The 72,089-nt window shown below is 47.5% G+C and overlaps 1 protein-coding gene across 1 annotated transcript; it reads left to right on the top strand.

Moving 5' to 3' along the window:
* Positions 1-23,037: 23,037 nt before the first annotated feature.
* LOC144180385 (lipid droplet-associated hydrolase-like) lies at positions 23,038-67,176 on the top strand. The gene is made up of 4 exons (XM_077708746.1): positions 23,038-23,374; positions 61,457-61,597; positions 65,705-65,859; positions 66,572-67,176. Exons 1-4 carry the CDS (start codon positions 23,185-23,187, stop codon positions 67,088-67,090), a joined length of 1,005 nt encoding a protein of 334 aa, XP_077564872.1. The 5' UTR covers positions 23,038-23,184; the 3' UTR covers positions 67,091-67,176.
* The last annotated feature ends 4,913 nt before the right edge of the window (positions 67,177-72,089 follow it).

Below are 72,089 nucleotides of genomic sequence, written 5' to 3'. Positions count from 1 at the left end.
CGTTCGATCATACGGGTGTTTTTTTTTTTCGATAAAACAACGTTGGATAATCTGTTTGTGCACCCTAGTAAGTAAACCGTCTGAGATATAAGATTTACCCGCTACATGAGAGGCCCGCGGTTGTGGGGAGCAAAATTGGCTTTTTTAGATGCAGAGTACTTTAGGGGCTCGCCTTCTCGTTGTAGCTCACTCGCTGGACCCACGTAGAGCCACACGGCGTTCCTTCGTAGCAACGTAACCCAGAGGCTTCGAAAGCCAAGCCGTTTATAGTCATACGCGTTCGAAACTCGTGAACCGCTGGCGCTTGTCATACATCTCCTCGTTGTTTAGCGCAAAGAAAACTGTAGGCACCTTTGAGGCAAAATATACGTAACTAACCGGCAGCGCCTTCGTTCATTCAGTTAGGAACGCTCGTTGGGTTGGTTTTTACGATAGTAAGCGAAAATAAGTGGTGGTGCAACGCCGGCACGTGCGGGAGGAAAAGCAAGCACAAACCACCTCTCCTCGCGGGAACCCCTGTGTACATGCGACGCATAGGGGGTTCACGTTGCAGCGTTGGACAGCGGAGGAACGGCGCTGGAACGCTGGAGCGGAGCGGCGCAGGCACCGCGTTTTATAGCGCGCATAACGGTGAGGGGACGCGCCGGCGCCAGTGCGTCTGCCACGGCTATGACGCAACACAATCCAACACAATCCACTTTAATACAATCCAATCCAATCCAAATCCAAGCCAAGCCAAGCCAATCCATTCGAAACCAATCCAATCATTCCAATGCCCCTCGCGAGAGAGTGTTCGCTATCGGAGAGGAGAGGGGGTGAGCGGCGGAGAACGCAGCTCACTCGGCGAGGAGAATGGGGGAGGGGCGGACGCCGACAACAACGCCGACGCCGGATGCAGGGACAAGGCGAGTGAATGAGGTGCAGTCGCATCTAAAAGGAACAGAACTCCCGCCGGTGCTGTTTCAGACAGGGGGCGCGCGAGCCCTGCGGAAACGGTAAATTTGAATTGCATTGGGTGGCAGCAGTGAGCGGATAACAGCGCTACAGCCCATTATGCCGAATCACTGCTCTGCACTTCCGGTAGCTTTCACGTTGAGTGGGACAGCTTTAATTTGTTTCTTGTTTAGTGCAGCTGAATGCTAATAAGTCGAGGTTGCGGGGGAAGAGAGAAATGTGTAACGGGGACATCAAAAGATCCCCAGGTGCTCAAAAGTAATCCAGAGCCCTCGTAGCCCAGGTGCACAGCTGCGGCGCGTAAACTCCCATAATTTGAATTTTGAACTGAAATAATAAAAAGGCCCTATATCTCCGTCCTCTGCTGCAAATGTCATCGAAAGACAATAGTCTTCTGCTACCCGTGCCTGTAAAACCCCTTGTCCTCCCGCCACCCCATGATCTCTTCCGCTCCCCCTCCACCATCATAGATGCAGTCGAAGTTTGCTCGATTTGATCCGACTCTCCTACGTTCGCTCCATCTGTTCAGAGCTCTTTTTTCTATGGCTCTTTTCTGCGAATTAACAGCCCCAAAAAAAGCAACACACAGCGCCTCAAGAAAGCAAGCAGTGCTTGCTCCAAAGTAGTGGATGGGGAGCGTCGTGCTGCTAGGGAGAAAGAAACTTGAGCCACCGTCGGGGAAAGGGTTGTCACTCACGAAGATGAGGAATTTGAAAGACAGGTGAAGTAAACATAACATTAAAAAAACATCCCCCTCGCGAGGGGCACGATCAAATGCAGAGCATTTCCGCGGGGGGCGCGCCTGCAAGTCGTATGGATTTCTTATTGGTTGTTGTTGTTGTAATTGTTGTCTTCCAGCGTAGACATTGTCGATGAAGTCGATGGTGAAACGTGAAACGTGCCGTGAACCCCCTGCCGCGGCTATGACGCAACGTGGAGCGGCTATGACGCAACGTGGCGCGGCTATGACGCAACACAATCCAACACAATCCACTTTAATCCAATCCAAATCCAAACCAGCCAAGCCAAGCCAATCCAATGCCCCTCGCGAGAGAGTGTTATAGCGCCGAAATCGCGCCACCACACGAACGCGTGATGTTGACGTCACGATCACGCCACAGATGTTAGCGACCAGAGCGCGCGCGAACGACATATGTGGTTTAAGCGCGAACCGACCGCGGCGAGAGAGCGCGATGCGAGCGCCCCCACCTGTTCTTGCGCGCGAACCGACTGTTGCTCAGCGCGAACCCAACGCGGCGAGAGAGGGTGTTGCGCACGTCCCCACCTGTTGTCCGCCCGAACCGAACGCGGCGAGAGAGGGTGTTGCGAGCGGAGAGAAGGCGAGGAAGACGCGGGGGAGAGGGCGCACCTGTGGCCGACGGTTGAATGAGTCAAGGATATAAGGCGCGTGCGTAACCTTCCATTCTGTGTCGGCTTTGTGGCGCAGTCGGTAGAGCACCATGTACCTTGCGTTCCGCCCGCAGAGTCGTTGTGTCGAAACCTGGCGCCGGTAAGTATTATTTTTTTATATAGTGTAGGGGGAGCGATGCGGACTACGGACGTCAACGAGGGTGACATCGTGAGTTACTGAAATGCTCTGCATTTAAAATAGGGAAACAATTCGCGCCGGAAAAGCATTTAGCTGGACTATAGCCAAACCGACGTCCTGCGTGTTATGCCTTGCGCTGTTTGGGGGATACTTGGTCAAGAGATCCGAAAGGTCAAAGGATCTCACGAGTCAAAAAGTTCAAAATTGGATCTCTTGACTCGCTGTGGACCTTTTGACTAGTTGTATCTCGTGACTTGTTGGATATTTGACTCATATTGCACCTTTTGACGCTGCTAAGGTGAGTCAAAAGGTCCAATATTAGGACTTGTTGGATCTCTTGACGCGGCTAAGGCGGGTCAAGAGATCCAACCTTTTAAATGCAGATCATTTCAGTAACTCACGATGTCACCCGCGTTGACGTCTGTAGTCCGCACCGTCGTTGTCCGCACCCCTCCCTACTATATAAAAAAAAATACTATCCGGCGCCCGGTTTCGATCCCTCGACCCTGCGGGCGGAACGCAATGTACATGGTGCTCTACCCACTGCGCCACAAAGCCGACACAGAATGGGACGCTACGAACGCGCCTTATATTGTTGACTCATTCAAATTACTGCTGACGAGCGCTCTCTCGTCAGCAGTTGCCACAAGTGCAACAACATTAACGTAACGCAAACTACTTAACGTCGTGCGCCCCCGGAAATGCTCTGCATTTGATTGTGCCCCTCGCGAGGGGGATGTTTCACTGCGTCTTCTCTCGGTCGCGGGACCCGTGGCGCCATCTGGCGGAGGCGCGGCACAACTCGTAGCACTTTGAAATTCTTTAGATGCGACGCTGAGAGCATCTCTTGTCGGCGGCCCTGTCCTTCCTGCGTGCGTCCGTCGTCGTCGGCGTCCGCACTCTCCTCCGCTCACCCCCTCTCCTCTCCGATAGCAAACACTCTCTCGCGAGGGGCATTGGATTGAATTCGATTGGCTTGGCTTGGCTTGGATTAGATTAAAGTGGATTGTGTTGCGTCATAGCCGCGGCAGACGCACTGGCACCGGCGCGTGCCCAGGTGAGAGCGAACACTTTCTCTCAACATCTGCGGGTGTGCGGCCCAGCGCGCTCTCACTCCGCCGGTGGGCGGCGCTGCGCGCGGTGCTGCGCAGGTGCAGTACTCTCTCTCCCCGCGGTCTTCTCTCCTTCGGGCGCGCTGCGCATATAACCGGTGTGCCGCTCTCCGGCGGCCTTTCGGTCGACGGTTGCTCTCCGATTGCGCTTGAACCCCCCTCAGCTTCGCATCACACCAGCGTTCCCGCGAGGGGAGGTGGGCGTAATTTTTGTGGACCTCATCTCGGTGCACTTGTTAGGGTCAAGACTATAGTTCCGTTACATCTTCGTTTCCCCTGTACAAGGAGTGTATTCATTCGTTCTAAACACCATTTTTTTAGCCGTATGTTAGTTTTTATCTCAAGTATAGGTAGGTTTCTTTCATGCAAAAATACATTTGCGCCATTGGCATATGAAATTATCTCAGCGGTTAAGCGCACATTAACTGCGTCGTTTACCGCATCCGGTATTTTCTGTATCGGTTCAGGGCGTTTCCGCACGGTCTACTCGGCACACGGGCGTCTCGGTACAAAAACGAATTCAAGCGCGCGTTTTAGGCGGCCACATGGGCGCGTCGTGACAGTTGCAGGCACGCAAATCGTACGTTTAAAGCAAAGCTTTACTACTTTCGTCCAGCGGTTTCGCGGAGGATGCGAGAGTTAATCTTTTGACCGTAGACGCACCCCCGGCGACACACCCAAGCGCATGCGCGGGATTCGCCGGGCCCGCTGTCGGCGCTGCGCACAAGGCGCCGTTTTCAGTCGTTCTGCTCATATGAGCGGCCCCGCCGGTAGCGTAGTCCCCGCCGGTAGCGTAGTGGTTATCGCACCAGACCGGTATTCTGGAGGTCGTGGGTTCGGATTCCACCCGGCGGGCATTTTTTCACCACTTTATTTTCGACTCAAAAAATTCTTCATCTCCTTCTATGACCCACCACAACCTGCCCTTTGCTTTCCGAGGTTTTCTTGACTGGCAACCCTTGTTTTCTATATATATATATATATATATATATATATATATATATATATATATATATATATATATATATATATCAGGGTGTCGAACCGGAACCGAACCGAACCGAAAACCGGAACTGAACCGGTATTTTTGCCGGAACTGAACCCGAACCCGAACCGTTATTTTTTGAGCACGCTGAACCCGAACCGGAACTGAACCGAAAAAAGAAATAACGGTTACCGGTTCATGCCGAAACGGTTCGACCCTCTGTTGTTGACATTGCACAGTCAATGCAATTCAGGCTTTTTTTTCTTTCACGTACCATCAACTTCGTACCTGCTCGCTCACTTCCCCCTCCAGACAATTGAACACTATCACACTCTATGTAACAACAAGGGAAATGAATGAGCACCAATGTAGCAATGGTCTGTTGCTGCTGGAAGCGCGAGCGTAGTGGAAGCTGACCAAAGGAAATGTCATTCTCCGCAGCTTGCAGGGGATATAAAACGACTTTGCCCTTCCCTAGCTGCAACTTTAGTGGAGCAATCAGGCTGCAGGAGTGCTCCAGTGTGCAGCAGCGAAAGCCCGATGTGTGCAAACTTTTTCCATTTCATAATTTGTTTAAAAGGTCCGACACCTGCAAATTGTAATATTTGACAAATTTGACCGCAGGAGCGGCTCAGTGGCTAAACCACTTGATGCTGACTACAAGTGGCTTCGATGTCCCTTACCCACGACCATTTTTGAGGACAGTACAGTGGACAAGCTCCGTTTTTTACAAGTACAAATAACAACAGATATGTCAGGGAAAACTGTTAAGGTGCGCACTTAATCTCTTGGCAAGAAACTGCAGTCCTCGACCTTGTCTTGGAAGCAGAAACAGTAATAAAGCAGATGACATGTGCAGAAAGGACGGCCGGTACCTCACACTGTCCCATTCGCCGAGCGATCATCTTTTCTGCTTGTTCTGCAGTTTTTTCTCTTTCAGATCTGCTTTTTTTTCGAAGGTGCACTTGTACTGACTGCCCAACTCGCTACATTACTTCTACTGCTACTCGATCCGGAGGGGAGTACTGATTTGATTTGATTGTGGGGTTTAACGCGCCGACCCAGCACAGGCGATGAGGCGCGCCGTAGTGGAGGGCTTCGAATTAATTTTGACCACCTGGGGATCTTTAACGTGCGCCGAAATTTCGTACACACGGGCGTTTTTGCTTTTCGCCTCCATCAGAAAAGCGGCCGCTTCGGCCGGGAATCGAACCCGCGACCTCGCGCTCAGCAGTGCCTTAGCCACTGAGCCACCGAGGCAGGTCAGAGGGGAGTACTGCTGTGGACGAATTAAAGAGCGCCTACCCAAAAAAGTTCTTCTTATGCTCCGCGCGTAAAATTTCCCTTTCATTTTGTAACAGCATAATCTGTTATAAGATTACGCAATGTAGCACACGGAACGATGGCCGGGGGTCAGGCGGTAAGATGACATACTGATTGTAATGCACACATCCAGTATAGCTTTCGCAAAAGGAATTGCAGTGGTCAGAGAAATAATGCAGTGACTGAGCGTTAACTAAAGCTTACTTTTAACAAAAGTGTGGCTAACACATTCGATAGGGTGACAGCTAACAAATTATTCAGGGTGACCATATGATCTAATTCATTGGTAGTATTTATGTGCCTGTAGTAGGGTTGTTCTGTTTTGTTACAAATATTAAAAAAATGTACGCCATTGGTAATTAGCTCTGATATTTCAACACGCCAGTACGCAGACCTAAATTTAAGGCTTCAAGGTAAGCGTGATAGGCGATTCCATAGTGACGATTGCGATTTTAACAAAAAATGAAAGGGCAGAATATACATATATCCCACCGTCATATCTCTCGGCGGTGGCTTTATGAATAGTCGCTAGGACAACATAAAGTCTGGACGAGAAAGTAGGTAGTAAATCGTCACCACTTCATCTGTTTTTCTAATATCTCGTGATTATTTAAAGTTTGCTTTGCAATTGCGCCACTGCCCTTGGGGAACAGCAGCATTTTGAATTTTTGTTTGTGTTTTGACTTTACTGTCGCTTTAAACTACTAAATGTTTTTTTTCTAATTTCAGTGACAATTCAATTCATCGAACCGGTTCGCGAACCGGTTCAAGCTCCCGAACCGGTTCGCGAACCGGTTCGGCACATAATTTTGTCGAACCGGAACTGAACCGGAACGAAATTATTTCACCCGAACCCGAACCGTAACCGAACCGGTATTTTTTTCGGTTCGACACCCTGATATATATATATATATATATATGTGTGTGTGTGTGTGTGTGATTTTGTTGTACGAAAAGCAAGGTATCACAGCTGACAAAAGTACGCAGAATACAGCAGAAAAACGGCAGTTTAAAAGTTAACGTTTACGCCATAAACAATAGTCACCACATCGAAATTGTATACTGCTGCGTAGCACCTGTCTAGCTAAAGTTGCTAGCCATATAGGAATTTACAGTTTCCATAAAAAGTACGCACAGGCCGTTCTGCTTGTAGATCACATGTACCTGCTGCTTATCTCTTCAATTTTACGCCACGTGTGTCACTAGTGAATACCGGGGAACGCATGCACTCGTCATCACTATTCTTTTTAGGGGTGAAGCTTCTTAGGGGTTGGGGCTGTTGGCGTCTCCTGTCATCGGCGTTATAATCGCCGTCTCATGTAGTCACGGTACTATAAAAACATGGAACTCGTTTACGCCTCGCGCTAGGACGTAACGCGTAATAAAAAAACGCCGAAACACTCGTTTTCGCCTCGCGCTGGAACGCTTCGTAACGCGTACAAAAAAAAAATAGAGACACTCGTTTACGCCTCGCGCTAAAGAGCTTCGTGCTTCAAAGACAAGAGACTTTTACAGCAAATCTTTATACCTCTATCCTCCCAACGGTTTCATCTCCATTGGCAAAAACGCCAAGGCTCCAAGAATACACTTATACACTGCATGCTTCGCTCTTCACCAGGTTTCACGTTAATGGAGATGGCCGGGTTTTTTTTTTTTTTTTTCTGTCACGGTAGCTGAAAACTTCATTTCGCACCACGTATGGGGAGCGTGCGCGCTTGACTTTCTTAGACAACAGTTGCTATGTTTCTGGAAGTGCGAATTGCAATTCTTGAAATCTTCCTGATATTGTAAAATGTAGCCCGGTGTTTAAAGGTTCCTACAACTACGTCGCATACGCATTCTTTGCAAATGCAATTCAGATTCCTCTTAGGGTCAAGTGCCTTCTATGCAAAGTCGCCTGGCTCCAACGTGACAACAACAATTCCCCCCCCCCCCCCCACCCGTCTACTTTCTACAGGACTATGCAGTCTTTCGTGCATGACGGTCTCGCCTTTTGTATACTTATCCGCCCCCCTTCCCCTTCCCCTCCTGACAATAGCTTTGATTTGATGGTTTGCTGAAAACGAATTCACAGTTCAAATCACCTGCATCTATAGTTAAATTCCTGGTATTTTCCGTGTATGCAACATAAACGTGCTAGTTGGCACAGCACGCGCAGGAGCACATTTCTTGCTGTCGACTACATTTGACCCATCCAGGTTGAAAGCTTGAGTAAGACATTAAACTTGAGTAGCCAAGTGCTGCAGTAAAAATAGCTTTGCTGGTACATGCGGATATCTTCCAGAATTGAGTTTGTATTAAAATGTTTCATCACAAGTTTCCTTGCCATCGCGTAGAACCCAGATAATGTTTTCTCTCACTTTGCCTCAATCGATAGACTTTAAATTGGGCGCCGATTGCTTGTTATGGTGCCGACGTGGACACTAAAAATGTATTTTTTTCTGTTACATTCTCACTTATTGTTACGTAAAGAGATCATTTTCCTTTTATACAAAACATATATGTTATGCAAATCTGAGGGAAGTTGCTATCACTAGCCGGGCGGATACGTTTCCCCTTTCGCGCTGCACGTGCTCCAGGAAAAAATAAATGATGCAACATGTTTTTGGTGGTAATGCAAGTACATGTAAAGGCCTACATGTGGGGAGAATTTGAGAAAACTTGAATATGTGTTTTTTTTGTATTATCTCCTGACATTTGTGTGTTCTTAGTTTTTATTCAAGCTTGCGTGACCGTTGCATCTTAACCAGAAAATATTCAATAATAATATTCGGTGTGTTTGTTTAGAGCTGTAAGAAGCACACGTGACTAAAATTTGATGGTTGTAAATCATGTACCTTTTGTATATATTAGGCTCAAAGGTTTAGCAAAATTGCGCTATGAGCCGAATTTGACATTTTATTGCGAAAAAATTATATCCTTGACAGCGGCAACACTTTTTAAATAAATTTGCACCAAGCGTAAATTTTATATAAAATTTACGAATTGCCCTTCATAAATATTTTTGTAGCTAGACGTCGCTAAAGGTGGACGAGGCGCACGGGCATGTAGCGGCGGGGTCCACCTTGTCGCGTTTCAAAATTTTCACAGTTAGACAAAATTTTCCTCAAAAACTGTTGCTGAAATTCGACATCAGAATAGTCAGGGAATGATATTTAAAAAATTCAAACAAATTCAAGAGGTCGACCAGCCACAATTTTTTCGATCTGATCTGAAGTCACCCTAAACTTTTCCAAAAAAGAATGTTGTTATCTGATAAAATATTAGAAAAAGTCGTGTGCAGATCATGGAGAAAAATAAACTACTAAACCGGGATCCAGGAATAGTCTTTAATAAATAAATTCAAGAGAAACTGCTTCCAAAAAAAAAATACTGATTGGATTTGAAATTAACCTATGTACTTAACCTAGCGTCTATAAAATTAACTACAGCCCCAGTCTAGCCGAGAGGAAAGCCGTTTCGGCAGAAGCCACTGCGAATCGATATTTATATTGGGGTTGATTATTTATTTCTGACCGCACCACGAAACCATACCTGTCTAGATGCAATATTGTCGGCATTTTAATCTCCCGCAACACGGCTTCAGAGTTCTGATGACCCTCCTCGGGTTTGGCAGTGAAGCCTCCACCTTACGGATCCCAGGGTCACGTCACCCCCGCTGAACTGGCAGCGTTAAGTGATTTTTCTGCAAGTGGGTTGCACCGGGGACGGGCCCGCGCTGGTGCTCGCAGTGCGGTTGTCGCTTCCACCAAAAGAGAGAGAGAGATATATATATAAACGTTTATTGATCTTAAAGGAGTAAGAGCGCAAGTTTGGAGTTGGGAAGGGTTTGAAGGTTGGAAACTGTTTAGAATAATCCTGCAAGGTCTCTGAAATATTTTGAAAACATGTATAACTGACATATCTTGTTGAGGAGGAGGGCTGCCCATTTAAAGGAGTAGTGAAACGAAATTTCAACGCTGAGATAACGCTTCCTTTTTATCAGGAGATATCTCCCAGCACGTTTCTACAGCCGTTCAGTATAACATATTTTAAATCCATTTTAATCTCTGCCCGCACGAGAAAGCCCAGAGCGGGCCAGCATGACATCATCTGCTACTTGCCCCAAACGTCCGACGTCGGGGCTCCCGGGACGTAGCCGACGCGCTGGCTGCGGTTGGCGCGCTCTGCTACACCGTGTGCACACGTCATGGTTTTGGTACTGACGTCATGCTGCCCGGGCGCCCGCGTCCAGACCGGCAGCGGTGCGACCAGAATGGCGACGTCAGGTGCTACCTCCTGTCATGGCGGCCGCTCGGCGTTCGTTTTGTCGAAACCGAAACTGACACGAATAAACGATGCCGTAAATGATTGTTTTCGCTGCGATCGACTTTCTAATGGGTCATTGTATGATTAGTGGGCTAATAGGCACCCATAGCAGCAAAAAAAAAACAACGTAACACAAAAATTTCGAGTCAGTACTCCTTTAAGATTTTCGGCATTCTCCAGCTGAGTATAAAGATCATAATTTGAGCCTCTAAGCTTCACAATTTATTCACAGGTATTTACAAATGAAGGGCATGACAACATCGCCGATCTGAGTTCGTGCATATCCCGCATCAGGCGAAACGAACGCGTCCGAGCGATACGGATAGGGGGCGGAGTTCTCGGATTTGTTCATTCGATGTCCGTTTCCATTTCGAGAGAGCCCTGATTGGCTGAAAGGCAACAGCGGGGCCGCCACGCGGTGGTCGCCGGAACCAGTCGAAAGATTACAGTTCAAACCAGATGTAACGAAGTCAGCGGGAACCGCAAATTATTTCGTTAAATTTCGTTAAACTTCGTAAAATCGGGGCTCTCATTTTACAAGCAGTGGATTGCATAAATTTGATGTCGAATGGGGGCGCATCCCGGAAGCTACCATGACAATGCAGTTGCGACCGTCGCAATGTTCGCCTGCCAATGATTTAGCTATGCGGTGAAAATAATAACAGTAAAACGCCAGGGGTTCTCGAGAAAACAAATTTATTTCCTGGCCAGATATTGGCCGCGTATCTACTCCTTTCGTTGCAAATGCCCCCCTTCTCTTTCCCGCTCACCTCTCATGCTGTTCCTCTCCCGTCACACTTCTCCCAAGATGAACACACCGGATGTATGCTCAAGTCAATTTAAATTTACCGCGTTCTACTGATCCAGGCCGGGTGCCTTGATGCCAGCGCTGCCGTACGGTGGAGACGCGCGTGAATGGAGTCACCCTACTTCAACGTTTATAGAACCACGGAGCGTTCCAAGGGGAACGTGGAACCTATCTAGCAGAACCTTTCGTAACTGTTTCTGTTTGATTTCTTAAAATGCCGCTAGAAGTTACAGTGGCGCGGGCGACAGAGTGATTTTTTATGCAGTAGATGCAGTATTTCATTTGAATTAAACATCCATGAATGTGTTATAAAGGAACAGTGCAAATGTATACGTATTGATTTTCTGCCTCATATTTGCGTAATGTTCTGTTCGTGTTCAACGATGTTGGCAACACTGCCACCGGACTTAGACGTTTAGATTTGGCAGTGGGTATATGAACCAATTGTACAGCTCGTTTCTCTTTGGCCGGGTGGCTGAATCGCGTTACAGACAGACAGACAGACAGACAGACAGACAGACAGACAGACAGACAGACAGACAGACAGACAGACAGACAGACAGACAGACAGACCAAAATTTTCTCGTTCAAGTAGCCCAAGAAAGACTATCGTCTATAAAGCCTGTGATTTCTGCCTGCGTGCATGCGCTTCGTTATCATTGCGCTTCCTAGACCTTTCGTAGCACGCGCGCCCTCGGTTCCTTCGTGAGTCCCAGCAAAGTGCCCGAGCATGACAGTAGTATCCATCACCTTGCCTAGAGCGGGCTCAGAAGCTCAGCAGTTTCTTGGTCGTCAGCGCTACCTGACACTTCTTGTGGGCCGGAAAATTGTACGATTTCTTGATCGCTAGAAACCTCCGTAATATCGGCCTCTGCGTCTGCATCGGCGCTCAGATAGTCGTGGAAGATCAGATCTTCGTGGCGTTTTGACGAAGCACATTTGAAATTTCTCCTTTTTAAATGTGTCTGTGTCTTGAAATAGTTCGTTAAATCGGGAATGGCGCTGAATCTTTTTTGTTAGTTCGAGTTCATAAAAACACTGAGCCGCATAGGAAACTAGCGGGGGAATCCGAATTTGTTATTTAGAGCGGGAAATTCGTAAGATCGGGTCTCGTTAGATCGAGTCGTGATTGTATACTGATTATACACCGCTGCGTCGGCTGCAGTCACTGCACCCAAACATCGGTTCTTCTCTGTGCGTTTTTACGTTTAGTTGAGCGTGGCTTCGGGCTAGTTGGTGTAAGTGGCCCCTAGTCTTGTTTAGCGGAAAAACCAGAAAAAACTGTGGTTGATTCCTCTGTCATAGGAATCAGTAAAACACGAAAGTGAAATGTGCAGCGAAATCTGCAGCTGAGCATGATTGGCGGGTCGGCGGCTGTCTTGTGGGTGTGCTTGGCGAGCGACGTCCTGCTGGCGGGTCGCTTCGGCAAAGGTGTACTGGCGTCATTCCCGTGACGGATATGACGTCAGTGAAATCTTGGGGTAACGCGGCATAAAACACTTTCATGTTAAAATATACAACCTGAAAACGAACAACCCTAAGTACCAAAGGTTGCGTCCCCGCAAGAAGACCCTGTGTGCAGGGGTGCACCCTTTACAGCCCGCTTGCTTCGTTGTACTGGCGTCACTTCCGTGGTGGATATGACGTCAGCAAAACCTTCGTGTATCCAAGTATAAACACTGTCGTGTTAAAATGGGAAAGAGACACTGGAGCACAAGCACCACAAACAATGCGCGTGCGGTCAGTGCATGGTTGTAAAACGGCTGCTTACCGCAGTGCCGCGGCACGGCAAACCTCCGCTCGTTTCTGCTTGATGTCCGCTTCAAGAAGAAATGGATTGTTATAAGCTCTCTCTCTCTCTCTCTCTCTCTCTCTCTCTCTCTCTCTCTCTCTCTCTCTCTCTCTCTCTCTCTCTCTCTCTCTCTCTCTCTCTCTCTCTCTCTCTCTCTCTCTCTCTCTCTCTCTCTCTCTCTCTCTCTCTCTCTCTCTCTCTCTCTCTCTCTCTCACACACACACACACACGCACGCACGCACGCACGCACGCACGCACGCACACACGCGCACACACACACGCACACGCGCACGCACGCACAGTACCGGGCCTTGCGGTGTTCCGCGACTGCCAAGAGAGATTGGTTTGTATTTTATTTCTCTAATTTTGTGTACAGCCTGGCGGCCTGTGAAGAAGTCCGAGATGTAGGAATAAATGCAGTTGCCACAGCCAGTTTTGTTAAGACGGGAGAAAATCGCTGCGTGCGCCACACGTTGTCGAAGGCCCCTTTTAGGTCGAGGGCCAAAATGGCTCGAGGGGAGTGGCGATTGGCAGGTGCAATGACCTCTTTGAGTCGCAACATAATATCGTGGGCGCTTAAATGTCGTCTGAAGCCGAACATCGTTTCGGGACTTTGGTTGGTGTCTTCAAGGTATGGCTGCAGCCTTTTGAGTATAATGCGTTTCAGAAGCTTCCCTAAGCAATGACTAAGGGAAATAGCCCGGAAATTGTCTGTGTGTGGGGATTTGCCCGCTTTAGAAATGAAGCGGACTTCGGCGGTTTTCCATTGAATAGGTAGGCGGCCAGATGTCCAAAATTCATTGAGATGTTCAAGCAGCTAGGATGGCAAGTTCATCGTCACCTAAACTGGCCAGGAGCTCATAGGTTACTTGGTCAGGACCCGGGGCACTCCTTTTCTTACATTCAGGCAGAGCCGCTTCAGTCCAAAAAAGTTGGATATCTCGGTCCAGGTCGGCGTTGTGGGTGCACAGTACGGTGGCGGAGGGGATAGGATCTCTGTTTGGAGGTATTTAGCCGTTAAGTCTTGAATGAGCTGTTTTGGGCTGTTTTGGTGTGTCACTAAACCTTATTTAGTGACACTAGCCGCCGCAAGGCGCAGCCGACTGAAGCGTCCCGATCGCGCTTCTGCCGCCGTCGGAATCGTGGCTGCGCCTCTCCTACACGCGCAACGGGCGACTTTACCGCAGCACTTTGGATTACAAGATGGCGGATGGTCGCGCAACTCTTAGCTCCCTGGCACCGAAATATGACACCCCGGCACCCCCCCCCCCCCCCCCCCCTCCGAAAAAAGATAACTGAGACTCACTGCTGTTCAGATGATTGGCAGCGAAGCTGTTAAAATACCATGACAAATACGCTTTGAATTGCAATTGTGCAATACTTTCTTTACGACCACATTGACCGGGGCGCCGTACAAGCGAGTGCTAGAAAAAAAAAGACGCGTGTTTGTAATTTGGGATCTAGCATACTTGTCAGTTAATTACATTGATGAATTTTGGAAGCACTACAGTTTTATCCAGCAACTAGCATTCGGCTGTCCGTTTCACGGCGGCTCACTGCTGGAAAGGCGTAGGAGTGTCAGCTTCATGCTATTTGTATTGAATATGCGAATGGTATTCGTATTCAGCATACGCATAAATGGTACAAATGCGAATAAATTCTATTTCTATTCAAAATGTGCATAAATTATCATTATATGGTTCATGATTACATCCAGAAAAAGTTAAGAGTTCGAATATCAGTGCCAAAATGCTACACTTTGGGGAGCTCGCTTCTACGTTTCCAGGCGATTTGAATTGTAGCGCGCCATGATAACCTGAATCCGCCTGCTACAGTCCACCTGTTTTTTTTTTATTTGTTGACACCCTCTACAATGTCCTGCCGATCCCTGCTTGTGCGAGCTTCAATTCCATAAATAACTGCCGCCTTTTTGTGCAGATAGAAAGGTACTAATGAGCAATATCAAATGGAACACAGGAACGCGTAGCAAACAGCCTCGAAACAAACTCGGAGCGATACGCGGATGGCGCTGTGAAAACAGAGGAGGAGAGGAGGGCGTTCTTCCACTAACTGTTGGCACTCCCACCAGGCTGGCATTTCTACAAACAGCAGCTTACGCCATTTCACCGATAATATGGGATCGTTCGACAGCCGATAAGACACACGACGGGAATGGAAACAGTTGTTAGATGAGCGTCCCCCTTTCCACTTTGTTTCCATTGAAAATACCTTTGGGTATTTCAAATCGCGAACGCGCTTAACACACCGGAGATCCTTGAAGCGGCGATGATGCCGGCACAGTAACGTCTGGCGGAGTACAGAAGCTCCCGATAGCTCATTGCTAATAACGCATAATGTGCATTGTATTATCAGCACAAAGCAATGCACACGAATGCATAATGTCAAGAAATTACAAGTTCTTCGACGTTTCGTTAGAAAGTCCCAGGTTCCTGCCACCCCGCGGTGGCGCACAATGACATTTAACCGGTTCTCCTTGCGGCCGCAACGGCGAACTAAAAGCGGAAGTCGGGCACGGCCTCCAAAAGCCTCGCTGTCGTTAACGGCAGAAGTAAACAGATGGGAGGTGTTAGAACAGCACAACAATAGCGATCACAAGTCCATCATGACAACTATTTTTAAAACAGAAAGAACGCAGATTAACAAAAAAAAGGGAAACTGGAGATACTACGCGATCTAAAGGATGACCCTTGGTATAAGGAAACAGAGGAGCCAAAGTCAGCAGACGATGTAAAATGTTTAGTTGATAACTTTTATATAAAATTCGAAGGTCTAGTCGAAAAACACTCGAAAAATGTCACAAAGGGTAAAGAGCCAAAGCGTTGGTGGAATGAAGAACTTGAGGTGGAGCGTAAACGGGTAAGGGCACTCAGGAGGCGACATCAGAGATCAGATAACATACACAGAGCAGAGTATAAAAGGAGATATTATGAAGCTCACATGCAGTACGATGAACACCTGAAAGAGGAAAAACGGAAAGGTTGGGATGAAATTTGCGCCTACATGACATCAAATCCATTAACATTGCCCTATAAAATAGCTAGGAACCAGATTAACAAAAAGGTGGCACTGTCGAGCATATATACCTAAGAAGAATGGGGAACGGACACAATCAGTCGGAGAAACGGCTGAAGAATTAGTAAGCCATTTCTATAATTTAAAGAAGCAATCAGATGAGATTGACAATATCCATAGCACAGTAGAACATTTTGGGAATACGAACGACAGCATAACAGAAGAGGAAATTAGATACTATATGGGCCTTGAGGAAAGATATAACAGTTGGACCAGATGGTATAAGTACGGACTTTTTAAAAGGAATCTATGAGGTAATTAAGGATTTTCTTCATCGGGTATACTCAGGATGTTGTAAGTTTGGATACTTTCCCAAACAATGGAAGAGATGATCTTTATCCCAAAACAAAACAACTCAACAGATGAATATGAACGGTGTAGACCAATTGCAATAAATTCACTACTAGGTAAGGTGCTTGAAAAAATTGTGAAATCCAGGATGTATTCTTTCCTTTACAAAAAGAATCACTTTTCCAAAAATCACTTTGGCTTTGTACATAACAAGTAGACGACAGAAGCACTGGCAGAAATTAAAAAAAGCGAATTGATCAAGCAAAATTAGATGGGGAAACAACGGTATTTATCTTTAGACATTTAGAATGCATTTAACTGCATCAGAGCTGATCATGTAGTAGCATTTTGTAAGAAAATAGGTATTAAGGAGAACTTAGTTAGTATTGCCGCAAGTGTTTTAACAAACAGAACTATAATATACGACACCGGCTTTAAGAAACTCGAATTCAAATTACCCATCGAGTCTCCTCAGGGATTACTATTGAGTCCCATCTTTTGGAACTTCATGATTCACGACCTGCTGAATGAGAAATTTGGGGTTGGTTGCCATATACAAGCATTTGCCGATGATATCACGGTAGTAGGTAAAGGGAAATCAAGGATTAAAATTGAAACGGCCGCAAATGCAGCCTTAGAGAAAGTTGCAAAATGGGCGAGCACGAAAAATCTGCACTTTAGTATGGACAAATGTCCATACTAAATGTCCTTTGGAACAAATACGAGAACTGAGCACCAATTTTTAAGATGCAGGGTAACAATATTAAGGTAGAGAAAGAGATAAAGACATTAGGAGTCATCATAGACAGTCACCTAAGCTTTATGAGCCATTTAAATTATATCCAAGACAAAGTTACTCTGCTGGCGGTAAATTTATCGAAAATCACATCTAAAAAAAGGAATGACAAGTCAACATTTAAGAATAATATACTTAAAGAGCTATGGAAAGGATAATTGTATTTGCAGCACCCTTCTGGTATTCAGCTAAAAGTCACATTAAGCGGAAATTGAGGTCGATACAGAGAATAGCTCTACTAAAAGTAGCCAAAGCCTATAGAACAGCGCCTAATATAGCTTTGAATATAGTAAGTAATATCTTGCCAATCCTTCTTACGATTGAGAAGGAGGTAGAAACGTACAAGATTATGAAAGAAGATTAACCTTTTGCATGGGAATGTGTGGCATTCCATAGAAATAATATAATAAATAAGATAGACAAGTGGGAAAGTCACCCAGCAAAGTTATTAGCTTTCCCCTACAATAGGGAACTTTAAGGGGAAGAGGACTACCAATTTCACATTTTCACGGATGGGTCGAAATTAAATGACAAAGTAGGTGCGCCTTTTGTGATTATGAATGAAAATTTGAGTATGGTAGATTTTTGTCAGTGTAGTTTACAGAAATTTTGCGACAACTTTCAGGCTGAAGTGGTAGCACTAGCCAAGGCAATAGAGTATATCAGTTCCAAGGAATGTAAGAAGGTACAAATAATAACCGACAGCCTTTCAGCATTACAGGCCATTAGTAATCCTTATAATAAAATTCCCATGATTTTGGAAGTTAAAAAACTAATAGAAAGCAATAAGGGCAAGGAAGTAATCCAACTGGCACACATAAAGGGTCATTCAGGCAATCTGGGAAACGAATTAGCTGGCGATTTCGCAAAAACAGCAGCAGCGCAAGGAGAAAAACTTACGATCCCGATGACAAAACATTTCATCATTAAAAGACAATTATTTGCAGAAGCTTTAGACAGGCGGCAAAAAGAATGGGTTAAGGAGGGTTCAAGCACTCAGGCGTACCAATGGGTCCCCAACGTTAAAAATATCGCAAGTCACTTCCCAACAAATCATTTTGTATCACAAGCAGGGATGGGCTATGGCAGGTTCCCCCACTATTTGTATAGGTTTGGGCTTAAAGATGATAAAATACGCAGTTGCAAAAAAGAAGCTAACAGTTTTTACCATTACTTAGACAGCTGTCCAAGAACGAAATCCCTTACAGGTAAATTCAAGAAGAAACTAAGGCATCAGTTGCCCAAACAAAAACAAGAAATAATAAAAGACGAAAAGCTAACGGAGTTCCTAGCACAAATGGTAGAAGAGATTAATAAAATAATATAACTAAAGAGGAATAGGTTAATGGGTATTCCGCCGTGATCACTATTGATTTCAACCCCTGAGGGGGGGGAACGGTTCACTGCCGCACAAGACCACCAGACCACCCAGGGGCTCAACATGGAAACTTATATCCATCAACCAAGGTGGGTATAAAAATGAAAGGATCACCGAAAGAAGGCCAATCCACACTTGGAAAAAAAATGTAATCCAAATATTGAAACCACAGACTCCCGAGGCGGCTGGCAAACATTTTTCCAGTGGCGGTCTCATAGGGGGTCAGGAAGTGGGAGAAAAAAGACAAGGAGCAAATAGGAAAGAGCCTCTATCGCAGGGTCATCACCCTGAGGACTTCGACCAAGTACGTGGCCACCAGCACGATAGAGGTGGGGCGGTGGATTTTTGATTATTCCTTCTCGAGGTGGAGGTGTACTTTCGCAGTAGCACAGCTCTAGGCTGTCAATACTGCACAAGGTACAACAAATGCTCCAATTCCAGTGTGTGCAACAATGCCCGGAGACCCTGGGGATAACTAGGAAAAAAAAAAAGAATGAAGTAACTGCAAAAGCACAAATTCGGTCTGAGTTGGTGACCCGGAAGGTGCATTTCGTGGCAAGAGGTGGACAAATACCCTCCCCCGTGGGAGGTATGTTCAAGAAGAGCACGGAATTCTATTAGAGTAGTGGGAAATATTATAAACAGGGTGTGCAGGGAATTAAACGGGAGTATCAACCAGGGCTGGTCACTCAGAAGGGCACAATAACAATTGTGGACCTATTGGTGTGTTTTAGTGTTCTTTTAACAAAAAGAGAAGACCAAGTAAAAAGGTGTACACAGGAAGTTAGGAAGGGCTAAAAAGGGGATGGGGAAAAAAACTATTGTAAAAGGGTAGAGCTATATATTTACAGTAAGGTTTAAGGAAGAGGGGAAGAGGTTAGAGTGGCCGCACCCGCTTGAAAATATCTGACGTTAGTTATATAATCGCGTAGATGTAATCACGTAACGGGGTGCACTAGGCCACATATTACTGATAAAGAGCAATAGTGTAAAAGTACGTTAAAGTAGGAAGTACAAACTATAAAGGGAATATAAGTTGGAGGAGTGCGAACTAGCGGAAGTCCAACAAATTTCCGTAAAAAACGAGTTGCAACCACCATCAACATAGCTCAGGTAGGGATATCAGTAACAGAAACAAGGTGAAACCTCAATCAAGATAGTTCAGGTTGGAGCATCAGTAACAGCAAGAACTAATATGAAGTAAAGGGGAGGAAAAACACGGGTAAGGGGGGTTGGGGGGAAAGAATCAGTTTCTGAGTTTTACAGAAGGTCTACCAGGGCACAAGGGACAGCAGCACAGGGGAAGATGCAGATCGCGATCACGGCAAAGAACGAAGACGGAAACAGGATCAACTGATCAAGAGCAGTGATGCCAATTTAGCGGATTTTCCGCTAAATCTGACGGATTTCATTTTATTCTGGCGGGGAAAAAATTAGTCTAGCGGCTAGTGGATTTTTTGACGGGCTATTTTCATACATAGCGGATTTCTGGCGGATACCTCACGCACTGCACCGATTCAAAATCGCCCTGCAAGAAACCATTTTCGTGTCCTCTAAAATGCAGAAATTGCTTAACTTCAGAGGTTAGGAGGGCTCCTGTTCACTTGCTTCACCTATCTCAGAAAAACAAATCCGTGAGGTTTCAAAACGGCTCTGAGACAATCGGAAAAATTCAAAACCAGTGGAGCAAAATCACCTTCCTGGACTGGAAGCAAATATCGTTCACGCAGTCGTTCTGGTGTGAAGTTCACTCCTATAAGGACGCCTGCGGCGAAAACCCGTTCGCCGAGCTGGCCGGATTCGCCATGTCGATGCTCGTGCTGCCGTATTCAAATGCCGAAGTAGCGATGAGGTTTAGTCAGCTTAACATAGTACAATCCAAGATCAGGAACAAGCCGAAGCCTGAAACAACAAACGCCATCCTCGTCGTAAGAGCGGGACTGAAGTGACACCAGAAAAGTTGTTTTGATTGCGAACTTTCCGCAACGTATGTTAGTGCAATCGGGACATCTGCAACGTATGTGCAACCAAGTCACCTTTCTGGTCCCTCAACAAGTACCAGCGGTCCTGTGGAGATGGTGTCAGACAACGACAGCGGCGACGAAGACCTCCATGTGTTTTTCGTTGACCCGTGAGTTCTTTTTTTGTCATCAGTGTGAACATTTATAACTTTTAGCCTCTTCTGTGACGAGGTTGACCAATGACGACCACCGCAGCACTGAAACCTGAAGTGTTCTGTTAGACTCCTTGGAAGACTCTTTTATATATTATTTCAGCTCTCGTAGTTCTGGGAAGCTTTTAAGAATGATAAAGGTGTTTATCATACGAAATTGCACTGTTATTTTAAATAAAATAGGCCCTAGCGGGAAATTTAACGGATATGTTTTAGAATCTAGCGGAATCTGGCGGATTTCTCATTGCTTTTTAGCGGATGTCTGATGCCCAGCGATGGCAACACTGATCAAGAGGAGTCAACATTGAGCCCGAGATTTCACCATCGAGGAAGCACTTAAACTGCATATATGTTTGCATATCAAGATCACATGTATGAAGAATGACATGTTGATTCATAACTGAGCTTTCACATATTCGTTTAAAAAAATACCGCTGATTGCGTCCCCTCCCTTGGCTTGGTTTCGCGTGATAGATCTCTCTTTTTCCTTTCTTCTTTTCCTGTCTCTTAAAAACTCTTTTTGACTTCGGTCCAGTTTGTCTATTTTTAATTGGCGTCACCCGTGATACGTATGTGGTACGGCTTTTGCTTTTATTTTACTTTATAGCCCTTTATTTTGTCTGTCGGAAGACTCATGCACAAAACATTCTCGTTTTAACACGAAAGTGTTTTATTCCCGGATACACGAAGATTTCGCTGACGTCATATCCGTCACGGAAGTGACGCCTGTACAATGAAGCAAGCGGCCTGTAAAGGGTGCACCCCTGCACACAGGGTCTTCTTGCGGGGAAGCAACCTTTAGTGCTAAAGAGTACGTTATACTTCGGGTTGTTCGTTTTCGGGTTTTATATTTTAACACGAGTGTTTTATGCCGCGATACCCCACGATTTCACTGACGTCATATCCGCCACGGAAATGACGCCAGTACACCTTTGCCGAAGCGACCCGCCAGCAGGACGTCGCTCGCCAAGTACACCCACAAGACAGCCGCCGACCCGCAAATCATGCTCAGCTGCAGATTTCGCCGCACATTTCACTTTCGTGTTTGATTCCTATGACAGAGGAATCAACCACAATTTTTCAGTCCCTCCCTCACCCACCCGTCACCCCTTCCTTTCACATGAATGTCACGGTAACAGGTGCACATTCCCGGGACCAATCTGCAGTGGTTTCAGCGCCTTTTTACAGCCAAGCTGTATACTTCTACCCCCAACGCTTTCATCGCCGTGGGAAAAAACGCCGAACTCGTGCGTCCGACTAATCAGACACACAGCATAGAGCACATAATTCGTTTAAGGAAACCACAAAACAAGCATCGAAACCGCATTATGGATGATAAGGCGCCTGTGAACAATGGGAACCCCCCCCCCCCCCCCCATGTACTCCTAGTAAAGATTATGTTTGCAGATTATCTTTGAAGGCTAGGCAGGGCGCCTCGTGTCACTAAATAGAGCAGTTCTTCCCAAGACGCCGAGCGCATTCGTAAGGCTAGGAAGGACTCGGCATTTTCCGCAAAAGAAGCCGAGCGTAGCGTCAGTAGATAAGGTACTAGAGTACCGCTACTGAGGAATCTCCACGTGCGCTCTCAGCAGAACGTGGAACAACCTTTCGCAACTGTTGCTGCTTGATTTATAAAAATGCCGCCAGAAACTATAATGGCGCGGGCGATCAGCAGGCGACGGAGTGAATTTTTTTTTGGGGGGGTGGATATAGTATTTCACTTCGCTAAAACCAAGTATCCATGATTTTTTTTATAAAGGAACACTGTGGATATTACTTATGTATTTATTTTCTGCCATATATTTGCGTAATGACTTGCGGTTGTTCAAGAACGCTGACAAGTATGAACACTAACACCGGACTCAGACGTTTAGATTTGGCTGTGGGTATTTCAGACTATTGCGAAGTTTTTGTTTCACCTTGGCCGGGTGGCTGAATCGAGTTACAGACAGACAGACAGACAGACAGACAGACCGAAATTTCTGCTTTTATGTAGCCCAAGAAAGACTATTGCCTTTAAAAAAATGACAGGAGTAGTTCCTTAGGTCCGCTGCCTCTACGAGCGCAATAATAAAACCGAAACATCGGCCTGGCTACAGCAGCCCAACGCGCACAGGCAACGCTGGTCCGCCGGAAGCGGAAGGCGCGCGGGCCGCCGATAGGCCGGGAGAACTCGCAGAACTCGTTTGCGAGTGTTTTCCTCCTTTCCCGGTTGCTTACGGAAAATCCGGGCGTGGAGAAGTGCCAGAGCGCGATGACCCACCACAACGATCCCGACAAATACCGCCACAATGTGCAGCGTGCACTCACCGAGTCACTGGACTTCCGATGGTGCAACGCCAAAATAGTTTCACCCCCTGCAGCCGCCGGCAACGCACAATGAAGCGCGCTCGTACGCGCGTCGGGTCCTGAATCCCGCTGCGCGCGTCACGTGGGGTCGCCTCCGCCGCCGAGCGCGCCTCGACTTCGCGCTCCACCTCTCGCTCATAGAGTAACGAGCCACAGCGCGGTTCACATCAGCAGCGGCGCCAGCTGGCGATCAATGTGCTGTTGCCGAGGCGTGCGAAGTCCGCTGCATCGGTTCGCCGTGGTCTTCGTCGTCGTTTTCACCGCTGCGCCCGCATGAAGAGCGCACGACAGCCGAGTCCCACCGCGGACACGATGGAGAAAGCCGACCCGGCGTCTCACTCGGCCGACAGTTCGCAGCGGGACGTGCCGATACACTTCGTGTCGGTGAACAAGGTGCCAACGCAAGTGATCTGCTTCGGCGACGCGCAGGGCGCGACCAGGCCCGTGGTACTGGTCATTCCAGGTGCGTTACTGTTATGCATAATTTTATGCCGAGAACTGTACCCTCCTATCGAAACCGTGTTCTCTACGGAGAGAGGCAGTGCAATTCAAAAGGCGCGCGCCAAGCCACGCCCCTGTACGACCTAAACGGAACCTAAACTGAGTGCATGCTCATACTTTATGACCTACATATTCACGCTGACAGGTTGCCGTGCACTTCATCTGTTGTTATTAAAGTACAGTATAGAATGAAAATACTTCAAAAGTTGCAATAATTAGGCAGCGATAAAAGAAATTTCGGCTGAACTTCCAGGAGCAAACGTCGCTGAAATGTAGGGATTTTTTTGGTTGCAAGGGCTTTCGCTTTTATTGTTCCATCTTCCAGTTCTTTTTTTTTTCTTTTTCTCTTCGGATTTGTATTCTCCTGTGATTCACCCCGCCTGACTAGCCGTAAAAGCTTTGACATATTGAAAATTGAAACGGAGCCACTACGCGCTTAATACGACGTTTCACTGGTGGTGTACCGTTGAATTGGGATCATTTATATTACGCGAGCGATTACATCGACCTATTATGTCGGTCATCTCCAAAATCACCCGTACTGAGCGCCGGTTATCCACCGAATCCCTCCTTCGGTCCGGAATACGCGCGTAAACTGAATGTAGTTTCACTTGTCAAAGTGCTCATAGTACTCGTTCTTGTTTATCTTTCTCTCCTTCCTTAGAGTTACGTAAGAAGATAAGTATAAGTAAATCCGCGACGAGTTACTGGTCCCCTTCGGTTGACTGAGAGTCTGGTACCTTGTCTGCATTCTTTCTTTTTTTGTCGTGTGTTGCTGTAGAGTACCCGTGAGCTGTACCGGTGAGTCGTATATCCAGCAGAGGCTAATCCAGAGTGAACTCTTTTGGTGTAGGAGGGTGCGCGAGTACCATGGATCATAACGAAGAGGGGAGCGGAGTTGGCAGTCACTGTACTCTTTAGTTCTCGGGGACGGCCTAATCCGTCACTGATATCCCGGAACATCGAAAGGCTCAACGCGCAATCGTGCGTCTCTATCGGGAGATATGATATAAAACCGAGGAGTCGCTCAAAAGCGCATCGCGTTTAAGATATGAAGAACAATGCATACCGCGAACAATGCCCTTGCTTCAGCTTGCGGCTTAAAACAGTGCGTGATTGATTGCTTCCAAGCGCTGTCCCAAACGCGCATGTGGCCTAAATCTCAACGCACTTTCTGCTTGGCTTTTTCTGAGGCATCTCCACCCCTTTGAAACATGGTAGGGGATTTACAAAAACAGGGGCTAAGAGATTTCAAGAACAACACGATCGATATGGTCATCGTCAGGAAGCACCATGGCGCCTGCAGAAGATCCAGGCTTTTTCCGTGCGATCAGCTACTTAAAATTTATGATGATGATTATAATGATGGTAGTACTTTTTTTAATTTCGCAGAAGTGTACGATCCGCTTGTTTTAATGCGTAAGCATTATTTGGAGTTTACCCCACCTAAAATTCAAAAGCAAGACGCTTTTAGCTTGACGTCTATATCTTAAAAATGCGTCGTTGGTCAAGTTTACAGTCCAATCATTACAATAGCGCAAATTTAGGTGGTTGATTCCTTCAGAATTAGAAAGGATAAAAACTAAAAACTAAATAAAAGTAAAAACAACACCGTGGGACACGATGCACTAGCAATGCATTTGCGCATAATAGTGAAACCGAGTTTAGAGAGATACACGGGCATTTCATTCTTTGATACGAGGCTGATTATACTGTCCTTGGTAAAACGTATTCCGAGCAATGCGCTTGTGTATAAAAGTGAAGCCAACTTTAGAGGAGCTCAGAGCTAGAAGGAATGCTTACGCTTGGCAGAACAATTCTCAGAATGTCTGCCCCCCCACCCCCCGTCCTTTTTTTGGTTCCCGAAAAGCGTGTCTCTTAGTGGAAATACAGGAAACTGAGACAAAAGGCCTACACCGACTTTTTTCGGTTTTACGTTCGCGACAGGATGCCGCGTAACTTCTTAGACTACTTCGCACCCTTTCCCGCCGTTGTATGGACGGGCTGCCTGGAGCAGAGCTCCTATTTTTGTAAGGTTTTAGAATAGTTATTGCGAAGTTAAGAATTAGATGGTACGAATTTAAGAGACAAAATGGGCAGCCGGTAGGGCAAGTTCGTGGCATTGCAAAAATTGGCACGATTACAGCGAATGTAAGAGTACACCGAGTTGCGTATAGTAGGTGCGCTTGTTAATCGTAATAATTCTAAACGGACTTCTGAAGACGTATCATGATTTGTATAATTTATAACTTAAACCCGAACGTCATTATTTTGAATCAGGAAATATAATTTAGAGTCATGCATGACCACGCAGTTGTATATGCATTGTAATAATAAGGCAAAAGCTGCAGACGTTTAGAAGAATAGACAGGACAGACGCCTGATTTCCCTCCGTTCTTGCGAACGCCTGCGCCTTCCCGGCGCATTCAAACCAAGTTGCCCAGCAACGCATCTGAGTGATACATGCTTGGCTGAAAGAAAACAGCTGTCCGTGGGTACGTATGCTACGCCTGGCTGATCGTTATCTGGATCATCACCACGACCTGTTTCTTACTGACGCAAGGAGTGAGATTGTGAGTGTGATCGCGCATAAAAGACAGTGAAGGGGGTCCCTCACGGTCGTCACGAGAAACCGGATCAGCATGGCAAGTGGTTGTTCTAGCGGAGGATGAGGAGGAGGAGGAGGAGGAGGAGGATGAGGAGGAGGAGAGGGAAGAAGAAGAAGAAGAAGAGGACGAGGACGAGGGATTACTTTAGTGATGAAGAGAAGTCAGCCTGGCAGCGAGCTTGGCTTGCTGCTCCATGTGAACATGCGAGGGGTGAAAATGAGCGCAGGAAGCGAAGACATAAAAACTCACACAAACACTAACAAACGCAAATAAGCACACAGAAACCTACAAACGCAGAAACACACTCAGAGCACACGCACAGTAGTAAAGTTAAAGCAAGCGTTCACAGGATTTCGTTCAGGCCGGAGTCACGGAGAAATGACACCAAGGCTCAATGTTTAACTCCTTTTTTTTCTGTTATTCTTTTGTGTTTTATGTTTATCCTGGTCAACTTGCCCAGTGTGTTATGTACCTTTCAATGTCAACCTTCTCCCCTATCCTCCTATTCCTATGTATTCTTTTCTCCCTATACCTCCTTCCCCCCCTTACACCAGCAGGCGTTCCGGTGTCCGCCCCCTATAGGCGAGACAATTTACGCCTGTTGGTGGATCTTCCCTTTCCAGTGAACAATAAATACATACATGCGTACTTGTACTCCGTGTTGCCGCGGCAGTGTAGTGCCATGAACCGTTGACGTTGTAACGTTTCAGTGGTGCATCGGCACGCACCCCAAAGTTTTTTTCAACGTTAGCCGTGGGGTGTCATAGCGGGAACACACACACAGTACATGTCCTATGTCCTCACGAACACTGCAAGCGTGACAGTGAGGGGAGGCAACTCGGCGCGTCTTGTGCAAGTAGTGGCCGTTTGAAGCGACGTTGAGGCGAATGCAGTGAACAACTGCTTCGTCGCGTTTTCCCGGGCCACACGGCACTCGGAAAGTGCAGGCAGGATCAATTCTGTACAATGGGTGATATTTTTTTATCCGTCCTTCCATATTGATAATTGTGAGTGCCGCGCCACGGAGTACGCAAGCGTCGCGGCATCGCGCCGAGAGAAAGGAATCGGGATGATAACGCTACAGCCGCGCAAGCTGTTTCGTCGGACGCCGCACTCCCCTTCACCCCACAATGTCAAGGTAGCCACTGTAGCACGACGTCGTGAAGCAAGCTGGCAGCGCGTGTATGCGGAGTGCGTATTTTATGGGCCAGTTGTTCCCGCGGAAACGAGGCTGGCTGTTGAAGCGCCGCCCGTGAATCCGCGAAAATCACCCACACAGAAGCTTCTTGCCCAAGAATGTACTGCAAAGCAACGTGCAAAGCAGAGGTCGTCGACGTTGTTTTGTGGCTCAACCTGGCCGCAATTGTGGTCCGCGTCGATCGAACCCAGATTCTGACCGTATAGATGAGGTGGCCGTCACCGAGGCATCGGTGTAAATATGCTTGTGGTTAGGATAGCAATGCCAAATGTGCTCTAGAGTAAAGCACTTTAGGGATGGGATTGGCAGCCTGGATTTACTGCTGATGCCCGGTATTGTGGTGACAATTCGCCAGGGGGAGTACATCCAGGGCGGGAGATGAAGCGGCTCACGGTACTTTTCTGACACGGGGGAGGTATAGTGTTTTGTTCCTCTAAGGCGGAGCTAGAACTCAACGGGTGACCAGGAGCCCTTGTCGCCAGCCGCACAGCTGCTCCTCTTTGACCAGTACACTAGGTGAGAAGCGCTTAGAGTCTCGTATGGTCCCCTATGTAGAAGTTGCCTTGGGACGGACGAGACAAAACCGCAGAGCTCGTGCCTGCATACTTTCTAACAGCGTTGTGTTGACCTTGGAAAGGGGCCCGAGTGTTTTGAGGCTGTATCGGAGCAGTCCTTCGCAGAGTGCTGCGTAAAGACGTACGAGGGGCCCAACATAACAGCCCCCTGAGCCGCTGGTTAGCATGCTTAACACCTGAGCAAAGGAGCCAAGCTTCTCCTTCAGCAGACGAACGTGTGGGGACCACGTCAGCGACCTGTCAACTGTTACGCCCAGGAATAGGTGTGAGTCCACAATATGGGGACCCCTGCCGCTGAAAGATGATAGCGGGAGACATCACGCCTGCAGGCTATTGCCGCACATTTCCTAGCCGAGATTTCGAGGCCGCGTCTTGACAATAAGTCCTCGATTGGATTGAAGGCTTTTAAGTGCGAATGCACTTTATAAGCGACCCCAAACCATCCACCGCCGGCGGCGGCGGCGTCGGCGGCGTCCGCAGTGCTCCTCTATATTTAAAAAAGGAACAGCATCCGGCGCCAGGTTTCGATCCGAGGACTTTGCGGCCGCAGCGCGATGCTCTACCGACTAAGCCACGGACGCCACGCTGATACCAGTGTGAGTAACGCGCCTTATATCTTTAACGCATTCAAACTACGTCGTCAGCGGCGTGCGTTGGCGACTCAGCGGCGTTATAGCGGCTTGATAACTGCGTGGTGTACACGTGATACTACAAACCCGATGGAAGAGATGGAAGAGAAGGCGGCGAGGCGGTGGGCTGCGGGGGCCGAGCGCAAGCGCCGCAAGCGGGCCGACAACCGTGCATTCGCACTTTCACATTCTCCCCCTCGGGGAAATGCGGGGGAATTTTGTCCTTCTGTCTCTCTGTGTCACTCGATTCAAAAGTGGAAAGAATGCTTCATCGCGAAGTATATTTAATAGGCAAGGAGGTTCCAAACAACTAAGACTACTGCCACGTCTTATTTGAAGGCGAGCTCATAAAACACGCCTGTTGAGGCAGAGAGAGAGAGAGAGAGAGAGAGAGAGAGAGAGAGAGAGAGAGAGAGAGAGAGAGAGAGAGAGAGAGAGAGAGAGAGAGAGAGAGAGAGAGAGAGAGAGAGAGAGAGAGAGAGAGAGAGAGAGAGCTCTTTATTAGATGACAGCAGAGAGGTTTGCCGGCATGTTCCCGCCTACATGCTACACTGCGGGGATCGGGAGAAGGGAGTAAAGGCCCTAAAAGAAGCAGGACAGAAGAGGGGGTGAAAGGATAGGTTAAAAGAAAAAGTTAACACGAAGCTTTGAGTGGTGACGTAAAAGGTAAAGTTCTAAATTGTCTCTGCGACGCCGATTTCGTGTAAATAGTCAAAGAAGTCATTCTTGCTCATAGTCATAGTCATTCTTGCTCATAATTGTCATAGTCATTCTTGCTCAAAATAGTCATTCTTGCTCATAACACGTCACTGTGGCGCAAAATTTGAAAGTTTTTAAATACTTCTTGCTTTTTTTTTGTTAAAAAACATTTTTTGTGGCTGTAATGGAGCTGAGTGAGATACTGAATCCTAGTTCTTTCAAATTAAACGAAGTTGTATTTTCTCTTCGTGTTTCCTTTAATAACATTTTTTGGGCATGCGTGCCATTTAACAAGTCCTGCGTTTCCAGTCTATATCATACATCTTCCGAACCAGAAATCATCTCTGCCACTCTTGCTCCCTGATAAGAGGTATACGTGCGGGGTCTTCCGTTGCGCCTTGTTGTCTGGTAGCCTGATATAAGGTCGATCCACAAGGCTGAAGGGGAGTTCAGCGTAGCCTGCATGTTCCGCCGGAATCAAAGCCACAACGTTAACGACACGTTTGCTGCTCCAGACCTGTTGCCACACACTCACGCGTGCCACATACGTATACTGGGTATCTCACCAGAGCACGGGTTCGCGGTTTCGATTTTCGGCCGCTGGAAATAAAATTCACTCGCTCCCTCATTCTTTCCCTCCCTCCCTCCCTCCCTCCCTCCCTCCCTCCCTCCCTCCCTCACTCACTCGGTTGCTGCGGGCTTATAACGCTAAAGCATTAAATCTCCATGTTTCAAGTTTGCTTTGTGAGATGCAGAAAAGCGTACATGCGTTGTGACGTACAGAAAATCGAGGCACTCTCCGGGAAAGGGTAACACTCCGGGAAAGGGAGGCACTCTCCGGGAAGTAGTGCTGTAGGAGGCTTCTGAGTAAGAACGACGGACCGTAGAACGTTCTGGACACACTTTGCATACGTCGCCGCGTGGGCCCGGAGCTTCACTCCACATCGTATGGGTGACGACGCAGCATGCCCGAGTCGAAGTCGGGGAAGACCCAGAAAGTACGCCACGGCGGAAGAGGCTGAGCAGATCCAAATGTCACTCACGTAACCGCCGTCGGCAGCAAGGGACTGTGGATTATGCTTCGGCAGCGGCCCTATGAGGGCAACAAGGAAGTTCAACAGAAAGTTTAACAGCAGGATGATTAACAGGAGGTTCAACTCGGCTTTTGCCTTCACATTATTTGGACGTTCTAAGTGTCCCCCGTAATTTTTTCTTGAAGAAGGGAAAGCATGGAAATACCTGTGTGTCAGAATTAACACTGGCGTTAGAGGTCTCCAGGCGGTCCAAACTAATCCGTTGCCTTCCAGTACGCCGCGCTTCCGGGGCATCAGGGTATAAGAGGTAACGAGGCCGCGCACGCGGCTGCCCGAGCGCTTACCCACCGTGCGCCTCACCCATGCCCTCCCGGCTCGGAGATTAGAAAACCACTTCTGCGGTTTAGAGAAACCGTAAAACATTACTGCGATAACCGCCGGCTTTACCCAGCCCCTGCCAAGGGTCTGAGCAAGGTCGATGAGCCAATACTGCGGCACCTGCAGACGAACACATTTATGTGTCCTGCAGTAGCAAAGCATTTCGTCCCCCAAAACAGATGGGCGGTGTCTGCACTGTGGGGAGGTGTCCGACACCTTCCACATGGTGTGGGCATGCCAGAGCCACCGTGCGTTATCCCCCAACCCTTCCCCTACCAGAGAGGCATGGGAGGCAGCCCTGCTCAATTGCTCGGGGCTGGAGTCTTAAAGGAGCCATGAAGAGAAAATGTAACTTCGTTTAATTTGAAAGAACTAGGATTCAGTATCTTACTCAGCTCCATTACGGCCCCAAAAGATGTTTTTTTAACGAAAAAAAAGCAAGAAGTATTTAAAAACTTTAAAATTTTGCGCCACAGTGACGTGTTATGAGCAAGCATGACGTCATACGGGCCAACAATAAAACATAATTTTCAGTGCGTTAACTGCACGTTAGCATTCAAGTGATGCGGTCAAATGAAATTAGAGGCCTCATTACAGACGTCGAGTCATGTGTCATCGCGACAGGTCACTTAGGCGGCCGCTAATCGCGCAAACAAGGTTCCGTGACGTCATAGAAAAGTTGCGGGAAATTGGCTAGGGGGTCGCGACTGCTTCAAACGTTTTCTTTAATATCTCCGTTATTTGTTCGAAGATTGCGATGATATTTGTATGATTGTTATCGAGACTAAGCAGTCTTTCTAATAAGCCCAACTTGTATGTTGTCTTCATGGCTCCTTTAAAGGGCTCTAGCTCAACGGGCGAGAACAACGGCCTTGACGAATGGGGTCCCGCAATTTCTAGAAACTGCGCCTGTGCGGAGGACCACAGGCTCTAACTCTCTTTTATTCTTCTCATAAAATAAAGTTTCACTCCTCCTCATTCTCCTCGTAGTCCCAGTAGTGGCTTCGTTGTTTAAAGCCTGAGTTTAACTCTGGGTATATATACCCTTGCTCTTTTCCTTGCTTGCTACCTTGCTCACAGAGACTTTAATAGGACGACTTGCTAATGCGAGAACATTCTTGAGATAGCCCTACTCGTTTTGGCGAGGCTAATTCCTGGCTGTCTGGCCTCGAGGCGGCTCTCTCGCATGTAGTTCGAAAGAGTATGCTGGTGGTACGATAGTTACGCAATTCTCACTGAAACATTCGTACCCGCATTCTTGATCATATTTATATTTCAGGCTTTTATTAGGTGTTCCACTGAATGAAGAGCTCTACCATCGAACAGCGTAATACCTACCCCTCTTTGAATGATTTGACTGGCCAAATCATTAGGTCATTAGATCTAATGCATAGTGTTTCAGATCTAACAGATTTTTTTCATGAAAATCGTCAATGGCGAATGAGAAAACTGGTGCAGCCAGCAGCCCAGCACGAAACAAAATTTGGCCGCGTATCTGCTCCTTTCGTTGCAAATGTCGTCAAAAGACGACAGTCTTTGTAGACATTTGCCAAGGAAATGCCCCCCTTCGCTTTCCCGCTCACCTCTCATGCTGTTCCTGTTCCGTCGCGCTCATCCCAAGGTAAACACACTGAAGGTTTGCTCAAGGTGATTTGAATTTACCGCGTTCCATTGCTACAGGCGGGGTTCCTCGATGCCAGCGCTGCAGTACGGCGGAAACGCGCGTGAATCGACGCGGCCGACTTCAAGGTTTATAGAACCGCGTTGCCGTGCTCCACGTGCGTTCCAAGCAGAACGTGAAACCTAGCTAGTGGAACCTTTCTTTGCTGTTGCCGCGTGATTTCTCATATGCCGCCAGGAGGTGGCGCGGGCGACAGCAGGCGGTACGCGTTGTTCTGCAGTACATGTAGAATATCCTTTGCTATCAAAAAACCAAGCATCCAGGAATTTTTTTTAATAAAGGAACACTGTAAATATCCCTTGTGTACTAATTTCATGTCTTATATTTGCGTAATGTCTTGGTCTTGTTGAACAAAGTTGACAAGTATGAACATATAAACCGGGCTTAGACGTTTACATTTGGCTGTAAGTATATAAGACTATTGCGGCGGAAGCATTTTACTTGGGCCGGGTGGCTGAATCGAGTTACAGACAGACAGACAGACGGACAGACAGACCAAAATTTCTGGGTTTAAGTAGCCCAAGAAAGATTATCGTCTTTAAAAAAAGAAAATTGAGGGCCATTCTGCCGGTGAGTCTGAGGTATTGGTAGAGCGTAGGGTGCAGGCGTCCTTCAGCAGCGAGCAGGGAGAGCCGAACGAAGCGAAAGAGAGAAGAACAAACAGTAGGCACGATAAAGAACGGTAAAACAGGAGGAGGGCTCGTCTTCGTTGTCCCCAGGCAAGCCGCTCCGCGCATGCCCAACAATCCCAGGCGTTGCCTAGCAACAGAAACGAAGCGTCCTCTTTCTTGTTGGCTACGCCATTCTTTTCTAAAGCATTATGTCGCTCAGGATGCTTCAGAATCAGTGCGCCCTATGCGTTACGTTCTAACGGAAACGAGCCGTCCTTTGTCTTGCTGGCTCGGCATATCCCTTGACACGGAAGGCTTTTTCAGGAACGGCGTGCCAGGTGCTCTCGAAAAAAAAAAAAAAAAAGACGCTGTGTACCTGTAATCAGGTGGCCATATGAATGCGGCATATGGCCGTCTTTATACAGATTTCTTTACTACATATATAAAAATGGGGACTGCACGCATCTTTCGCTGGAACAAGAGCGCCCGGATCGTTAATCAGAGATCGTTAACGACGCGGGACATAAAAAGCCTGTTTTCTAAAGGCGTGAGTGTGAAGGGGGAATCTAACGCTCGTTTGTCATGTTATCAGCTTTACCAAAACTGCTTCTGCAGTAGACTTTACTGCGAAGCAGCGAACACCTGTGTTAAGCGCTTGTCGACGCAACGCAGCTGCCGCATCCAACTGTCCTTGCGCCACGCAGCTGTATGCCGATGAATTGTACCTACGGAAGTTGATTTCATAATGCGGTTCGATGAGACGTCAGCAGACTGCACAGACGGGCCCAAGACGTGCACAGTTGTTCCGCAAGCGCTATGGTTAGGAACGCTTTTATTGCTTTTTGCGAGTTTTACCAAGAACAGCGATGCGAAGTCTAGTGCCTGGCAGTGTTTTAACGCAGATATGGTAGTAATGACGTTAGTGCGATTACATTCTGTTTGCAAGTACAGTTGAACCTCGTTATAACGAACACTGGTATAGCGAATTATCGGCTATAGCGAAGTAAATACAAACTTTGGTTGGCCACGCTTAATTTAAATGACACTTATTCTTCTGCAACGAAAGTGAAACTGTGAGAGTCGCGCGCACTATCGGATATAACGAAGACATAATAGCCACCGGACAAACATCCCATCGTTCCTCGAAAAAATAGGAACGCAGGCTTGCTGTGTCAAATCAACTTTGTTTTGTTATAATTCCCCGTTTCATGTTCTGGTTCATTGAGCTTGAAATGCCACAAGGAGAAAGATAAGGGTTACCTTGTTTATAGTATGTTCGAAGGTCAAAATAATGCGTTTTGAAAGATTTCCGCACGCGCCCGATAACCGGTTAGTCAGAACCAATTTTTACCTCTACTGTTACAACGAATATCGGTTATAACGAACTAAATGACTGTCCCGGCACTACTTCGTTACAACGAGGTTCGACTGTAATGCAATACACAGTCGAGTCCACTTATAACGACACCGTTTGTAACAATATATCGGATATAACGATGAACGGCTATGGCACCGTCAACTTTTGTATTATTGCTATGGTAAAATAAACCGCTTATTACAATGCTCCAGTGCCACGATATCGGATATAACGATTGAATCCGGCTATACTGTGCACAAAAATGTAACAGTGATGGCACTGATGACTAATGAAGCGGTTGCGCAGCCTACTCACGTAGTGTCTTCCTAGGAGGCCCAATGCGTGACACAGGCCCTTGGGGGACTTTGTTTCCGCCAAGGACATTTACCTCAGCTAGGTGAAGCACCTATAGATGCTCTCGGAAAAGATTTGGGCTAGCCTCACACGCGGCAAACAAAGGTGACCGACTGTGGCTTCTTTTCCGCAAATTAGTAGCAGTATGACCTTGCTGGCATCCGAATAAAATGTTTTGCGCTCTGTTCCGTCTCTTTATATCGCAACCCGCTTATAACAATTATTGGTTATAACGATGGGATTTTCTTTGTCATCAGTTCATCGAACATGACAACGACTAGAAACGCGCTTACTTGCCCAATTATGGGACTAATAAACGAATGTATACGGGGTTGGGTCCTTGGCTTCGGCCTCGGTATTTCGGGCTGCATTTATACCCAAACAGAAACAATGATAAATTACTGAAATAAGGCATGTGAACTAAAAATTCCTTGCACTATGAAGGTTCACCCACCCACCGCAAAGCTGAATAAGCAACAACAAGAACAAAACTCTTACAGGAAATACGGAAGAAATTATTTCACCTTTGCGTTCTCCTTGAAAGCGAACCTGGCCGAAAAAAAAAAAAAAAAGTCATCAGCTGTGACGTCACTGCGTCCGCATTCATAAGTGTCGGCGCCTGGTTGGTGCCTATTGCAGATGTGGAAATTGAAGGCCACTGTTGAAAGAAGCGTTCAGAGCGAAGCACGGCGATCGCACCTGTGATGATTCACGGAAGACGGATACAGTGACAGCACCGTCTCTGGTTTTCCGATCAGCTTCGATTTCACTCAGCGTGCCGGGGGAAATAATTTGAAGTGCAGAGCACTTGATGGGCTCGCCTTGTCGTCTTAGCTCGGTAACGGTCGATGCGACTGCGGAATCAGGCGGCGCTGCGAGATACCGGACCCAAGTAGAGCCTTCTGTAGCGGCGTCAGGGAGTGACGCGGAGGCTTCGAAAACCACACGGTTTAAATAGTCATAACCGTTCGAACCTCGGGAACCGCTGGCGCTTGCCATACATCTCCTTGTTGTACCGGCAAAGAAAACTGCCGGTACATTTCAGGCAAAATCTGTGTATATAACCGGCAGCCCCCGCGATCATTTAGTTAGGAACGCTGGTTGGGTTGGTTTTTACGATCGTAAGGGAAAAAAGCGGCCGCGCAAAAGAAATGGCGCGTTCGAAATGACACACAAAGGCTCCGGCCGTGCAAGAAAAAAATTACGCGTTCGAAATGACGCAAAACCGCTCCAGCACACGAAGTCAAAACAAGCGCAAAAATAACAGCACTCCCGCTGGCGCAGTTTCAGGCAGGGGGCGCGCGAGCACTGCGAAGGCGGGAAATTTGAAATGCATTGGGTGTCAGCAGTGAGCGGATAACGGCGCTGCAGCCTACTATGGCGAGTCACTGTTCTGCACATCCGACAGCTTTCACATTGAGTGGAACGGCTTTAATTTTTCTGCAGTGGCTCTAATAATCTTGTTTCCGCTGATAAAAATTTAAAAGCGTGTTAATTTGAGCTTCTTTATTTTACGTTCGTTTCACCAAAAAAGCACAAGCGTGTGTGCAGTTACAGCACCAAATTACGACCGGAAGTGCAAGCGTCCGTTGCGTACTGCACTATATGTATGTGGCAGCTTTTGTCTTTGGGTGCGCTTTTATTAAAATACGTTTAAGAATGAGACCTCGGTCAAGCGGTTTTTCCACATTTTAGCGCCATCTACGTCTGCAAAATGGAAGAATAGAAGTCTATTTGAAGTAAAGAAACGGTATAACTATAGTAGTTCTAAGACCAGTTTCTTGGGGACATTAGAGTAACACAATATACGACCGACCCAATTCCGACCATGTAGTCGACACTCTTAAAAAAAAAAGGTCGGCGCACTTACTAACAGAGCACTAACCAGTTACTTGTCCCAGTATTGACTAGGTACTTAGTTGCTTTTACTAACTGGTCATGCATGACCTAGTAAAAAGGTACGCGTAACATTGTGGATCTGCTGAGGGCGCAGCGCGACATAGACACATTCATCACGCACATATCACACGTGGACAATCAACAAATGAATTGAGCAAGAAAGCCAACGGGATGCACGAGCAGAGCGAGTATTAAGTTACCGTAGAAATAAATCTGCTCTTCTTGCTTTTATAGCCAGCAGATGAAAGTCCTCTAAGAGAGTCGGTGGGCATGTCGTCAAAATGAAATATTTTAGCGATAATTTTAAAATTGTGCATTTTAATGTGAGAATATACAAGACAGCATGTGGATTTGCAAAAACTTTTCATTGTGATTTGGTGTGGAAAACGTCCTGTAGTTATTATGTTAAAAAATCCATAGCATTTGTTACTTCAGTGAATGTATCAAACCAGCAGCAGTTACTAAGTGCACTGTCTCGGTTCCAGACTTAGTGGTAGGACCTACCTACCGTTCTGGGGGGTAGTAAACTCCGTAAGGAGTTAGTAAATACAGCCGTTACTACCCTTTTACGAGCTTTTTTGTTAAGAGTGGAGAAGGTTAGCTTTGTAGTGACTGACAGATCCCCGAAACATGCCTTGAAGTTATGCATGGTTGAGCTTCCTTTCCCATTTACATATTCACGAGCGTTATGATGTGTACGCTATGAAGCTGTCACTCTGCGCATGAGCGTAGAAGGCGAAGGCGTCCAGGAACTGTACGCAGGCACGCAGGGCCGCACAGTCTTCCCGCTGCCATCTGTGAATAAGAGCATCTCCCAGAACTGACATCTCTATTATTGTGCGGCCGCCCGGCTTGTCTACCGTGGCGTAACTTGAAGCAACGCTCGAGCTTGTCTTCGTCTTCCACTTCGCACCCATCTCTCGCTTGAAGACGAGAACTGTCAGAAGGGACGCAGGCGTAGTCAGCAACCGAGAAGCGATAGCTCGTATACCGGGAGTTTGGGGAGCCAGGTGATATGTCTCGTTCACCAAAAAATAGCAATTTTAGCATTTGGTATAGACTAACTCTATAAGGGAAGGTCTATAGACCTACTGCTCGGTGCGATGCCACAAAAATGTGTTCGCGCCGGCATCAGTAGCGAGTGCAGCTAAGCTAACAAAAACACGCATAAAAATTTAATCTGAGCTGCTTAGCCAGAAACAAGATAAAAAACAAAGGAAACTTAACAAAAAATGACGCCGTGAGCCATGTGATAGCAGATATGATGCATTCAATTTCGGCACACCCACAACCATACCCAGCTTTCTCGCTCAAAATTACAACCTCTCGGGAACTATAGAAAAACCACTTTAGGAAAATGATACTTGGCATAAAGCTAGAAGTCAACGTGAAGATTAAAACGCTAAAAGAACATTTCAGGTTTCTGAATATTTTTTTGTGTAATTCGCTGTCAAATCGAACTCCCCATGCATTTCTATGGGATAGTTCCCATGGCTCAGGAACCCAGTCGCGCAACGTGCGCGACTTGAAACTGTACACAAAGCAAGTATTCACCCCAGATATTAGCTGTGCAAAAGAACTTTTCATTTCGCTAAAAAATTGCAGAGTAATCACTGTTCAAAGGACTGCCATGAGCGGGAAAGCTGCACATGTGTGGGCATTTCGGCGGCTAATGACTACGGTCAACTACGGCCCCTTGTTGACAAACAATGAGTGTAGGGAAGGATTCACGCCTCTGGGATGGAGGGGTATATTTACCTTTCATCCCACGCCTCGCTGGCGTGGGAAGCATCATTAGGAAAGAGGCACTGCTCCCGCTCCTCGTAAGACGGTATGCCCTTCGGCAAATCGTTTGGTGTAAATTTATGCCTTGGCAGTCTAGCCAGAGTGACGAAACCGGGATGCTTTTGCGGCGGAGCTGTTAAAGGCAAACTCCAGTTTTTTTTTTTCTTCTTGCCTTCGGTCACCGGCTCTTCATACTTTGAATAAGAGGGCGCATGTTGCCCAGAAAAAGATGTATTCCCAGCAGTGCATTTGTGTTTAAATGTAAAGCCGACTTTAAAATGTAAGCTTGGTTTTTGTAAGCTGGCTTCCCCGCATTGTGAGTTTAACAGTGAAGCCTACTCATAAAGTAAAGAAAAATTGTAGGCGGCAATGGCCGTGGACACTGCGGAAGGAGACCACGATCGCGCCACGAACACCAAGCGCGACGCCCGTCGGGATGCTGATGCCGCGAGGCAGAAAACGCAAGACGTCGGCGTGGCTATACAATCCCGCTCCCCGGCACGATGGCGGGGTTTGAGCCGGAGTTCGTGGCCAAACAATAAACCACAAACGGCTTCGTGGGTCCTCCGCCTTTACAAAATGGAATTACATGCAATTTTTTGCCCGGACATGTAGCTTTCAATTTACAAAGTTTTTGGATTTAATGAGCCAAAACTGCACCTGGGCTGTGAGACGTGCCGTAGTGGAGAGCGGCATATTAATTTCGATCACCCGGGTATCGTTAACGTGCCCTGAAATGCCGGCAGACGGGTTCTTTTGTTTTTCGCCGACATCAGAGGAACACCTGCGGCGGCCGGAATCGAACCCGCGCTTTTGGGCTCAGCAGTACGGCGCCTTAGTCACCGAGCCATCGGTTAAAAAGAAGTACAGAGAGTTAAAAAAAAGGTGTCTTAATTCGCATACGGGAAGTTCTTTGCTGGCTTTTATTCTGGCTTCGCTCTAACGCCTAACGTCGAGGAGAGCGTGAAAGCAGCTTGACTGTTGACGACATCACTGCCGGGACATTGAAAGCAAGCTGTGAATGGACCGCTCTTCCTGCAACTGTTGAACCGTGGGTGTACACACGTCAGTTTTGTTTGTCCTTGAAAGTCGGATCTACTGCGGGTAGGAAAACGAGATCTTACCAATGCATGCTAACGACTGATGCGTGTCTGTGGCTTCAGAGCAAAATATTTTCTAGTTAAACGCACATGAGCTCTCCCCAGGATCAAAAGGACCAACGTTGTAATTAAAACAACGGTAGAAAGTTAGCAAAACAAATATTTTAACTACCCCACGGTAATGAACAGCGATTTTCTTCCAACGCTGTTTCGAATGAAAATAGCTTCTGGTGTCGCCACACACATTCGACGTCTCATTTTCACAGTATCCCTCACTGAGATGTCATAAAGCGTTGTTAACAAGATGCAAATCGAATAACAACATAAAATATTCGGCGCCAATAACGACACACGGTATTATTTAAAAACGGCAGAACGGAAGGTTGTCTTTGTAATGGAAGTTGTTGCTAGGTGGAACTTGGAGAGAAAATGAAAATTATCGCCTCAAGTTTTATTTAGACTGCCTAAAAGCTCCGCCATAGTGCCGCGTTTTCCTATCTGCGAGCGTCTTCCATGTTTTACTGTCTATCTTGAGAGGACGTGGCGAAAGAACATTGAACTGTATTGTGTTGAGATGTGCGGGTGGCAGCCGCGAGCATGCTCGCGGCTTTATCGCGCGTTATGGCACGCGTTATCCAGCTTCCACAATGTTATCACGTGCACGCGATAACTTTGTAGAAGCCGGATTGCGTCACAGAGAGCTATATCTCATCACTCGAGTGTTGAAGTGGCACGAAGATAGCATACGGCAGTTCTCTTATGCCACAATATGTTATTGTTAACCCCCCCCGCTCTTCCTGCCTCCACACAAAATTTTGTGGTGTCCTTACGTAACTAAAGATTTATTCTTGTAAAAACATTACTTTGTATTGACTCATAAGCGCACATTTTCTTTAAACTTTCCTGTTTATGTTCAGGCGTCAATGTTTAAAGCAGGTACCTTAAAAAATTGCGCTGTTCCCGTTTCTCGCTTCCTTTTTAAGACGCATGATCTTGAATTTTGCTAAATTAAGCTCATTTCTTTATTCCTACGGGCTTTAACAAGTTCGAAAGGGACTTAACACAGCGCTCGCATTAGTAGGCATAGATTCGTAGAATAGTTCTGCTCTCATTTTCTATAACCCTATATTTATAAGAGCACAGACTTCCTCACAATGCACGCGTGGTATGACAACAAGTCTCACTCTTTTATCTATCGCGCTGCGATTTCGCAACAAGAGATAAAACGAAGTCATGACTCGCAAGTGTCGAATGTTCGACCAGTCCTGGTTACGAATCAAAACGGAATAAAAAATATAAAAGAAAATGTGAATCGCGAAACTTCTTGGGAAGAGAGGTCTCAGACGTTTTTAAAAGTCGGAATTTCTCACAATTATTTTTTTTTTCGTATTCAAATATCCTCGAATTTGTTTACTGCGCAAAAATCCGACTCCACAAATGACCAGTTTTTTTTTTCCGCCCTTAATAACTGTATAACGGTACCCAATACCAAACGATTCGGTCGAAGAAAAGTAATGAAGCGTGGCGGCCGATCGCCGAGCGCGCAGATGTAGTGAGCGCAGCGCGCACACCGCGGAGAATCCGCTGAGGCCTCGGGTAACTCGAGGAAGGCAGTTCCGTGCGGGGAAACGCGAGCGGTCTCCTTTTTTGCAGCATGAGACGGACTTCCTGCTCCTACACGGAGAAGGATGCCGTTGCACCGAGAGCGCTCGCGCACGTGTTGTATGCGAAAGGCGTAACATGGCGAACCGCGGACAATTTCTTGGCGTCACTCCTTGGCGTCGGTTTCACGAAGTCAATTTCAGCTCGTGGTGAAAAAAAAAAAAAAAATGAAAAAAAAAACGCCGCAAAACACGCATATTCCTCAACTGTGTTGTAAGACGAAGAATAAACCAATTTTTCAACCGCTCGAAACCATGGCACGGTTCCTGTATACAACAGCTGAACATTACCGGGGGTAACTTGTTAACATTGTACAGCGTAAAAGAAAACTTAGATACAGTCAAGTTAAACACAAGTACGTAACAGAGGGGGTCCGCTTCCCTTTATAACAAGCTATAACCACCATATCTCGTAAAAGAATTGTCGAAAAAAGGCTATATAAGCGCGCAAGAAAGTTGTAGTAGGGGGGGGGGGGGGGCGAAGGTAGGTTTAGGGAGGAGGAAGAGGAGCACGGGAGAGGAATGCAGAGTTTTTTACAGGGACGTGGCAGAGCCGACCCCAGCTACACTTCCCGTGCCAGGCCACATCTGATGAAAAGTGGTCCTATCATGTACTGTAGAGGTTTCTCCATAGAATGATAGTCGACTGGAGCGCTTGTGGCTGCGTGGAAAGATGTAATGATGTCTGAGCGATGTTCTGAGAAGAAGGAGCAATACGAGGAAGAAAAAGAAAACTATTCCGTGAAGAAGGACGAGCAGCGAAGCTCGAGCGACGATATGCGTCGACCGGGGCGCAGTCCAAGCAGTGCACGAAACGAATCGCGTTTATTGTTTGTAATTTTAGGTTGAGCATAATTCCCTGCCAATTAGCTGCAGACCTATTCGCAAACTGAGTTACAAAAATAAAAATTCAGCTATTTATTTTGTTTGTTTCTTCGTTTGCTTGCTTTTGTTTGTTTGTCTGTTTTTATCGATTTATCATCTTGCCCCTGGGCCTGAATTCTCTCTACTTTATTCACTCCCCTGTTTGCATTTAGAAGAATAAACAACAGGGGTTCGCAGAAACGCTTTTGTAGATGAAAGCATTCAAATTTAACACAAACAGTAACGAACACAATGCCAAGGCAAGACAGTCGCCGCACATGCGTTACCGCACAGACGCCAATACACACAATAAGATAGCAATTGTGAGTCATGCTTAACAGGTTGCTCGCGCGAGACGCGCGGGACAAAAGTACGCAGCAGCGCAGCGATTGTGTACACACATAGGCTGTCCAGACCGCATCCGGGAATTTCCGTTTGGTGTTGCGGATGTTTACATTGCGGGGAATTAGCATATCATATTTATAGCGCCAGTCACGTGAGCACGCTCAGTAATTATTTGTTCTACAATCGCGCACATCATAATGAGGTCGTGCCTTGGTATATTTATATCGCTATTTCTCTACACCACGTGATAAGAAGGGAACACATCCAAAACCGACAGTTCGATAACTCAGGAACGCGTATTAAGTGCATCAATTTTCAAACATAAAGCAGCGTGCACGGCAGGATGTAATGGGAGGGTAAGTCAGATGCCATTTTAGGCTCAACAGATGAATGGCCTTTTTATTTCACTCGATATCTGCGTGTACGAACCTCCGGGTAATGATAACGGTAGATTGTGACTTCTTTTGAACGTTGGGTATGCTTACGACTAAATCAAATTGAACCCGGAGGCGCGGCTAGTGTTGTCGTGTACACGGTGTGCACCTGACAAATTCTGATAAGGTTAGAGACGCTTATGGATGTTTACCTTGCCTTGATAATCACGAGGTCGAATAGATGTGATTATGTTCGGAACAACCTATACCTTAAATAAGAGCACGTGGGCTGTTTATTGGTCGTTGGTGCCCTGTAATGCATGACCTAACAAATTCCATTACAAAAAAAAAAGTTTGACAGAAGAACAGATCTCCCTTTCTACCGTTTCCTTTTTACATAGACCTATAGGTAACGAACATTTATTTTTATCGATATTTTAATAAAATAATTACGTGTAGTGCATAAAACAGTTGCATATAAATGCCTGCCGGTCGGCCCATAGAAAAACATATTGGCGATTTTAGGGTGCTTACTCGACAAATAAACTTGTTTCAAGCAACTTCGAACGCTCACCGTTGTGAAGCACGAAACACCGTTTTTAGCGTATTGCTATATTGTCACGTGTACACCGGCGCCAAAAGGCGACGGTGGTGATGAAACAGCGTAGTAACCAGCGCCTTGCGCGCGATTAATACGGGGCACGGATAAACGACGGCGAAGGGGCATAATGATATATATATATATATATATATATATATATATATATATATATATATATATATATATATATATATATATATATATATATATATATATATATATATATATATATATATATATATATATATATATAAAACTTTATTTGAGAAAGCCCATGTCCTGGCTGCCGAAAAATCGTTTTCAGAGTCATCATAACCGTGAGTTTGATCTCTGGCTTCTGGAGCCCGGTGCTCGAGCTCCTCCGAAACAGCCCCGGCAGCTTCACCCACCGGGTCGCCCTCAAAGGTCAACGTAACAAACAACAACAACCGCGCATTTCTCGTACGCGACAATATCGACATTCACGGCAATACGCTGCAGTAACTCAACAACTATCCATTCGCCCCTGGCCATGCGCACCTGATTCCGGGTCGGGCTGTCTTTTCACATCTTGCTCGCCGAATATAAAAACCCTTGTATAGGTTGCTTTTGGAATTCGTTAGCAAACCAGGGGTGGTCCATATTACTTCAGAGAAATGCGCCACCACTCGCACCTCATGATGCCAGCGCCGCTTTGCTCCGTTAGACCGCACACTTATTGGACAGTTTCAGTTAGGCCCCTTGCCGCGCTGTTATATTAGGCGCTTTCGCCGTACACGCACCGTTACATGCGCCGACGGAAAGCGTTGCGCAAAGAAAGCGGGGCTTGACGTCCGCGACGCGAAAACCGTACACGTCTCGTTGCTATCCAAGGCCACGCAGCATCGCCCACGCTCACATACACACCACCGCACAGTTACACACAGCCGCGCCGACCTCGGCGCGCTCACACGAGTGTTCGGCGTAAGCCGGAACAACGCCTCCTCGACCAGTGGAAAGCCCCCGCACTGAGTTATAATATCCGGGTGAACGGTGAACTTCTAGTGATCATCATTCCCGAGGTTAGGCACGGTAGCAACGGTAAAATTAAAACCGTAAACCACTTAACGGGAGCACGGAAGCGAGCAGGCGACGCGGAGGCTTTCCTCTTGTCAAGGAAGGGTTGCCCAAACAGACGACCTTAGAGCAAGCGCGGTGCGAGATGCTATCGCCACCGCGGAAGAACAAGGTTTCGTATATATAGCTACTTTTGATCCGCCGTCCTAGCGCGATCCGAGCGATCTGCCACTTGAGATTCTGCGCACTCAGATTTCTTATTGCTGGGGAAATTCTCAATAGCGCCAGTTTCATTAAAAGTCGTGGCCAGGCTTGCAGCCCTTCGTTATATCGGCGGTGATATTGGAGCTATGTCGTGTGTGAACTGTTCCTTTTCCTTTCTTTGTTCGGCCCGCGCTGCCCGCGGTATACATTCTGCGTAGGAGTTGTGCATGTGCTGCGCTCTGCGTAAGAGAATTCGTGCATGGTTTCCGGGTCTCTCATGATGAAGCAACTCATGTCCGCTTGCATGATGAACCACTACTTTTAAAGGGGCCTCGAAGACAAAATATGGCGTTGTTTTACTTAAAAGAACTAGCCTTTGGCAACTCACCCAACTCCGTCACGGCACCAAAAGACAATAGCGACCTTTAGCTGACCGTTTTTCACGGCCCGCTCCGCTCCGACAGCAAGCAGGAGCGCCGTTGCGCATGCGTTGCGCGCTTAGCCACGAACGGGATTGGCTCTGGTTGCGCTGAGCTGACCTCCGGTACCGGAGCGGAGCGTCGAAAACGGTCAGCTAAAACTCTCTAATGTTTTCACAAAATGAAGAAAATTCGGGGGATAATGAAAAACTTTCAAATCAGCGTTACACTACGTCAGTAGTGCCTTAATAGGGAAAAAAATGCTTAAAACAGTGTTATAAATGTGTTAGCATTCAAGTGGTACGACGGAACAAAACAGAAGCACCACAAAAATTCCATTATCACCGTTCTTAATGGTCAGCATCCGCCAATAGACCAACCAAGTCCCCGTGACGTCATAAGGGCTGGGCTAGAATATGTCTGGTAATTACCACTACCTCATCCGTTTTCCTTGCAGTCTAGATTAATTGTTTGAAGTTCGTGTTAAATTTATTGGCATCACTCTTCTTTGGGGACAAAGCAGTGAATGAACCCAACTTTTATTTTGTGTTCATGACCCTGTAAGCGCTCTCCAACGGTTACGCTTGGCAGTCGAAAGATTGATGCAGCAAACAAGCCCCACGCTTAGTAATGATTACTAAACGGCGCGTGAAGTGCCTCCGCATTAAAAAAAAGACCTGGCGATTTGATTTCATGTCTACAAGTCCAGAAATGCTATCTCACCTGTGATAGCCGAAATCCAGTTCATTTTGTTGTTGATGTTCAAGCACTGCAAATGGTACATTAAAAAGACTTTCCAGTGTAGCGCTATGTGTTCATTGTGCGAAGCGTTCTGTGGCATGTGACCGGCACGTTATGAGACTATCTAGCCCCTTACGCCAATCATCTATCAACGACCCGCCTGTAAAGGGTGCATCACAGCACGAGCAGTGCTATGGCGGTGAAGCACACTCTCACTACTCTCACTCGCACTACATGATTTTAAAGCGAAACGTTCTTGGTCTCAGTGTTGACGGTGTCGCAAACAATACGCACTGCAGGAAAGCCAACTTTACGCAATGAGAGGCACATGATGGTGACGAAACAAGAACAAAACGCTTCGCGTGGTAGGAAGCGAACCTGGGTTCCTCGCATTATGAAGCCGACGTCTGTTCGATTGCGCCATTCGGGTCGCTCGGCATTTTCTTTGGGTTCGTTGCGAGGACTATGGCTTCGCACTTCGGCTGAGCTGAAGGTGGACTTTGGCTTTGGACTTTGGCAGTTTCGATTTTGGAATTCGGGAGCGTGGGTTTTGGACTTTGATTTGATTCAATTTGCATGGAGAAAGCTTCGAGTTTTAACCGTCTTTCTTTTGAGAAAGGGGCTTTGATTTTCTTCCTGGGAGAATCCGGGGATCCTTATCTGCGGATGCCTGTTAAAGTAAAGTGATTCCTTCTCCGAAGTCCTAGAATGCATCCCTTTTTTTTTTTTTTTTTTTGACTTGAGAGGGAGCAGAATTCTGCTTGTAGTTTTTGGTACTGTTATCTACCGTGCATCCGCTGACGGTATACGTCTCGATTCTAGTATGGATAGATCGTTAGCACCCGCAGACGAGCGAGTAACACTTAGCGACAATGTTCTCCATTGAAGCAGATAATACTTGGATGAGAGTCACTGCATCAGGGGGCGAAGCGAGTTTCTATAGCACGAGAAACGCCGGTTTGCGGGCAGTTTACATGAGAGTTGCGATTACGGAAATACTGAAGATGTTCGAGTATACTCTTATCGTGTATGTCCGTTCTTCTGCGTGCTATATCATCTCCGTCCGATTCAATGCCGCGTCGAGAGTTTCTATAGCGAGTGAGATATGTCGCGTTATCGACCATATGGCCTGACATCGTTAGCTGGCGTATACGAATACAATGCGCACACAGATGTTCTGCCCGAGAGGGTTCGCATAGGCATCTGGAATGTTGCGAGCATCAGCCCGCACGAGTACATTGGCTTTGCCCGTATTCCACCACCACGAGGAAGCACCATCCATGCATGTCTGCATTGTTTGCGTTGTCTGCTTGTCTGCCTTGCCAGCAGTGAGCAAACCTTCCTTGCCTGTTGTGGGAGTGCCCACTGTATCCGAGGCGGACAGCTTTGAGACGCGCACAAAATGACGAAGACGACTGGGTTAGTTTGTGCCAATGCTGACCCCATCAAATAGCGACTAAGACAGAGATGGCGACTCCAGTGTATCGCAACGCTTAGAAGAGCCAAGTAACGTGTCCGTCTGTCCGTCCGTCCGTATGCCCGTCGGCTCAACATACGTGGCAGCTGTGCGTGAACAAGGATTTGAAACGCTTATTGCATGCTGCGTCATACGGCCTTAGCCACGCCGTACTGAGTCAGACTAAGGAGTTACTACATGGGTTACAACATCACCCCTAAGGCGGTGGTAGCTTTGCTTGTAAGGATGTGGCAAGACTTGGGATGAAAAATTAAGAAAAAGCTTGCCCGTCACGCGGACGGCGCAGGAAGTGCCGGCACGCAACGCCGACTCGCGCATTGCCGGATGAGCGCGTTTATATGTGCGCGTAATCACCACCATCTCCATGAATAACCTTTTATCGCCCTTAACCGTCCCAGCGAAGGTCTCATAATTTAATGGGTGGTTAAAATAAGCAAGCGAAATGCCGTTTTTATACGTGGCCGTCGTTTTGTGGGAGAATTTGTAACTGGAAGAATGCTCAAATTGCAGAAAAGAGCATTGCGTCCCGTGATTGAGTCAGCGAAGAATGGCATATGTATTAAGCCCCTTCGAAACTAGCCGTGTGTTCTATCCTCCGCCCTGAAAGAGGTCATTCAGGACCCACCCCTTGCCGGCGCAGACGGCGAGCCGACTTTCTCCATGAGAACGGAGGGAGAGAAATGTGGGCCAGTTTTCTAATTAAAGAAAATGGCGGTAGAGCTGTTTCTAGGCCAAGGCTAGCCGACGAACTTTCCGCACGCGTATTTTCAAACATGGGCCTTCGAAGAGGCGACTCCTGTTGTGCGCGCCGAGAAAGAGAACCACATTTGAACGCCATTGCGAGAGAGAGAGAGAGAGAGAGAGAGAGAGAGAGAGAGAGAGAGAGAGAGAGAGAGAGAGAGAGAGAGAGAGAGAGAGAGAGAGAGAGAGAGAGAAGAGAGAGAGAGAGACTTTACTTACAGTTGAAGTGCGCCTTTTTGTGGTCGGGGTCTTCAGTCCAAGACTGCGTTGGTACGGCCGGCTGTCTTCGCCCTTTCCGCTGACCAGCGTACTCTCCCACTGCTCGCGTGAGGGATTGAGGGAAGTCACGGATAACAGCGCCGACAGTTAGCGTAAAAGGGTTACTTGTTAGTCTACCACTCCCAACAAGTCTTAGCCGCTTCGTAACTGCCCGAGGGTTACGAAGACGGTCGGCTTCACCCAACACCACCTAGATTGCTGCGTCACCCCAGGGGGCCGGAGTGGCGGTGGCTACCACCCCCCCAGCGTACAGGATAGACTTGTATTCGCATGAATACACCAAAAAGTGGAGGGGAGCACAGCCTCCCCGCTGGTTGGTATGGCATCGGAGGCGGAATCCGACGGTCGTGGTTTCGGGTTCCACACCGGGAGCATATTCCACTGCCTTTCTTTCATTCTCGCCCCGTAAAAGAAAGTCCCATTTTCGCATGAAAAAAAAAAAAAAAAGTCTAACTACGGACCCATATGCCCTGCTGAGCGTCGAGTCATTTTATTACGTTGAGAATAGCTGATGTGGATGTGGTTCGCCTGGCACCTTTAAGTGGTACATCTTGACACGTTAGACACGTACAACCGTTATGAATGTCTCCGGCTAGTCCCAATTTCGATCGCAGAGAGTCATAACATTACTACACATGTGGCAAGAAGCATACAGCTTTACTCGTCGGAGTAAGGTGACCTGTGCAGGGGGGGGGGGGGGGGGGGCGTTGAAGTGGCCAGCAGACTTTCTCAATTCATTGCTCTATAGAGAGCTAATCGTTCAATCTGCACCATGTTAAGCGTATCGCGGGGACTACTGCAGCTTATGGTGGCTGAGGCGACAGAAAGGCAGTGACAGGAGGTGTAAAACAAGTAATTAAGAGAGAGCACAACAAGGAAGCGCACAGGTGTTGTGGAAAACGTTCGTCGGTTCAAGTTTGGAGAGAGAGCAGGCGCGCCTTCCGCGTCGTGAACCAGGATAAAAAGACCATATCGGACTGGCTTCCCAGTCGTACAACCTCCCCGCCCCAGCCTCAACCCAATTTATTAACGCCCGGCAACACCACACCTGTTTTGAAGGCACGCCGCTGCGGTACTGCTTTTGCCTCGCAAGTGACTCGCTCCGGCGGTACCTTGCTCCTGACGCTTTTTCCATCGTCCGACGTCTTCAGTCAGTGTCTCGCATTCGCGCACTGTACCACAGAGGCAAGAAGCGCACGTTTCCCCTCCACCCCCTCCCTCCCTCCCTTGCTTCAACTTCGTTTAAACTTCAGAGTTCGCCGTAACTTCACTTAGTTTGAAGCGTTATACCTATGGAACTTCATTTATTGTAGTGTGTAACTTTACTTAGTATGATACTTCACTTACTATCCAAGAGTCCTCCTCTTCCGCAACAGCTGATGGCTTCCACTGCGACAGCGCAAGTAGTGGAGGCCATGTGCCTTCTTTTTCCTTTTTTTTTTTTCAGAGAAGATTGTGAGTTAAATCATGCAGTCACAAACACGCGGCAGGGGCAGTGGTCAATAAAGCACCAACACAGAGCATCGGTGCACTCGCGGGCGCTCGTTAATTGTGGTCGGATTCGTTGGCACGCCCGCTATTCACGGTGCCTTTCCTCTTCCTTGTTTATTACCCCGACATGAATGAGCGTTCTGGTAGAAAAACAGCTTTTATGCATCGTTATTACAAGCGATGGCGATGGCCATGACGGTTTAGGTAAATGGTTCGAGAGAAAAAGAGAAGCTTTCGCGGGGCACACTCAACTGGAACGCCCTTTGACCAAGTTTGCCTTATTTTCGCTCTTCAAGCTGCGGGTTTCGTTCATAACTCACCGTGGCTGCAAGTTTTCTTCGGGAAGGTTTTGAACTGCGTCGCGTCACGGATATTTGCAACGACAATGCGTTTCCCGCACGGGCAGAAGGAACACCATGGTGATCACACATTGTACACGTATCACGGCAAAAAAGGTGTCGAACGACCAAACATAGGAAATTCAGCACACACAAAATAATTCTAAACAAATTTAGCAAAAAAAAAAAAAAATGCGCTCACTTCCTCAGAAGCTCAATGTCTGCCAGTGATCACTATAAAAATGGGCCTGCATAAGCGATCGCGAGAGCAAGCGAGTAAGCCAACAAGCGAGCAAAAAAGCAACAGAAGCGTACAAGCGTGAAATCGCCGCATGCAACCACCTCCGAACGCAATTTGTGTAGCCGGTGATTATTGCGTTTTATATTCCAAAATGCGATGAGCCGTTTCTTTTGGTACTGTCGCATACAGGAAACGGCATGTTGCGTTTTGTTTCACTTTCATCAGGAAGATAATGAACATCAATATTACACGCGAGATATATTTTTTTTTTGTAATTTTCAGCTCTCTCGCCTTGCTTCCTGCAGTCCTTCATGATGAATTTTTCCACAAAAGCACAGAGTTACGCTTCGAGGTCCTGCGCGTACCGCATGCAGACGGCCTTTGTTCCGGCGGCCTTTGTTCTGCAGTATCACCATAACAAAGGCCACGTTTTTGAAGTCCGCAAAGATGGCAGAGTTTGAGACAATTTGAATTCTTATCCTCCTTCTATAAGTATCCGCCCAATATCGCTTCATGTGTTCCGTAATCGCTTCATGTGTTCCGTAAGACAAAACTATAGATGATATTCACTGATAAGTTTAGCTGTCCATTTCTTCGTTTGTCAACACTGGGAACGGCCACGGACATAGCCGAAGTGCCACGGACATCGCGCGGCTTGTGGCACTGCGTCCGCACGCCACAGAAAAGGGAAAAAAAACACGTGCGTGCTTCGTCTGCTTCGTTTCAACCCGATTCTCAACGGTGGTGTCAACAGCGATGTTATTAATCGCACTGACATTGGAGTCGAGGCATTACTTTGTGCTCAGTGGGGTAGAGTTTGGGGCGTTCAACACACATCATGTGCTTGGCACGGACGAGTACCGCCATCCAGCGGAGCCCGACATAACCAGTGACGGCGAATTCACATGGTTGCCTGCATGCGTGCCTCGCCAGTGAATATAGCCCATAGCTCGCTGACCTCTTGGCACAGAGTTAGCAAGTAGAGAGAGTCCGCCCCGTTTGTTTCTAGTAGTCTACAGTTTCTGTAAGAACAAACCCTGCGCCTTCTCTCACGCCGCCAGTGCAGATGTACAGGACTGTCCGAAGCCCGGACACGACGATATACGAACCAACGCTGAGTGGTTATTGCGACACACACCCCTTTGTTCAGTGGAGCACATGGCGTTTAAATAGGAGGCACAATTAGTGGCACCCGAGCCGAGTGCCATCGCGGGCTTAATAAGCGTTCTTCACGACCGCTTGCATCACCAGTGTGTCTTGCGCGCCCTTCTAGTGGATTCATTAAGTATCTTGTATAATGCGGAAGGCGGGTATCAGCTGCAACTTGAGCACACGTACGACAGCTATGAGAAGACAAACTTCTCAAATCTCATTAAAATTAATGACGCTAGTATTCATGCTCGGTTAATTTGTTACCACGCCGTCTTGAATCGCCCATAAAAAAGATTTTCATCTGCAAATGAGAGCGGTATATGCATCGCAGACATCGGCAGCAGAACCAACTTTCATTGTCTCATTGTTGCCCTTGAGGTAAGGGGGCGTTGTTGACCTTGACGGTTGCACGGTCAAATTTTCCTTCGGAGAAACTTACTCCACTCCACCCTGCAGGCTTACCCACAAACTTGTTGGCTACCATATGCGCCTATATGAGCGTGAGCTTTAACATCAAAACAGCGTAAGAAGCTTACCAGCTAGTCTACTGCTCACGACAGGTCGCGTACGCCGAGTCACGGCTTGGGGCTTAAAAAGACGGTCTCTTCCACTGCGAGTTGTCGAAGCGGCTCTGGCCAGCACTCCCAAGCGTTGGTGGTACCCCTGTTGCAAGGATGTAGTACTTGTGCTCCCATAAATACACCAGAGAGTGGAGGGAAATGCCGCCTTCCCAATAGGCGAGTGGGTAAGGCATAGGAAGCGTAATTCGAAGGTCGTGGGTTCGGGTCCACCCTAGGGAGAATGCTTTTCTACACTTTCTTTCGAACGTTTCAGATGTTCTATTTTCCGCGCGAGAACATGATGAATGAACTACCGCTCCTCCCATGCCCTTTTCGACTGCTTGAGTGCTGGCGCTTTCGTTTCCGTCTCTTTTCAACGAACGTCTAACTCACAATATAAATATAAATATATATATATATATATATATATATATATATATATATATATATATATATATATATATATATATATATATATATATATATATATATATATATATATATATATATATATATATATATATATATATATATATATATATATATATATATATATATATATAGATAGATATATATATATATATATATATATATATACATATATACATACATATATACATTAATCTGAATGGCTTCGTCTAGTGCTTGCGCCAACTTTGTATATGCGGAGGTCGCTGAACCGAGCAAACGGGCTATATAAACAATTTCGCAACATGTGGCAGAGCTCAAGTTGTATTCATAAGTACCGTTTCATCTCTGCTCGCTACGCTACATCAACCCGAATGGAAACGGGAGTCAGAGTCGACAAGTGGATTCTTTTATCCCGTTATTTGGGATCGTAACGCGGACATGTAGAACGAACGATAAACTTGCAAGGAGCCGAGTTCATGTCAGAGAATAAACAACAAAATATGACCCCGTCCATGTACGCAGGACATATTGCCCCGCGTGTATAAGGTCATCAAACGTAAGTTTCAACGGAAGGGGCCTTTGGTCGTGACCCGGGCGTCGTGTATATCAGTTTAACAGACGAGCGTTTTGAAAAGGGCTGCGCTGCCCACGGGGGCTCGCCAACTGGCGTCTACAGCTTTACAAAGCGCTCATTGTCGGGTCACGACCGCCAGATTCTTGTACTTCCGACGCTGCAGCCCCTGTCTAAAGCGGCTCCATTGCGGCCGCCTACCACGCGTGGAAGGTCATTGCTGGAATTGAAATATATCGTGTCTATATAGCGTGACTGCTCTGTACTTGGAATTTTTGTCCAAACTACCACAATTCTTGTGTCAGTGCCGTGAACAGTTCATATTGTACGTGCTTTCTGCCGAATCTTTAGCAGCCACGCACGGTGCACGTTGCTTTGTACACCCTTCTTGCGGGATAGTGCACGAAGATTAGTGTAGCATGAACTTAAATTTAGGTGGCATGTTCGAAGCTAGCGTAATGACCATAATGCTGATAGACAATATCGATTATGCAGATATAACTGAATGTAATAGGAAGTCTTCAAAGGAACACTGAGGGTATACAAAGCTTGTTGAATGTGCATACATATATATTCTGCATACACTCGAGAAGGAGTTCGGGAGATTGCAGATAACTTAATTTTCGGCCGCCTTTTCGCGTCTAAAAAGAATTTCGTAACCCGTTAAACCCATCTGTGGCTACGCCTCCAGTTCTGCAGATCTTAACCGAGCTGTTTTTTTCGAAGGAGAAGATTCTATGTCAGTGGCCTTCTGTGTCATCAGCTCACAAGGCGATTATAAGGAGCTCACACGCTTCCTGCGAGTGACAAAAATTACACCATCTTCCCGTAGGGGAACCCTGAGTAGTATGCAAAGCAGCCATGGGGTCCATTCAAGTGCCCATTAGTTTTCAGTTCGTCGTTTCCGTTAGGTTGAGGTACGTAGCTACCGTTATGGTAACTACCACACTTTTCACTTACCGGAACTACGAAATGGGAAATTGCGTTGAGCCCATGGCTGTTTCGCATACTACTCAGGGTTCCCCTACGGGAAGATGGTGTAATTTTATTAGATGCGACGGGGCTATGTCCATCCCTTGTCGTTGTTGCACCGTCTACACCCCACTGCGCATGCTCGGCTTTCTGAACGCCCGGTGGTGTCTTACCCTTTAATGGCTCCTGGAGCGACAGTGTTACCGGTGTCTTCCTGGGCCGGCCCTAGATGAGCCGAGCATGCGCAGTGGGGGTGTGGACTGCGCCACAACAAGGGGGGGACATAGCCCTGACCATGAGATGCTGGAGCGGCAGAGTTGCCGGTGTCTTCCTGGGCCGGTGGATGGACGGACGACGGATGACGGAGCCGAGAGCAAGAGATGCTTTGCATCTAAAAACTTAAACACCAGGGTGCAGAATGAAAGACTCCAGTGACAATCTGTGAACCTGAACGTTTAGTGCTCTAGCGCTGGGCGTATCTGCCTGCCGCAACTTTTATCCTTTCTTTGCTTTCTCTTTTCGCCCACTTTCCAATTCCCACGCGCAGGATAGCAAACTAGGCTCTAGCCAGTTTAACTTTCCTGCCTTCCTTCTACTTCCTTCCTTCGTGCATTCCTTAGCCGAGATGTTTTCATCGCATTTTCATTTCAACTAGCGGTTCTGAGTCGATGTCAACGGGTTCCTGCCTAAACTCATTCTCACTCTTTCTACGACCCAAGGATGTTGGGACGGGTGGCTTACTGACGTCCGAGAGAGCTGTGTTTTAAGTGCAGAGCGCTTTAGGGCCGCGCCTTGCAGCTCGCTAGGTTAAAGAGAATTTATTATAACCCACATATCAGGGCGCAGCGACTAGTGATAACAGCGCTGCCCTAAGAACAGAAAATTATCCAATCAGTCTGCATGTAACATGGTCTCGCTGGACCCAAGTAGAGTCGGCGCTCCGTCGTAGCAGCTGTCGTCGCGGCGTAACCCAGAGGCTTCGAAAGTCAAGCGGTTTATAACCGCTGGCGCTTGTCATACATCTCCCCGTTATTTAGCGCAAAGAAAACTGCAGGTACATTTGAGGCAAAATATATGTAATTAACCGGCAGCGCCCGCGTTCATTTAGTTAGGAACGCTATTTGAGTTGGTTTTTACGATAGCAAGCGAAAAAAAGTGGCAGTGCAAACGCCGGCACGTGCGGGGTGAAAAGCAAGCACAAAAAGAACAGAACTCCCGCTGGCGCAGTTTCCGGCAGGGGGGCGCGCGAGCACTGCGGAGGCGGGAAATTTAATTTGCATTGGGTGGTAGCAGCTAGTGAGCAAATAATGGCGCTACAGCCCATTATGACGAATCACAGCTCTTCACTTCCGACAGCTTTCACGTTGAGTGGAACGGCTTTAATTTTTTGTACACTTGTTCTCTTTCCCCGCCCCCGTATTTCGAAATTTTTGAGCCCTTTTTATTTTTAGTGCTGATGATGGGCGGCGCGGTTAATTTCCAGATATAGCTAAAATGAGACTTAGGCAGATTCCCTTGATATGTGGCGGCTCATCCGCGATTTGCTCGAGAAGCGCGCGGTAGCTGCCAAGAGTTTGATGTCAAGAGTTTCTCGGAGCCTGGTGCGAGGTCGTTTATTCCTGCGTGAAGGACAAGGTTTTCGACATATAGAAGGCACACAGTCAAGTAAACAGTATATTCTCGGAAAGAGCACTTGACCGTGCAACGAGTGCTGGAGGTCAGCCTGAAGGGGATCTAAGTATCGCTGAAGGAATTTCGTCTCCCAATCCCCTTAGGATTACGGCCGAGTCAACGGTTTTGGGGCACTTGGAGGCGATCTTTTCGGCATGGTCTTCCCGGCGGCCATGGCAGAGTAGTATTCTAAAAGGAGTATTCTTGAGCCCCTGTTGGAAATATGTTCGACGCACGTGAAAGAGGAACGTTTTAACAGTGCTTCAGCCGAGGGGCCGGCTTCCATCTGGTTAACAGGTTTTGCACTCATTATACAGTTTGCACGTGTGTTTAGATAGCATTAGAATTTATTCAAAAAACACGACAAAGTGCCGAAAAGAACCACAGCGGATACACGTACGCGTAATCGTCACATTGCCGACCCATTATACAAGTGCTTATATACAAAACAAAAGTGTAACACGCACGGCAGAACGATATCGTATGGTTGGCTACCAAGACATAAAAAACTAAACGTGAGTGAATGGGACTGCTACAAGCTAGGTTCCCCAGTTAGTTTTTAAACCGAAAGCCAGAGTTTAAGCCGAACATTTCTGTCAATGTGAGTACCGAAAACAGTTAGATCAATGCACTGTAAGTTATATACCGATGGGTTTTTGTAGGCACTAAGACAGTGCAGTGAGAGACTGCCCGTTGTTCAATGCAAGCCAAAGGACGAAGACAGCATAAACCGAAAACGCAAGGGTCTTATGTACCGATAAAAGGAAGAAAGGGAAGCAGCTAACTAGTGAGTTGGGATTTTTTCAGTAATACGTATATTAAGACCTAAAACGGAAACCGCTGCAACGAAAAAAACAAAAAAAAAAGATAATGGCAGAATATAACGGCACACACGTCCTCCGGGGAATCAGCATACTGTCGTGCAACAACATTCTGCGTCCCTTCCATGGAAGTTTAAAACAATACCTGCCAGGAGACTTGCAAAAAAAATAAAAAAAGGTAAGCACACGGGGCACATTATGAGGCTTCTTGACTACGTCTTACATCCAGGGCAAGGTTGTAGTAGAGGGATAGTAGATTAATTTATATATATTTCTCTCTCTTGAGCGGGTGGTTACACCTTTCTGAAACGTTCCGTATATACGGAATGATGGGAATACTAATTTTTTTACCTTTGCTGACACACCGCCGGAATAAAAACAGGGATACGTGTCCGCAACTTATGATAATAAAGTACGGTGTTACGTTAAACAATTTTTACAGCGGTTTTTATCTCTGTATGACCGCCAGAAATGCCAAATCATCATCCGTATGAGTTCCGCATGAGTTTCGTATATACAGAGTATACGGAAAATCGAAGAAAAACATATGGTGCCGTACTTTGCGCTTTAATTAAGACAGAAACGGGAAAACGGTGTCAAACGTACATTTTTATTCTGACAAATCATTTCATTCCTTTGTTTTTGGAAATATTGCCACTTACCCGCGTTCCACATAAGCCTAACCACCACTTTCGATGGCAAGCACCTGGAAGGCACCAGCTATAGCACATACACAACGGGGGATAGTGCATGGCAGAAGAGAGAGAGAAACGTTTATTAGAAAGAAAAAAAAGGTGTCGCTATCGTCCTAGGGGTGGTAGCATCCTTCCAGGGCCCCGGACTCTTCTGCTCCTCTCCGGGCTCGAAGAATCAAGTCCTTCTGAACCCCCAAGTCTGAGCTGGCCAGAGCTTCCTCCGATAGCTCGAACATGTTTGTGGTGGTGTTTATCGAAGGCCAGATAATAGGGTAGAGCCCATGTTGCACGAAATAAGTTGGAAGGGTTTCCGATTTTATTGCATGCGTTTGAGGGAACATTTTAAATAGTCGGGAATTGGGCAAGTGTTTCTCTGGATTTTGCCTCAGTGTTCGAGCTTCGCGCGCCAGAGAGGGTTCTTGTCCGGGTTGGGGAAAAGGGGCTCGTGCACCTCTTAGGACCGTGAGGCATTCCCAGAGCCGCTTGGGATAGCCCTGTCGGCTTTTGTTTTTTTTGCAGGCGTTGTTTTTTGCGAGATGAGGAGTGCCTCTCTGATTTCTTCGAGGGTGTTGGATACACCCAAGCGCATGCGCCTTTTCATTTGCCGAATAATTTGGGAAACCGAGGGCTGCTTTGTAAGCCATGCGGAGTATGACGTTGGCTTGATCGACATGTCTCCTGTCTGCTAAGGCAGTGGAAAGGCAAGCTATATGCCCGGGAGCTTGAAGCATGGCAGAAGCTCACGACGAAGAAGGTGAGCAGGGCAGGGCAAGCAGTGGGAAGAAAAGAGAGAAGACGAAGAAGAAGAAGGAGAAGAAGAAGAAGAAGAAGAAGAAGAAGAAGAAGAAGAAGAAGAAGAAGAAGAAGAAGAAGAAGAAGAAGAAGAAGAAGAAGAAGAAGAAGAACAAGAGAGAGAGAGAGAGAGAGAGAGAGGAGAGAGAGAGAGAGGAGAGAGAGAGAGAGAGAGAGAGGAGAGAGAGAGAGAGAGAGAGAGAGAGAGAGAGAGAGAGGAGAGAGAGAGATCGGCCGGAGCTAGTCGCACCCTTGTGGGGCAGCGTACAGGTTCGCCCCTTGTGAATAAACAGCTTGCTCGCAACTACTGTTTCAACCGTTACAATTTTGTCTGCATTAGTTACACGTGGGTTCCTAACATTCCGCATGAATTCCGTACTGCCACAATTCCGTATATTTCAGTGGGGATGCATATGCATAATGCTGTACAACTTGTACTGCTATGCGTAAAAACAGATGAGACCGACTGTAGGAATACATCACCGCGGCGCTTTGCGACGGCGTTGCGCAGAATTGCCTCATCGGTGACGCTACCTGTGCACATTGGTTTACAATTCAGATGCGACGCGCGAATCCATTGTTTGAGGGAGACTTTCCTGCAGTGATGACGGCGGATGCGATTGAAATCGTCGGTGGCCTTGAAATGCCATGTGGGAACCGTGCTGGGACGTGCGCCTAACAAATACGCGCTCTCTCTTCCGGCCCATTGTTTCATCTGCAACCCAAATCTGATGTCGAGATTATTCTTGGGCCTGCATCGTAGCCCCTATCTGTACATGCGTGTATGCATGTATATAATGAACTCGGTCGGCGACGAGAAGCGGTTGTCTCGGTTTCTTTGTTCCAAATACGTCTCAGAGTCCCGTTAACTTTAACTGGTTGGCGCACGCTGGCCAGACTTGAAAACGGCGCAGAGATATTCACAGCATTTTTTTGTGTGTCCCGTGCTTCACACAGTGCCATCATCTTTGTCCAGTATAAGCGGTGAATTTAGTGCTGCATAAACACAAACGCTCGAACATTTCGTCTTGTACCAAACAAGCGATCGTAGCGTCGACCAGTTAACAGCCGGCAAACGGCGGCACGGTGTACAGCAATAAAAAAAAAACTTTCCTGCGAGGGTTGCCTTGGAAGCTCTGGAAGGAAGCTCTAAACCTCATGGAAGGAAAAGTAACAAGTAGGCGGACCGCATGAGCGAATTCGGCGCACCTATCATGCTTGCTTTATGGGTGAGCATAGAAGACTCAAGCCGTAATAACACGTGTAATGCCCGTTCTACATGGTGCGAATTCGCAGCTGCGGCGCCGCTCGTGCGGCAAAACGATCGATTTTTTTTTTATATTTTCACTGTTGCGACAAATTGCCAAATGCTAAGCGGCGTTCACAGGAGATTTTCGACTGTTTCAAGCCAATTTGCCACAGCAACGAGAATAGGTCGTTTTGCCGCGCACGAGCGGCGCCGCAGCTGCGAATTCGCAGGCGAAATTCGCACGATGTAGAACGGGCTTAAGATATACAGTAGGTAAAACGCTTGTCTATAACAGCGATTTCAATTTCAACTAGTTACATCTGAAAACTGTCCAAACGTATACTCTTTACAAACATGCTGGAGACTAAAAGGGTGGGCTTACTTCAGAACGCCGCAGTAGTTTTCTTCAAATCCCGCTGGGGCGAAGCAGGATAAGGCTGAAAGTACGGAAGCTGTGCTGCAGACAAGTAAAGTTTTACCGGCTGTACTATGATGCAGCGTCCGTGAAGCGATCTCGCTGAGCAGAGTCGAGTGAACGATAGTTCAACGAAGAAAGAGGACACGTGAAGCCAGCACGCGCTGCGCTTGCATGTGCGCGTGCGTGTGAGTGTGTGTGTGGCTGCGTGCGTGCGTGTGTGTGCGCGCGCGTGCGTGCGCTTGTGTGTGTGCGTGCGTGTGCGCGCGCTGGCTTAAGCTGCCCCCCCTTCTCCTCGAAGAGCCGGCCAACCACTGGCGGTGTGCTGCGTCGTGACGTCCGGAGCCGAGTCAGCGCCGGGCGCCGCGGATGTTTGTGCGTGTGTATGTGTCCGACTTCCGCGATCAGCAACAGGCGCGACGACGGTGCTGATCACGGAGGCCGTGATGTGTGTGCTTGTGTGAAGCCTTGTGGCACTCGTGGCGTTGTGAGAGTTATAACCCTCGTGTCGGCGCGTTGGGCTAACATCCGTACTTTAGAGATAGTCGTTTATTTTTAAGGCGTAATTTAGGCCTTACCATATGCCTCAAGCGAAGGAAAATCCTCGGTTCGTCAGGCTGTTCGTTTAGCGTCAGGAGGGCACTGAGGCTCTGTCACAACAGGTTCCACCTCAACGCGTCGGAGTTGTCGTACGCAGAGTTGTTGACCCTCCTGATGCATTACAAATCTGCTTGTGTATACGACCAGAGATCTATAGACGGCCGCTGATGACTGCACTCCCATTGTTATTCTTACGTAGACACAAAACAAAGAAATTTAAACTGTGCGTGATTACAAACAGCAAAGGTTTTCAAACACCTTTGCTGTTTGCACGCACAGCAACAACAACACAAAAAGGCGTGCAACAGGCCGTGTGCGCGAACGCGCATTCTGCACCATTCTCATGAGACGCTCCTCAATTATAATAACTATAAATATAATAATGCACATTATTATTACTTAACTATTCGATTAAAACACTTGTTAGAATAAAATGTGAATATCCGCCTGCTGTTTAACAGCCCCACTATTTCTTCGCATATACCGTGCGTTCAATTGCTGTGTACAGGCTCGGTTGAACGACTCCAAGTTACTCCCGCGCTGCTATAACAGTAATAGAATCTTACTGGTGCCTTCCTGACGTGTCCACTAGACAAAAAATTGCGCCCCCATTACTTTCCACTAAAGTTTATTGCCCTAAATCGTACATAAACAGCGGTCTTCTTTCACCTCCGTGCACCGGCCCTTGCTTTAGTTTGTGCTGAGGGCAGTCACCGACTCGCTAAACTTTACCCACTCAATCGCCAATAACTATTTTCCCGTAATATGTAATGCGTTTTTGGCACCGTTGGTGTTTAGTAAGCAGTTGACATTTACCGATGATAGAAAAAGAAAAGCGTTGCAGGTGTAGGTTCCCGAGGCACAAAATTTGATAGTTTGACATTTACAGTGCCGTTCAATTGATTCATTTGAGTTGCATTAGAAGTCAAGGCCGTGGTGTCGAGTCATGATTCCTTGACGCACTCGGCGCGATTACTGTCGGCGGATCGAAAGAAGCTAAAGGCTCCAGACTTGAGAACGTAGGTCCAATGCGGCGTCATGCACGGCACTTCTCTGACTCACGTATACGCGTGATTGTTATTTAATGTCGGGATCTAAGCGGTATGTTTCCCCCAAATTACTGCCTTTCACATCGTATTTAAAAGTGCATCATTCGTTGAAGACCTGTACACACAGAGTCTAATGTTCTGGTTCATGGAGTCCGGAGGATTCTCAAGTGGGTCACGTTGGTTATACTCTTTGATTCCTATTTCTTTTGTTGCTTACTGTGTACACATGCTTGTCACTTAATTGTGGTAGAAGTCTTTCCGCAGCTGTTTAATCTCGTGACCCTCGTGACTCGTGTCACAACTATGGCGAGCGCTTGCTTCGCAAGCACCCACGACTTACACGAACGCATTCTGTATACGACGCAGGCAACCCAGGCTCCATCGAGTTCTACACGGAGTTCATGCGCGAGATCTTCGAGGGCCTCAAGAGGAAAGTCACCGTCTGGGGAGTCTCGCACGCCGGTCACGTGGCTCCGCCCAAGCCCATGCAGATCCCCAACGTTGAAGGTCGGTGCTCTCGGGGCTCGATATCACTTTCGGAAATCGCCAGTTCCTCAGGGATGCACTTTATTAGGCGCGTGATTATACAGTGTGTTTATCCAAAAGCAGAAACCGCTTAGTAATCTGGAAGCATGTGTAAGGAGGAAGAGGAATAGACTTTATTGCAGTCTGCAATTTAGGGGCGGGTGGTGACCACTGGGTGAGCACGTTCCACCAGGGCTTTTTGGACCCGGGGGTCAGCTAGAGCCGCCCAACGCCGCCTCCCATTGATCAACAGAGGAGATTAGGGGCAAGGAGTTTTGGGGCACGCCCACATAATGTGGCAGATGGTGTCGACATCTCCGCCAAGAGGGCATAGGGGTGATGGGTACTGATCAGGGTACTATATACAATGAAGGTGTGTGCGACACGGTAGGGTATTAGTTTGAAGGAGCCGCCACAATCGTTCTTCCGTTGTAGAAAGTAAGGAGTTCGCTGGGGGGTATTTCTGGCAGAGGAGGCGGTAGTGCGCAGTGATAGCCACGAACGTAATAAAACTATCTCGAGTGGATTGCACTCCGTGGTTAGAGGTAACGAAAGGGGTTGCTCGGGCGCACAGTAAGATCTCGAGCTGCTCTGTGGGCCACTTCATTACTCTCTAGGCCAGTGTGCGCAGGTGTCCACACGACCTCCAAGGGCGTTTTGGGGGGATTGCACGGAAGAATTTCGAGAGCTTTGGCTGATATTTGCCCTCGGGAAAAGTTCCGTATGGCAGATTGAGAATCGGACAAGACGGCTTTTGCGGTATGGCTCTGAGAAAGGGCTAGCGCTGTTGCCGTCTCTTCCGCCTCAGTAGGTAAGTGGGTGCGGGTGGTGAGAGATGTGAGTTGGAGGAGTTAGCACTGTTGATGACCGCCTAGGCATAGGCTGTGTGGTTTCGGTAGCTAGCGGCATCCACATAGTGGGCTCTCGATTTGATGGGGTATTTTCTGCCAGGTAACGTGCGCGTTGTTCCCTACATGGTTTGTGGGGTGCATGTTGCGGGGTAGCGGCCGGGTTAGGATTTTGTCTCGAATGGGAGGGTGAATCGGGTGGGCAGAATTAGTAAAGATGGAGATGCGTATGTGTAATCGGCGGATAATTCTTAGACACGCAGGGGATGATGCTAGACAGGAATATTGATCCATTAAGTAGGCCTCAATAATTTCCTTAGCTGTATTGTGGATACCAAGTTGTTCTAGTTTGGCAGTGGGAGTGCTGGGAGGTATATGCAGGGCGTTTCGGTAGACTTTACGCAACAGGTGGTTCCGTTGTCAAGTTCTGCACAGGTGGGATTGAGGTACGGGAGGGAGAAGGTGAGGCGACTGATAATGAAAGCTTGAATGAAGCGTAAGTGTGAGGCCCTAATGCCGGGTGGCGATGCGTCGGAGAAGGCGAATGGTTTGAATAATTTGGGCGTTTAGTTGAGTGAGGTATTGGGAGTTCGCGCGATTTTGTTGCATTGAGAGCCCTAGTACCTTTATCCGGGGCACCTTACGAATTTTGCTCTTGTCGAGAGTTATAGTGCTGGTAGGAGGGCTCGGGGGTTTACCGCGAGGCGGGTGGAGAATTAGTAGCTCGGATTTTGCTGTGGAACAAGTGAGCCCTGCTTGAGTCGCGGCAGCGAGGGAGGGCCATGTCTGCACCGGTTTCAAGTGTTTCTTCAGTCTGGGCATCGCTTCCTCCAGAAGTCCAAAGGGTAATGTGGTCCGCGTACAAACTGTGTCGAAGGTATTTGAGAAAGCTGCTGTTCAAGTAAGATGAGGGTTATGTTGAAAAGCAAAAGTGACAAGACCGCTCCCTGAGGGGTTCCTATGGATACGGTGACCATATTCCTGGAGGTAGAAAACGGGACAACCCCAGCGGGGGCGGGGGGTGGGGTGGGGTGGGGGGTACAAAAGACAACAGGTTTTTTAACGCGAGAACTGCTCTTATTGAAAACGCTACATGTTGCACAAAGACTCACTCAGACCGAGTAAATCATCCCACTCAGTTTAATTACGAGCGTTTATTTCGAAGGTCCCGCTTGACGTCCTTCGCGTTGTTGTATCTTGCCGAAGATTGATTTTTTTAAGCAAGACTTTGACTTTATCCTGCAAGACTCAGTTGCAAAATTCTTCACACGTACGGAAAGTTCAGCCGCATAAGTAACATAGCAAGCAATGTTGGAGGTTGATGTCCACGCCGAGTTAACAATGAAAAATAAAAAACAAAATAAAAACGCGCTCCACTAGAGCCATGGTTCCAGAAAGGCACAGGGCCATTTCCGCGACGCGAGAAACCTCAGCGCAGCGTACATCCTCTGTTGTCATCGCTCTAAAGACGTGCATCCATCTCTCAGAGACAGAAACACCTGAAGAGTTCTAACCTTCTAGTTTCATTTCAATGTTTTGCTTGACAATGGGCCAGTGATGAAATAACGCCTCTTCAAAGTCGTCTTCAGCAAGAAACTTCAAAGCGTTTGTCGGTAAGAATAGATCTAAATTGTACTCTCTTGGTAAATATTTCAAAGTACTCGAGGTCATATTTGAAGAAAAAAAATTGTAACTGTCGGCACACTTTTGGTTTGATCGACTTGCTTGGCGCCAATTTCGAAACTATGCAGCCTTGCAAAAACGGGACATTATTGTTTATCGGGACAACAAGACGGGACGCCAGAAGCGGACCTCAAAAACGGGACTGTCTCGGCCAAAACGGGACGTCTGGTCACGCTACGTATGGATGGCATTTTTATTGGTGCGGAGGGTACATCTCCTAGATGAAGCTCTGCGGCACGGTTGGTTAAAAGCGAACGGATGTAATTATAGGTCCGGTGGCCTACTTTCAGTATGTCAAGGTTGCTTATGATTGCTTGGTCGAAAGCTTTTTAAAGATCAAGAGCTAGTATGGCGGCCGTGTCCATTAGGGAGGGAGGGGTAATGACGTCATGAAGGAGCTCCAGGTGGACGTCTTGGATTGATAGCCGCGAGCGGAAGCCAAGAATGGCGGGGGAATAGGCGCTGGTATCGTCCAGGTATTGAATAAGGCGGGCGTGAATAATATACTCATGGACTTTCCCTGCGCAGGAAGTGAGAGATATAGGTCGGAGGTGTTCGAGTCCGAGGGGTGTGCCAGGTTTAGGAATGAAGGATATTTTAACATGCATGTTTCCATTCGGGAAGGAGGGTGCCGGTAATCCAGAAGTGATTATAGTATTTAATGAGAATGGCTATAGAGGTATCAGCGAGGTTTCGTCGAAGTTTGTTGGTTATGCCGTCCGGGCCGGGAGCTGTGTTGGTGCGGATCTTGAGGAGCGCCGCGCGTACCCCAGTGTGTGTGATTTCTCGATCTAAATCAGTGTGGGGGGAGTCCAGAGTAGGGGGGCGCGATAAAAGTGGGGCCCTGTGTGACGCACGTAGCTTGGAGATAATCTAGAAGTCGGGTGTTGGTGCCGGGACATTTGTGGACAAACAAGCTGAGTGAGTCGTGATTGGGTTTGGGTTCGGGAGGAACTAGGGTCCAGTGGGCGTCGGAGAAGGGACCAGGTACGGCGCTTCTCATCAGCTCGTTCCCGTCAGCTCTACAGAAAAGCGACGCGGTATCGGCGTGCGAATGTATGTATTCCTCGGTTCGGGAGTCGTCCCGTGGAGGGGTGTGAAGTTGCAGAAATCACATGGGGCGTCTCTTTGGGGACCACCGGGGGCAGGACCCAAAGCGGCGCGTCGTTTTGCGCGTCGTTTTGTGCCCTAGCTATACCAGGTGGCCCTCAGGGAGCCCCTACACCGGACTTCCGAACCGAGGAATACATGCATTTGTACGCCAATGCGGCGGCGTTTGAAAATGACAACCGTCGTATTAGAGAATTCGGCGCCAGACCGCAAAGTTGATCATGATGACGATGGAAATGCCGTGAGTTACGACCGAACAATGTTCGCTTTGAGCGACACATTCGTTAAATTCTATTATGAAAATAATAATGCGGAATATACCAAAGCTAATCGATCGAACTGAGTATTTACCGGCACTGTGCTCGCCCTCGCCGTTGACCACGCATTGTGCGCCCGCGTTTAGCGATGGTGGGCGTTCACGTGGGTACGCCACCCGTGCTGCGCGCAGACCACCCGACGCTGTACTCGTGCGAGGGCCAGATCGAGCACAAGCTGTCCTTCATGAAGCAGTACATTCCCGGGAAGGCGCCGCTCATCCTGGTGGGCCACTCCGTGGGCTGCCACATGGTCCTCGAGATCCTCAAGAGGGCCCCGCACCTCAACGTAAGTACCCAGCAGCTGCGGTTTTGACGCGGCAACATTGCCCACCTCAGGAGTCATTCTGGATGCGCGTCCGGCTCGCATGCCGCACTTCTTGGCGGAACCTGGCGCCGTGCGCACCGCAGTTTTTAGCTCCGCCACTTCTCAGTTCAAATAATTTCCTTGCGATCCGGTCTGTCAACTTTTAATTGCCTGTAATTGTCTTCCGCTAAGTGTTAGACGTGTATCAGAGGGGTGACGACCACTACGCCCCTAGCTATGGCTTGAGATGATGATGACCGACGTGACTGAGGCATATATAAATTTTACTTTTTTGTTATCATCTCGTACCGTTGGCGGTATTGTGGAGAAGTTCCTTCTTTATTTTAACTCAGTTACACGTCGATTAAATGGAGGGAATGGCTGTGGAGCCATGTCTTGCTTGAAGACGTGGCTCTGTATGGCATAGCACGCGAGCGAACACAGTATACCGTATTGTACCGGTATACGGTATACCGTATTGCCGTATATGGCTTAGCTGCAACGGCTTGTTGCAGCTAAGATAAACCACGCAGACGCGCCAACTACACCGCTTGCCACAGATTACACGCGGACTTTTTTCCTGTGATGAGCTGGTCAGTGGCGTTGAGAGGGCTGATCTGCTACTCAAGCTGAAAACGGCTAAGCTCCGTTAGAGAGAGCGGAAGTGACATCAGGCGTATACGACTGTTTGCAGGTGGTCAAGGCGTTCCTGCTGTTCCCGGCCATCGAGAGCCTGGATCAGTGTCCGCGCGTGAGCATCATCAACCCTCTGGTGACGTACCTGCGGCCCGTGACCGTGGCCACTCTGTCGACCCTGCGTCTGCTTCCGCGCTCCGTGCAGAACCTGCTCGTGCGCCTCTACGTCTTCCTCACCACCGCGTGCACCAGCCCGCACCAGACGTCGCTCAGGGGCGCCGCAAACTACTTCCGGCCCGACTGCCTTATGGCCTGCTTCGTGTTCACGCGCGACATCATCCAGAGCATACGCCAGCGCGATGACGCCACCATAGGAAGACACGCGGACAAGCTGATCGTGTACTATGGCCGCAACGACCACTGGAGCCCCGTCGAGTACTACGACGACCTGCGCAGGACGTTTCCCAACGCGGACGTACGCCTCTGCGAGCGCGGCTTCCGACACGCGTTCGTGCTCGACCGCAGCGTCGAGGTGGCGGCCATGGTGCGCGAGTGGATCGAGCCGCTGTTCAGCTAGCAATCTCCGGAGTGGAGCACCGATTCGGGCTAGTTGGTTATGGCTGTGAAACACGTAGCGCACGAGAGAACAGGAAGGAAGAAGAACACGGTACAAGCGCTAGAAATCAATTGCTGTCAGAGATTGTCAACGATGCGACCGTAGAGTTGATGTCTAGCGCTTGCACCGTGTTCTTCTTCCTGTTCTCTCGTGCGGTAAGTAACGATGTTTCACCTCCGGAGTGCACACACGCTTTCGAAATTTTCCCAGAAGGTGCAAATGCTGTCCTCCCAGAGTCTGCGCATATCACGTACAGTCATTGCTGAAAGTCATTCATTCCGCTGTGTCTGTCACTGTGCCTGAAACAATCCTCTGCAGGAACTCAGCTGTCGAGCGAAACCAAAGCTTGACGCAGGAAATCTGCTTGAATGACTCCTTCCCGATCGTACTGACCACATGAAATAATGTTTTAACTGTTTATGAAGAAGCTTCGAGGGGATTGGCTATACCTGATATGCAACGAGCATTAAGACGAGGCGAGGGTTCCCCACAAACGCACTTTGCTCGCAAAAAAATTTCGGGACGAGAGATAGGCCCTAACACATATCTTAGTCCCGTGCTTTTTTTGTCCTGACTGAAAGGTGTGTGGTTTGAAAACACCAGCTTGTGCAGTACAAGGTAGTCCTTTCTTCAAAATATTGTAGATGTCAAACTACAACACTCTTCGTGCCAAATGCCCTATATAGAACGTATCGTTTACACGTGAAGACTACACAGGGGCGATATTCTCATGTTTTGTCCGTTTTGTGTCCGTTTCAAAAGTGTCCGTTTTGAGCAAGCCCTGATTGGCTGAAAGCGAACACCCGGATGTGACGCCACGCAAGCATTGCGGAGCTATTAGCCACCAGAGCTCATCGAAGAGCTCTGATGAGCCGCGGCTTCTCGGAGCAGACGATTTGGAGCAGACGATTTTTAGTGGCCTTGTTGTTGGTTCGCTGGCGGAACAATAAACACATAAAAGGTAGCTTAAAATGGGTTTAGTCGTATAAAATTTGTCCACAAGAACAGTTGCAGAAAAGTCAACCCAAAGCCCACCTACAACAGGAAGTACGTCACAATAAAACGGACTCAAAACGGACGTTTTCAAAACGGACAAACACGAGAATACCACCACAGGTGATTTCCCCAGCACAATTCGTCCATGAGTGCTGGTTACAACTTTGTTGGTAACGGCGCGAAAGAACTGCATACAGAGACCAACCGACAGGCCGCAGGGCATCATGCTTCGTACCCAGTCTTTCATCGTCTTTGCGTGCTGTTACCAAGCGACCTATGCATGTTTACAACGTCGGAATTTCGGACGTGTCAATAATGAAAATGCTGACGATAAGCGAATTGCAACAAGATCGGGCATTGGTTTTGCTGCTGCCATGTAGTTTCGCCGCCCTACATTGTGCGTGTGTTGTATATCCGGCTTCCGTGTTCTTAGCTGCTGGACGGAACTTGGCAACCTCGGCCTAAATTCCGAATGCACGGTAACGAACCTCGGAAAAGTTTCATCGAGTCGACCTCCTTTTTCCCAGCCGGGAAGTCCCCCTCCCTAAGTTAGCTTTTAACTAATAATCAGTCTATTCTACTATGTTTTGTAACCAGGGTATTCTTCGGGTGTAATAAAGTACAAAAATTACAGTTATCACCAGTGGTGAACGAGCAAAAAAGGAGAGGGCGGCACCGGACAGGGTTATTGACTCTGCTTATCATCAAAGAACGGTTTCCGCTAATGATTTTTTTTTTCTGCCACAAGTGATGCACCAATTAAGCTTGCGTGGTTTCGATCTCTGCTATCAGCCCAATTATCAGCCATTTCTCAACTCCCCGCAAAACCGCCCCCCCCCCCCCCCCCAAAAAAAAAAAAGGGAACGATAGGATTTTTGCTTTTTATTTAAATTGATGAAGTCTTAAGAAATTGCGTATGCCATCGCTCGTAATATTAACAGTGTTATGCGGGCAATCTCATTAACAAACCCTTCTTTAACGTTAAACTCACCGAATAGCCTTTCATAACCGGATATTCAAAGCAAGGATTAGCCCGTGTAAAGAACGCTGTTGACCGCGGGCACAATTGCACCTTTTGATTAGTTACAAGTTTACACTTCGTAGTGCGCATACTCACAAGTTTTGTATGTATTTTTGTTTCGTGTTGCTTCCCTGCCACGCTGCCCGTTTATACACTTGCAGCAGACAGGAGGGAACCAAGGAAAAGTTTATCCATTTTCGTTGGCTTTGTTAGTGCACAGTCTAGTCCCATGCTGCTATTATAGGGCATTGAATACAACGACGCTCGGAGGGTGCGAAGTTTTCTATCGAAGCGCGCGCTTTTTCTAGGTCACCTACACATCCGCGAGGGATCTCGGCGTCCTCCACTATGATTGCACATATATACTTGTCCGCACGTTCTCCTTATCCGCGCCGCCGCCGCTTCACGTATACGACTGCTATATAGCCAGTAGCGCTAGCTCGCTTATCAGGCACGATAAATGGACCGCTTCACTTGTTCGTGCGTTCGACCACATCCGAACGCCGCCCGAGTGACCTACTGCGTGTTGGAAAGACGATTAAAGCCACGCTCATCCAAAGAGACGATATCGTCCAATGACCGTTTTCGCCGCTTGTCAGTAGGCGTGAAGTCAACGCCATGGAAATGAATCAAGGACGGCAATTGTACAGAGTATTGAAGAAGAGATTAGAAATCTTCGTTTAGTTGTTTTTTTGTTTCCTCCGCTAAACCGCTCCTCAAGCTGCGCTTCACTCCCGGAGAGAGTCTGGTTAAATCGGCGTCACTTAGTGGTGCCGTGATGCTGTTGATACAACTGATGGCGTGAGTCGTACTGGTGCCTACACTTTCGATGCCGTCACCTAACAATACTGCCGCTTACGTGGTCAGCAGGGGAATGGTGATCGCGTGTCATCGCTCCAACGAGAGAGAGAGAGAGAGAGAGAGAGAGAGAGAGAGAGAGAGAGAGAGAGAGAGAGAGAGAGAGAGAGAGAGAGAGAGAGAGGCCCTGTACTGTGAACTGGTGAGGCCAACCCTACTAGTGACAAGGTTTGCTACGCCAGATGGGGGTGACCACAATGATGAGTGGTGAACATTAAACATTAGAGGTACAGCAGGAAGAAAACAAGAAACGTTAAAAACGATAAACGAGGGAATGCTGCTAGCAGAGTCCGTACATAAAAAATGAAAAGAAAATCGTTAATGTAAACTCTGAATCCAAATGCAAAGTAAACGGTGCAAGGAAAAAGTAAGAATTTCAACCAAAGAAAAAAATGGCCGCGTATCTGCTCCTTTCGTTACAAATTACGACGAAAGGCGATAGTCATGTGGCGCCACTGCCAAGTAAATGCCTCCCCCTTCTCTTTCCCGCTGACCTCTTATGCTGTTTTTTTCCCCGTCTCGCTCCTCCCGAGATAAATGTGCCAGAGTTTAAATTTACTGGGTTCTACTGTTCCACGCCGCGGGTGCCTCGATGCCAGCGCTGCCGTGCGGCGCAGACGCGTGTGAATCGAGGCACCCTACTACAACGTTTATAGAACCACGTTGCCGTACTCCACGCGCGTTCCAAGCGGAGCGTGGAATAAAGTTGGTGGAACTTTTTGTGACTGTTGCCGTGGCCTCCGCGATCGGCTAGCGGCGGCGCTAGGCGCGCCGCCGGTAGCCGATCGCGGAGGCCACGTTGTTGCCGTTTGATTTTTTTAAAGTGCCGCCAGAAGCTATAGTGGCGCGGGCGACAGCAGGTGATAGAGGGAATTTATTTTCAGCAGTGGATGTATTTCATTTGCTATCGCAAAAATCAAGCATCCAGAATTTTTTTATAAAGGAACACTGCAAATAATACATTTTCTACCTCGTATTTGCGTAATGTGTTGTTGTTCTTCAACAAGGTTGACAAGTATAAACATTACCACTGGGCTTAGACGCTTAGATTTGGGTGTTGGTATATAAGACTATAGCGCAGATTCTGTTTCACTTTGGCCGGGTGGCTGAATCGAGTCAGAGACAGACAGACACACAGAAGACCAAAATTTCTGCGTTTAAGTAGCCCAAGAAAGACTATCGTCTTTAAAATAGATTAACATCACAGCACGAAAGAGTACATACCGTGAGACACTTGCGCTGCCTATGATCTAAAGAAATTTGTCCAGTTCAGTCTTGTAGGAACCTGAGCAGAACTTTTGTACTCGAGGTACCTCTAACGGTATAAAACTGTACCAAACCAATGTTATCATGCCAGTAATCTATTTAGTCAAAACATCAGAAGGACGGCCGCTTTTCTGATGGAGACGAAAAGCGAAAACACCCGTATGTTTGAGATTTCGGCGCACGTTAAATATCCTTAGGTGGTCAAAATTAATCCGGAGCCCTCCACTACGGCGCGCCTCATCGCCTGTGTAGCGTCGGCGCGTTAATTAAGCCTCATATTCAATCAATTCTTTAGTGAAAGCATTTTTTATCGATGGAAATTTTAAAATAAATTAAAACATTCGCGTAGCGAGCCGATTTGTATCGATGTCATTGAGAAATGGTCAGTGGAAATCTGCTGAGCATCTTTTTCGCAGTCCATAAGCTGTCGATAGGAGGCTGGATCATCGCAATGTGTTTTGCTTGTGATCCCATGGTAGCGGGTTCGGTTTTTTGCCGCGACAGCCGTATTGTCCAAAGGGTGTAGAAATACAGACTCAAGCCGAGAAAAGGGTCGATTTAAGCACACCCGCTCTAGTGTGCACAGCAAAGACTCGATCCAGAGGCCAAAGGAGAGGTTTTCCACCAGTTGTTATTTGCAATCTTATCGTTCTTGTCGTATCAGTTCTGGGACTGCGTGCTCAGCGTTACAGCACTACGTGTATGTGCAATCCTTTGTATCGCGAGACTGAACCCATTACTGCAGAGGTGCGGCCAAATCGATCTGCTGGATCTCAAAAAAGAATTGTTACACTCCATTTCGTATTGAGCATGCAAATA

Source organism: Haemaphysalis longicornis, unplaced genomic scaffold, assembly GCF_048455015.1.
Source record: "Haemaphysalis longicornis isolate Haplotype H1 unplaced genomic scaffold, Haemaphysalis longicornis Haplotype H1 scaffold_4, whole genome shotgun sequence".
Classification (NCBI taxonomy): domain Eukaryota; kingdom Metazoa; phylum Arthropoda; class Arachnida; order Ixodida; family Ixodidae; genus Haemaphysalis; species Haemaphysalis longicornis.
This window is presented reverse-complemented; position numbering and strand designations above follow the sequence as displayed.

Bases quoted from the DNA above. Each gene is read 5' to 3' on its own strand.
- LOC144180385 (XM_077708746.1), top strand. From the start codon at position 23,185: ATGAAGAGCGCACGACAGCCGAGTCCCACCGCGGACACGATGGAGAAA. The intron at 23,375-61,456 runs GTGCGTTACTGT...TATACGACGCAG, and splicing joins CGTGGTACTGGTCATTCCAG to GCAACCCAGGCTCCATCGAG. The intron at 61,598-65,704 runs GTCGGTGCTCTC...TGCTGCGCGCAG, and splicing joins GCAGATCCCCAACGTTGAAG to ACCACCCGACGCTGTACTCG.